Source organism: Mercenaria mercenaria, chromosome 1 (genome assembly GCF_021730395.1).
Source record: "Mercenaria mercenaria strain notata chromosome 1, MADL_Memer_1, whole genome shotgun sequence".
NCBI lineage: Eukaryota > Metazoa > Mollusca > Bivalvia > Venerida > Veneridae > Mercenaria > Mercenaria mercenaria.
In genome coordinates, this window is record NC_069361.1 from 115,359,047 (window position 1) to 115,431,135 (window position 72,089).

Genomic DNA, 72,089 nt, shown 5'->3' on the forward strand with positions numbered 1-72,089 from the left:
ACTATAATTGAAGAAATACCAAAAATCAGTGAAAAACTGTCATCTTAAGAGTTGTCCATTGTCATGATTGTGCTTCAGATATTTTTAGAAGGTCGTTTATTAATTATCAAGTATTTCTAGTTTTACATGGAGAGGAGGAAAAACAAATATATTATTTTATTAAATTGGTGCACTTAGCTATCATTTCACCCTGAAAAAACTTGAATTATTTAGGTAACATCTCTACAAAGAGGGCTTAGGGTAAGTTTCTGTATAGTGCTAAAATGGAAGTCTGTGCAGGAGTGTATTAATATAAAGAACCAAATTGTGTACTAATTGAATTTAAAAACATGTTTTTTTGATATTGTGTATTATTATTCAATTTTACAATATTACACACTGTATTAGATCAATTGCGCACATCATATGAAACAAGTAGAGCTAATACAAAGCATAACTGAGCCAATATGAGAAAAAAACAGGGCCAATACCAGAAAACAGAGCCAATACGGAATTCAAGCGTTCTGATTGGTTCAAAAGAGAGGGCCAATACGGAGAGGTCAATTCCGTTAGATTTTTAAATGACGCCATTTTGTTTTACTTAAAAGTTATACATTACAACATTTTTCACATTTTTGACAAAAATATCATCTAACATGTGTAATAACCATGTATGACTGAGCGGACGTAGCTTATTCGGTATTGTGTACAAACATGTGTTTCTTGTCAGAAATTCTGACAATTTTCAAGGAAATAATGCGAAAATATGCGAAACTCAAATTAAAAGGATGAGACTTATCTTTAACAGACATTTCGATAGTGTGGACTATTTGTGCAATGATACGTTAATAGCGATTCACATGCTTGAAAGTGGATGAATGAACTGCAAACAATTTCGGATAAGAATTAAACGAGATGGGGTGTATAATATGTGCTTGGCTGGTTGTATTATCTTAATCAATACATGTGTACAATTTTGTGTCTCGTTGCCTGTAGCTTAAAAGAAATTACTTTTAAAGCAGTTTATATCACCGTTAAAATGATAAGATACTCACTGAAGAAAATAAATAAGAATTCCGAAAAAATAAGTTAAGTTACTGCTGATTATGTCGCATCAAAACTATCTCTCAAAATAGTCTTGGGCCAATACGACAACCCTTGGACAAATAACAAGGCCAATATGAAATTGCTTAATAACATATTATTGTGTATTATATATTCTTCTGGTAGTAGCTTGTGCAACAGAAGTGAAATATATACAGTAACTGATCTTTCCCGGAAGTAAAAGTATACAGAATACATGTTTGTCATAATTATACTCACAGATGATGCCGATTTTAATTGCATATTCGTGATGTGCGTAATTAAGGTAGTGGACCAGTAATGACAAACGGCAATTTTCGTGTTATTACGTATTCTCGCTAGATTAGACGTTCTTTGGACATAAAGTAACTCAACCTTCCGTTACACTCGGAAAACGCCATAGTCGCGTACGCACAATACGTTATTTGTCGATTGTCAGTACGGGCCCATTACCTTAACATTGAATACAATTACCGATAATTTACCACATGGAGGAGGTAGTGCCAACCCACCACCCACCCCCCAACCACTCCATTCTCAAATGTGTTAAGTATATTTACTAAAGGGTGTTATTTGAATGCAAGTTATGGTTTTTGTTCATTGCACATTATCACAATGTCGTCTGTCATGATGAAATAACATATTAGTTAGTGTCTGTACTAGTAGAGGATGAATTATGCGCCCTGCAATGATCAAGGTCATCGTGAGGCGCGAACGTACCATCGCAGAGAAGGGCAAAAATTTATTTACTTTTTCACCTATCTACACATTCGAAGACTTAATATTAGTTTGGATTGGTTTGTAAACACCCCACTCAGCTCCCTGACAGAGTTACATGCGAAAGAACCCAAGATCTCTCAAGATTTACCTTTTTCACCTGCTGACAGGCAAAATGTAAACAATACGACAACTTCCGGTAGCCATATTTTCGGATATGTACCCACTTCGGATACGGTATTTCTAGCAAGGATTCTACCATGTCTCGGCACTCTGACAACACATATGCTGCCTTGGCACTCCTTACTGCACTTTTACTGATTTTACTGATTCCAGTGCAATATTCTACAGACCTGTTCACGCCAGCAGTCAGAATCCTCAGATCTGGTGACTGCCATCCCCACCCTGGTCCAAACTACCGTTTTCCCTGTGGTGTTTGTGGAAAGCCATGCAAGTCAAACCAGAATTGTATAGCCTGCGACTCATGTGATCAATGGTTCCACATAAAGTGCATGAACATGCCCCTGGAAGTCTTCCAAGGAACCAAGAACATAAGTTGGATCTGCTGCTCTTGTGGCCTCCCCAACTTCTCCACTACTCTGTTTGAAACTACTCACATGGACTCCTTCGCAACATCACTTGCCACAAAAAACTCCTACAGTGTCCTATCGAGCACCAGCAATCAACCTAGCAGCCCGAATGATACTTCAATCACGCACAGCTTCACCTCACTCGACAGCTCAATCGGATCCCCTCGGCACACATCATCGCCTGCCAGAACCATAAGTCGTACTCCAAAACGGGACAAAACATCATCTTTTCGCATCCTAACCATCAACTTCCAGAGTATGCGAGCAAAGAAAAGTGCATTTTGGCTTCTCCTGAAAAAGGTAGATCCCGACATCATCATTGGGAGTGAAACATGGCTGCACCAAGGCTTCTACGAACGAGAAGTACTCCCTACAGGTTACCACTTTGTTGCGAGAAGGGACAGAACCTACAGTCATCACGGTGGGGTGATGATTGCTACCAGAGACAACATCACAGCTACAGAGATAAGCATCTCCACCAACACCGAGATGTGTGCAGCATCCTTTGAATGCCACGGTAAGCATCCATTAATAGTGGCATCCGTCTACCGCCCTCCAAGTAGTGATGTACACTACATGGAAGAGCTGTGCCTAAAAACGAAGGACCTGTATCTCACCCACCCACATTCCACTGTCTGGTTAGCTGGGGACATGAATCTACCCGACATCAACTGGGAAACCAGTACAATACAGGGGAACAGCAACGTAGTCCAGATAAATCAGCTACTACTGGATCTGATCTACGACACAGGCTCAGAACAAGTGGTGACCTTCCCTACCAGAGGTGAAAACACCCTTGATCTCTTCATCACCAACCGGCCATCCCTCATAGACAAATGCAAACCAGTACCCGGGATCAGTGACCACGATATTGTATTTACACAAGCGACCACTAGAGCCCCAAAGAACCGACCCCAAAACGGAAGGTCCTGCTGTGGAACCAGGCTGACCTCACCACAATGAAGCAGGCAGTAAAGGACTTCTCAACTGACTTCACTGCGCAAAAATTCTCCATCCACTGACATTGTTTACATTATGGTCTACCTTCAGAGACTTCACCTTAGAAGCTATCAACAAGAGCGTACCCTCAAAGATGACATCGTCTAGGTTCAGCCAACCATGGGTAAACGGAAGATAAAGCGCCTATCCAGACAAAAGAAAAGGGCTTACCATAGAGCACGAACATCAAGAACTGCCGAGGACACGGAACGCTACACGACACTCCGTAAGAGCACCCAGTACGAATGTCGCAAAGCCTACAACATTTATGTCCGGGATATTGTAACCGAAGACCGGAACCCAAAGAAGCTATACACCTTCATCAAGGGCAAGAGGTGCGACAGCAGCGGAGTATCATCATTGAAGAGCGACGGCATTGCTCACAGTGATCCAAAGGTCAAAGCGTCTCTATTGAACAAACAGTTCAGTAGTGTCTTCACAAAGGAGGATACCAAAGAACTCCCAACCATGTCGGGCGACCCATTCCCAGCAATCCACCACTTCTGTGTTGACCAACAAGGGGTCCAGAAACTACTGCAGTCACTCGAACCTCATAAAGCAGCAGGACCAGACGCCATACCTACGCGTTTCCTGAAGGAAATGGCCAACGAAATAGCACCAGCAATCACACTAGTGTTCCAGGCATCACTGCAACAGGGAAAAGTACCAGAAGATTGGAAGAAGGCCAATGTGACCCCCATCTTCAAGAAAGGTGACAGAAGCCTCCCGGTAAACTACAGGCCAATATCCCTAACCTCTGTATGTTGTAAGATGCTTGAACATATAATCCACAGCCAGATCATGACACACCTCGACTCACACAAGATCCTGTCAGAGCAACAACACGGCTTCCGCAAGAAGAGGTCCTGTGAATCCCAGCTCATACTTACCATTCAAAATCTCACAGCTGGACTAGATGCTGGTGACCAAATAGATGCAATCCTACTTGACTTCAGCAAAGCCTTTGACAAGGTCCCTCACGAAAGACTGCTGATTAAGCTGAGACACTACGGCATCAGGGGTACAGTACTTGACTGGATTCAGAGCTTCTTAAGTGACAGGAGTCAGCAGGTCCTTGTTGAAGGGCATATGTCAGAATCCGCCCCAGTCACTTCAGGCGTGCCACAAGGATCAGTCCTTGGCCCTCTACTCTTCTTGATGTATATCAATGACCTCCTTAACAGAGTGAGCTCCACTTCTCGTCTCTTTGCTGACGACACCCTCCTCCGTAGACTAATCAGGTCTACAGAAGACTCTACCAAGCTGCAGGAAGACCTTGATAGACTAAAACAGTGGGAACAGGACTGGTTGATGTCTTTCAACCCTTCTAAATGCGAGGTCCTCCACATTACCAAGAAGAGAAACCCAGTAAAGTCTTCATACAGAATCCATGGACACAATCTCGCCACAGCCAAGACAGGCAGATATCTCGGGGTGACCCTTGCAGATGACCTATCATGGAAACCACACATTGACGCCACCACCAAGAAGGCAAACAACAGCTTGTCATTCCTCAGGAGGAACTTATCCAGCTGTCCACCAGAGACCAAAGAACAAGCTTACAAGTCCTTGGTAAGACCAACTCTGGAGTATGCGTCGTCAGTGTGGGACCCCTACACACAGGTTTGCGTCCAGCAACTAGAGGCAGCCCAACGCAGAGCGGCAAGATTCGTCACAGGTGATTAACGCACGACAAGCAGCACCTCACAGATGATCTTGGACCTAGGCTGGTAGTCCCTCCAACAACGTAGGGCCCATGCAAAACTAGTTATGTTGTACCGCGTCATCCACTGCCTCGTAGACATCCCTGCATCCCCGTTCCTCCGCACCGCAACTGTTGCGACGAGAGGCCACACGGTGGGCTACATCATCCCATACTGCAGAACAGACTACCTTCGTCACTCTTTCTTCAATGGAGGGTTGGTGCACATGTAAATAACACTGAATATGTACAAAGTTTTATTGGTTGTTCTTTTTTTAATCTGCACCTTTTGCGCCTCACCATGACCTTGTACAGTCACATTGTACGACAATGCTCCAGAGAGGGTAATGTACAAAAACGGAAGAAGAAGAAGAAGATTTGAACTATGTAAAGCGCCTTTGAACGTGAAATTGATCATGAAGGGCGCTATATAAATCTAGTATAATAATAATAATAATAATAATAATAATCAAAAACCACCGGTAATGAGCTGACCACACAAAAATTTACGCCGATTCAGGTAAGAAAGGTCTTGTAACTTTTTTATTACTGCAGCTTGCGACTCGAGATAAAGAGCACCGTACCCGGCCTGGAGTATACTATTTTGCGGTACTATTCCATGTTGTACGTAAAGCTTGGGTTTTCCCGAAAACGCGAACAGTTGGCAAGAAGGCATGAGCTGTACCACACTTCTGTCTAAGAAAGTGAATTTTGACCGTATTTTCGTGAAATGAAGACATATTCGACGCTCAGTTAATATCCGTGACAAGCACAATACTCAACCATTGTTTTATTTTGCTTTTTTAAGGATATCCGACGATATTTTATTCAAAACAAACAACATTATTAAAATGAGAACATTCACACTGACGACTTTGTTGGAGAACATCCACACTCTTACCATTATTGCAAGTATGCTTCCTAAAAGATGTTTCTTAGGTAGTTACTACGTTGTTCAAGAACAAATATCTTCTACATACAAACAACAGTTTAAAACTTATACCGCCAGGTTATAGGCCAGTTAATATAGAACTTGCAAATCCTATGACAATGGCTGAGCTCATGATAGGCATCACAGTTTATGGTGTAACAAAGACATACAGAGTTCAGATTGACTGCTTTCTCTTTATTTTAAGAAATAAATACTATCAAATAGTACTGTCGGGGAAATCTTAGGTAGTACACTTTCTTTTTGGGTGCGAGGTCAATAGACCTTGATCTGGGTCCTAGCATTGTTTAATCTAGAATAAAACAAGAAAAGTCGGAGGACAGCAACGCTTGACTATTCAACAACCTTGTCAATTGAATGAATATTAAAGTCGTAAATGGGGCATAATTTTGTAAAACTGCAAAACAGGGTTATGGAACCTGTACAACGCATATCAGCTCATGACAATGGACAATTACCTGAAGTTTCAATCCATTCCCATTATTAGGTACTGAATAATCCAACTCGTGACGTTATTTCATTTTATTTCAGTCTGATATTACGTCCAACTCAACCACGTCTGAAAACAAGAGTAATCATAAGTGATTCACATCCAAACATAAATCTTAAGCTCCAGAACATAAGAAACGAAAGAAATATTTTAAGGAGGTAGGTTACCTTCATATTTGTATGTGCGCATGTCCAACCGGAAGCTAACGTGACGATTTACGACGGCGTTTATGACAAACTAAATGTGTTTGTATATTCATTCTTCTGAAAACAAATCATGAACCTGTCTTCGATCTGATGCTTTATGGTTAAATAATGCAGAAATAATGAATAAATTGCCGCAGAAACGCTTCAAAACAATGTTGTCTTAAAATGACGTCACTGACGTCATGACGTTACGTGTCAGTTACCGCGCAAAATTTATAGCTTTTATCTTAAAAGTCCGTAATTCTGTGCATTTTCTTTATCTTAACTATTTTCAAATAACCATTATTTGCTGAAATTTTTTATGAGTCTTTTGCTCTGAATAATATCAATATTTTGCTTCTTTTATGTAGTTATATCGAAATGTTATGCGGAATGTAAGAAAATGGATGATGGTAACCAATGTTATTTGGAATATAGTTGGGTGAAAGGTTACATGTTACGGCCATTTTCAAATAAAAAATCTCGCAGTTTGATTTGTAATACCTATTTTTCAGGTTCCGTTGATAATTTGTTACATATATACTAAAAGTAAGATCTAAAATTGTTCAAATTTCAGTAGAAAATTGTGGTTTCTTGAATTGAATTCATGTTTCCATGGAAACGAAGCCCGTGACCTATGTATCTAAATGTAAAATTCAAAAGCGTTGACACTGGTCTATTTAAGAAACACAGCTTCGGCTTTTTATTTTCATTTTTAACAATATCTATAGCAGCATGCTCAACGATTTTCCCATGAAAAATGCCAGACGAGGGGTACTGCTGTAAGTATTCTAAGCTGTGAAATTTGTTTAAATAAATGCAAATAACACGAAAATATTATTTACGTTAGAAATAATATGTTTTAAAGCTAAATCAACTAGAAAGATAATCTTATTCAATATTTTTATAAGAAATTACGACAAAAAGCAAGATATAAGCTATTTTAAACATCTCTGTTGCCATGGTTACTTTAAACTTTAAGAAAAATAGGGTACCATGTAAAGTGCTTGGTATTTTGCTAATAATATTACCCAAATATTCCATGTTGGTCATTAACAGAATGGCACCGAAGCCGTCGAAAACCCCTATTTTGATACATAGTTGTTTACAAATGAGAGAAAATGCGTTGCCATGGAAACACGAGCCCCGTGACATATACATTTTAAGCTTATATTAGAAAGCTAACGTGCATACTAGTAAAATTATCAATTATGCAGACTTCTACGGATATTAATGAAACTAAAATACACTGAAAAGTGTTAAATATCCGTATTTTCCTTCTTCTTTCAATATGAAATAACTTTGGAAGGTCATGTTCTTCAAACCTGGATAAAAATTGAACTTGAAGGGACAGAGACAAACGAAATTGAAATTGTAGGAGTCAAAACTTCATATTACACGAAATACAAAATAATGCTGCGTTTCAACTAATTTGAACTTACCCTTGTAACAAGGTAACCTACCTCCTTAATTTGCTGAAGGTAATATATTTATTTTGTGAACAGAGAAACTTTAGCATATTCAGCATAAAACCTATAAAAACAGTAGACTATGAACTATGAGCCAGAAGGGGTTTTGCTCCCCCCCCCCCCAGGGGGAATTTTGTGGACCATATTTTTTTGAAACTCCAATGTGTGGTGAACATTTTGGCATAAAGTTTGCAACTGGCGAGTGGGGCTTTTCTCCGTAACACCACCTTAAAATACGTTACCCTCAAAACCAATATTTTTTTCATCAATTTTTACAGACGAATGGTACCATTATGTTAGTAAATCATTTCAAGTTTGCATATTTTATTACAAGGTGTATACTAGATGCTGCAATTTGATAAAATTTCAATATCTAAAATGTGATGTTAAAGAAGAAAAATATCGGAAAAAGATACGTTACCCTAAAAAAAGGCAACATTTTTGGCATGAAGTTTTTATTGCAAATTTAGATGACCAGGTAATTAGAAATTGAAGTTACTATTAAAAAGTTCAAAGTTTAGCAAAAACAATGATATATAGGTTGCTAGTATAAGTTAAGGGAAAGCATACTTTTAGCGATTCTTAAAATGTAACGTCATTCTTCCAAAATATGCTAATTTTCAGTCATACCTACTTCAAACAAAAAAAAACAAAAAAAAAAAAACAATATAATTCTGTTCTCAACAGTATAGTTTTGCATTTCAAACTGAGGGTTTAACTTAAAACACGTATAAATATATCAAATTAAGTTACAGTTTACGTTACCGAACAAACTAACTATATCTCTTGTGTTCTGTTACCTTAAATATACTGTAGCATTTACAAAAAGCATATCTACAATTCAATCAAAATTCAATCAAAATATGTTTTAACATAGCTTTGCATTTTAACTTTAAATCCATGTATTTAAAAAAACAGCCTACGTTACAATTTACGTTGTACGTTACCTAACATATAAGCTATACATTTTCATGTATTCTGTATTGTGAACATACACTTTATCTTGGAAAAATAGCAAACTTACAATAATTTTTTTGGTTTTAAATATTTTGCTTTCAATTCTAAACACATTCTAGAACTTTATTTACATGGTCCATGATTACACCTTCACGAGAACACTATGCAGCCAAACATTTTTTAAACAATTGATATATATATTCAGCTATTTAAGCACATTGAAGTGACATACTTATAATATATACAGATATTGCCCAACACAGTGCTCTATAAAGATGCTAAATTTAAAACAGGCATATCACGATATTTAGAAATCTTGTGCATGTTTATGCACACACATTTTACATTTTGTTAACTGCTGTATGTTGTAACTGTGATTGTTTTGAATGTACAGTAGATTCATTCATCAACATAGACTTCATCCAACATGTTGTCAATCTCAACTGTATCCTTAAGTAGATATACAATGTACATGTATCTTCTATGAAGCCGGTATCCAGTAATGGTCATGACTGGAATACTGTGACTTTCTTTAATACGATATGTATATCTTGATGGTAGTTCAATAAGACAATTATAGGAACTGCCTCAAAATAGGATATTCTGCAAGTGAAATTAATGTAACTCTAGTAGGTAAAGTAAAGTGCATTTGATTGCCCAGTCTGAAGGCAAGTTCTTACAAAACTAACTCTTTTGATGGCAAATATGGGACTTTAAACTTTTATGGGTGGATTCCGTTACCAATTGACAAGTTTATTCCAGACAGAGGACCTATTTGATTTCCAGTCATTTTAACCTCAACTGGTTTCTAGAGAACCTAAGGTCAGAGACAAATAACACTATTGGGGAATATTGTTACTAAAAGTCAAGCCACTTGTGTGAAGTTCGGAGGCCACTTTCTCCCAAAGGTTTGTGTACCTCATACTAGCAACCCTATTCAACATCAACATCAAAAGCCCGCTTGAGTACTGCCCTTCAATCACACTGGGCAGTTGCCTTTTAATAATGTTGGGTACCAACAGTCAATCTATCATTGTTTTGTCTAGGTCATGAGGGCATTTGTCTAGGTCATGAGGGCATACAGGTCTGGTGGTTGCCACCACTAGAAACCTTATTGTATTCGGTACCACCTTCTCTAACAGGGTTCCATCTTCCTGCATTTAACCTAAGTGCATGAACATCAAGTCCATCTCCATGACAGCAACTATGGAACAAATATATGTTGAGCAATACTTGTCCTGCGTCGCAAACTGCAGTGTCGTTGTTTGGGGATCAGTGTCCATGTCTATTTTACTAATTCCTTCATTCCGAGGTTGGTAGTTCACACTACCCTTACTGTGCACATTTCGGGAGAAAGGGTTGGGTTATGACAACAATTACTGAATGGACCTTGCTCCTGAAACTATGGCTTTACACAATTATGGAAACATCGACTTGGAGGGGCTGGGTCTATGGGATGTGTTCATGTCTCCTGTTCTGATGGATATACCAGTAGGGGCACGTTGTGCCAGAGTCACTTATTGGTCTGGTTTTGGCTTGCTTACCCTTACTCAGTAAGTGGACGTGTGGATTTGGTTAAGTGGCGGCAAGATCAACTTATCTCCAGTGTGAGACTGCAGTCTCTAAAACTGATGGTAGATATGGCTGTGCAGCCTTTATTTAACCACAACATTCTTTGTACTTGGGTTGAAACACGAGTCCCTTCCAGATGGGTATTGGTATTTCGGGACCTTTTGAGGGACCTGTCTGGTTTAAGCAATAGAGATTCTTGGGCTGGATACCTAGGAAAGGGACTTCGGGCCATGGATCATTTACTTGAGACCCTCGTTTAGATATGTGTCAGCAGAGGCAAAGCCCAGTACAGCAATAGACGCAGAAACTGTGTCCATCTGTTTGAAGTCTTCCCAGCTTCCTGGGTATCCCAGGTTTATCCTTGTGAAAGATGCAGAAGCTATGTCCATCCGTCCGCCAAACTTTCAAGAAAACCCAAGTTTCTCATATTTGTATGTTTTACTAGGTATCTTGACTGTGTTTTAGAAATATAGGTCAGAATGAGTATCCCATAGTACACATTAGTATGGGTATTCCAGCACGGTAATTAATTTGGTACATTTCTCCGTGCAACCCAAGAGTTTATGAACTAATGCAGTATGTGTATCACCTGGTATACATTAGTGTCAGTAATATGGTCCTTGCTCTGGTATCCCAGGGCCTTGAAAAATTTGGGGTATTTTTCCAGGCATGCCGGAAGTTTATGAACTTGGGTCAGGGTATCCCATGACCTTAAGTTTTGTTATTAATAAGATATGTGTGGAATAACTGCTTCAGTATAGTAATTAACCATCCATGGGGAATCTCGTCTGTTTTAAGAAGGAAGTATTTTGGTCTGCTTCGCATTAGATGTATGATTGTTATTAGCAAAACCTCCATGTTAATATCCAGCAGGGTATCCCTGTTATGTCTGATTCTGCAAGGAATCCATTTGTGGCCTCCCAACCCCTTATGACCCACTTTATAGAACAGGGCTGGGGAGTGTAGTGAGAATGCTGTTAATGGTAACCAAGGTCACTGTCAGAGGTCACAGGAGAAACAGCAAATCAGCGAGGAGGATCGACATCACATGGCTATGAGGATCAATCGTTTACGAGGAGTATCTCCTCTAGACCAAACTCTATTGAATACAGTTGTATTTATCATCAACAACCGAAATCTAAGGCCATCTGCCTTTTAGCGTTAGAAACCTCTTCCACCCCTAATAAGAGTGTATAGTGAATACCATTTTTCACTTCAAGCTCAATGTCACACTTAGTCGTCAGAGGTCATACCTTAGGACTAATATTGCTTCGCATTGCGGTGTCTATGTTATTTAATATACTAATGAAAAATATGATATGCAGTCATACTGGTACATCAAAGAGCTATTATTCTTAATATACATTTAAATAATATTTCTAATGAATTATAAAATCTATACATTTATTTGATAATATTGTTCATGTCTGGTGATGTTTATTTATAGTCCAATGTATATTATTTTTAAAATCCTGACCATATAGGTAATACCAAAATTTTAAAAAAAAATTTTTCTTTAACACATATTTGGAAAGGTAACGTATCATATGTGACATATTGAATAAGTTAACTCTAGGGACAGTTTTATTATATATAAATTTAATTACTGAACTGTGTATTGGCCATTATCAATATTTTACAACTTAAAAAATCATCATTGTTGATATATTTCTATGTTCTAGTAATTTCAAAAGAAGTAACGTAAGTTACGGATAATACATAACATCTATTCACCTAAAATGATATGAACATATGATAATTTCTATTTTAAATACATAAACATATCTAAGCGTCTTGTTTATTACGAATAATTGTACAACAGGCATGTTTTTAATATTGAATTAACATAAATAGTGAATTAAATGAAAATTTGCATGGTAACGTATTTTAAATCTCCGTAACTCGTTAAAGCCCCAACGGAAACTTGCAAACTTTTGTCTGTGAATGCCAACTACCATAAGGTTTAAGAAAATCATAGTGTTGAAAATTCCCCCTGTGGGGGGGGGGGGGGGGGGGGGAGCAGGGTCAATTGTCAGCTCAAGGTCTACAGCTAGATTCTATTAAATATATGCATGAACCTGTGTAAAGTCGTGCTCGATTTGTCCACCACACTGTATCCCGGATGTTCATGATAAGAACAAACACAATAGAATATATATAAATAGACCTTTCCCACAACATGTTTTGCCTAATAATGCGCTAATTATACACTTAAATTGTTACCCAGTACCGTTACATGCAGGCGAATGAAATGCGTCAACTCACGTAATAAAGCTGTGACGTGCCCAATGGAGGAAAACAAATCGATAATATAGGTCAGTGGGTTACTTTCTACAGCTAATCTACTGCAAAGTGCTCATGACATAACATATAGCGTATTAGACGAAAACAAGCACAAGAATAAATTTGCTATTCAGAAATATTTTTCCTTTCGACATTACATCATTGCGCTAGCACTCGTATCTGAAAGACTAAAGTAGAAATAGTCGTTGCTTGTGACTCTGGGCGGACCATCAGGAGAGGTAACTAGAGTCACGGATTTGAACTAGTTACTGAAATAAAAAATGGGGCATACTTTTTAAATGTAAAGTAGAGTTATTTGCATGTCAGATATCACATTGAATAAGTGTGTGAAGTTTCAACCCATTCCCATTAGTGGGTACGTGTACTGAGATACCAGCTTACATATAAAACCTTAATCAAAAGTCGAGAAAAAGGGCGTAATTTTGTATAAACGCCAAATAGTGTTATGGAACCTGTACAATGTCAGTTTATATCTGAATAAGTATCCATTTGCACAAGCGGTTACTGAGATACCAGCTTGCATACAAAAACATAACCAAATCGGGACGACGACGCCGACGCCGATGCATGGGCGAGTCCAATAGCTCTACATAATCTTTGAATAGTCGAGCTAAAAACGTAACTTGTAACCTAATTGGGCGCTGTATGACTATGCTACTGAAAATCAGAAAACTATATTTAACGTGCTTGAATTTTTCTATCTTAACTATGAAGTTCAAGTACATTACGATCTTGAGAAAACATCTTGCTGTGCTATGGTGGCTGATTTCTGCCAACTTCGCCTTTTCGCTTTGTCGCCCGCGACAAATCGAAAAGGCGAGGTTTTTGGTATAGGCGCGTTGTCGCCTTTTCGCTTTGTCGCGGGCGCCAGGACGAAAAGGCGAGATTTCTGATTTTGGCGCGTTGTCGTCTTTTCGCTTTGTCGCGGGCACCAGAGCGAAAAGGCGCGATTTAGAACTCGACAAGCGAAAAAAAAACAACACAATGCGACAAGGCGAAATAGCGAGATTTTAATAGCACGTTAAAAATCTTGCTATTTCGCTTTGTCGCCTTGTCGCCCGGGACAAAGCGAAAAGGCGACAACGCGCCAAAGGAAAAATCTCGCCTTTTCGCCTTCCTGTAGTGCATGCGCACACAATTGTTATGAGATCTTTAGTTTAGTCATATTTTATTGCTTTCTGTTTCAAAGATACACACAAAAGTACATACATTTTTAACACATAACAAAAATCAAAAGGATCGGGCAACGAGTTATTGCAACATCAGCATACAGTCCTTCCCATAGAAAGAATGTTATACTCTACTAAACAGATTTAATGTGAGCAAGTTACTTGAGAGAAAAAAACAACAACAAACAAACAAAAGAAATACAATAACACAAAAGAAAACTAGAATGTGTCTGTAGGACACAGGGTGTGCTCCCCCACTGGTACATTTGTCACAAATAAGGGGAAATAATTCAAATGTTTGCAGTCTTAATGGAGTATAGCCTAAACAAACATTTTATGAAAAGGATTAATTATTCTAGGCCATATACTTTTTGAGCTATGAGCATCACAAACCAAAAATCCACTATTTTGGCTATTTCAAGGGCCATAACTCTGTAATAAGCGCTAAGATTCTCAAGAAGAATGCCAAGTTTGCAAGGTAGCATTATGATAAAGACTCTAGCAAGGTTTCATGAATTTACATCAAATACTTTTTCAGCTAGGCACATAATTAGGTGAAAATGTGCATTTTTTTACTATTTCAGGGGCAATAACTTTAAAAATAGGGCAAGGAGCCAGCCAAAAAATAGGAGGTTTGCAAGTTTATAATTATTATGATAAAGCGCCCAGTTTTCATCCATTTATATCAAATATACTTTTTGAGCTAGGTGCATCACAAGGTGAAAATGTGCACGGGGCCATAACTCTGAAAATAAGGGGCGGAGGCAGACAAAAAATAGGAGGTGCGCAAGTTCATGTCATGATAAAGACTCATGCAACGTTTAATCAATTTATATGTAATACTTTTTGAGTTAGGCGCGTCACAAGGTGAAAATGTGCATTTTTGACTATTTCAGGGGCCATTACTCTGGATATAGGGGCTGACCCAGATGAATAATAGGAGGTGCGCAAATCCATATCATGATAAAGACTAATGCAATGTTTAATAAATTTATATTAAATACTTTTTTAGCTAGGCGCGTCACAAGGTGAAAATGTGCATTTTACATTAAATACTTTAACTCAAGGAGGGCCTTGATTGTCAACCCGTCATCTTATAATGTATCAATATGCAACTATAAAATGTATTTCTTAAAAAGGAGAAAATTATAGTTTGGCGAATGCTGTAACATTTGATAGGCTCTACATTTTTATTATCAATCGACCGTTTTTATCGCATGTCTGCTAAATGTGTGGAAGTACCTTAAGGCTTAAAACCGCTAAATGTATATGTAGTACACGAATCACGGAATTCCCGAGGAGAAAGAAATGTCATTTATTGTCCGTAAGTATTGGCCTGGCACTCATTAATCTTCGCCAATATATTCGGACGTTTTCGTTAATTTACGCAATATTTGTAATATTTAATTTAGTATAATTAGCTATATAGTTAGCCGATGACACGTTGGCGTAGTGATGTGATGTTTGACTTCCACACACGTTAGCATGGGTTCAAAATTTCCTTAGATAATTTTTTTAATGTTATGCAATGTTATCGATATTGCTTTCATTCTTACATTATTTTATGTATCATATTTCATGTATTTTAATTGTTTTCTCTTACAGTATTTATTTTCTGGAAACACTGGTGACAAGTAATTTGTCTTTTCACAGTACCTACAATTCTTTAGAAAAAATTGTAATCGATTTTTCCTACAACCATTAAAAACTTTAAAAATAAAGAAACATAAAAATAAATTTTATCAAATAAGTGTTAAGTTTGCAGATAAAATTTGGAAAAAAAGGATATAGTCAGACATAGCTCTCGAACCCACAACCCAGAGACTGGATCAGTTTTATTTATTTATTTTGTTAGGTTTAACGTCGTACCGACACAGTTATAGGTCACGTGGCGACTTTCCATCTCTGACGGTGGAGGAAGACCCCAGGTGCCAATCCGTGCATTATTTTATCACAAACGGGCACCTGGGTAGAACCCCCGACCTTCCGTAAGCCAGCTGGTTTGCTTCCTCACATGAAGAATTCAACGCCCCGAGTGAGGCTCGAACCCTCAGCGATGAGGAGCAAGTGATTTGAAGTCTGCGACCTTCACCACTCGGCCACGGAGGCCCCGCTAAACTCTTTGTCCACATAGCTACATGCACATGTGACATTATATCAATTAAGAGTAAGGTTCGGACACCAAAAATTCATGAGTGCCAGGTCAAAACTTAGGAACAAAAACAATTCACTTCAATATAAAACATCGGAATCTCTCGCATGCTTACTATGATAAATATGAAAATAATCTCTGCATTATAACAATGCGAAATTAAAAACAATCACGCCCAAATCGGAAACTGACCTCGGGTCGCCGCGGCAATAAAATTTTTCCTGCATTCTTGACCGATACTCTGCAAAGGAACATGTGCTTACTGAGCTTTGTAGTTGAGGCATTTTACCTCCGGTACCCAGTTACAAGGTTAATCACAGCTATATCAAATGTAAGCCTCCGCAGGTAGTCAAAATATAAATAGTGCTAATCTTTTTCCTTTCCTAGTGCATTTTCTCTATAGCAACGTGTTTACTTTTACTAAACCGCGTTTTAGTATGTACCATTTTGCATTCTACCGAAATCGGCATGTTCTATCTAGGTAAAAATGGCGGCCTAAGGATTTAATATATTAAAAGAAGCGAAAAGGAGTAAATTCAGCGGGTTGTATTTAACGAACTGTAGGTTTCTTATTTAAAAGTTAACACCCCTTTTCTTTTTGTTTTTCTAAAGTAGCGATATAGTTCTTTATAGAGATATAGGTCTCCGAAAATCTGATATGCTAGAAAAACCATTATAAAGTAAGTGGATTTTATATGAAATAAAGAACAGCCGGATTTAGTAGTGTTCAGCCTACAAACGCTGAAAAAATGGGAAAAGCTTTATTATCATTCCGAAGAATATTCCTACGGCCAATAATAGTAAGATTTTCTATATACTCAAACACACATTTCACTTAATAACAAAAATACTGAAAATAAGAATCCTAAGGTGCAAAAAGTTTATCCATTTTCAATATTATATGATTATTTGATATTATCTTAAATATCGATTGAACCACGCCACGATTTATTGTGCCATCACTTCGTCATCTTTCCCCTCCTATTTTCTACATAAAATGAGTAAAAATGTCACCAGGGACATAAACAGATAATGTATATATAATTATTCCTGATGTAACATATGCAAAGAAAAACAAGACCTGTCTCCATAGGATGACACATGCCCCCGATGGCACTTTGAATGAATATATAGTTATGGCCGATGTTAGAGTTTAGGACCTTTGACCTACGGAACTGGGTCTTGCGCGCGACACGTCGTCTTACTGTGTCACACATTCATGCGTAGATATTTTAAAATCTATGCATGAATGACAAAGATATGGACCGGACAAGCCTATCAATGCCATATCATGAAAAATGACCTTTAACGTCTAAGTGTGACCTTGACCTTTGAGCTACGGACCTGGGTCTTGCGCGCGACACGTCGTCTTACTGTGGTACACATTCATGCCAAGTTATTTGAAAATCCATCCATCGATGACAAAGATATGGACCGGACACGCCCATCAATACACTATCCTTTAACGTCTAAGTGTGATCTTGACCTTTGAGCTACGGACCTGGTTCTTGCGCGCGACACGTCGTCTTACTGTGGTACACATTCATGCCAAGTTATTTGAAAATCCATCCATCGATGACAAAGATATGGACCGGACACGCCCATCAATGCACTATCCTTTAACGTCTAAGTGTGACCTTGACCTTTGAGCTACGGACCTGGGTCTTACGCGCGACACATCATCTTACTGTGGTACACATTCATGCCAAGTTATTTGAAAATCCATCCATCGATGACAAAGATATGGACCGGACACGCCCATCAATGCACTATCCTTTAATGTCTAAGTGTGACCTTGACCTTTGAGCTACGGACCTGGGTCTTGCGCGCGACACGTCGTCTTACAGTGGTTCACATTCATGCCAAGTTATTTGAAAATCCATCCATCGGTGACAAAGATATGGACCGGACACGAAAATTGCGGACAGACAGACCGACAGACCGACGGACCGACAGACCGACAGACGGTTCAAAAACTATATGCCTCCCTTCGGGGACATAAAAACACACACGAGGGAGCAGCTATAAAAATTATAAACTTGTGATAATCACATATCGAAAACCGGAATCCCAAGTTGAATTTAAGTATTGCTTTTTAGGACTGATTACACCAAACAGGAAGTTACTACTCAGTGTTATCTGTGAAGTAGTCCAAAATGTAGTTCCATGCTCTTGATGAAATCTAGTATAACGAGTCATAGGATGTGGCAGTTATATGACGATTGTTTGGCTTAGTGTTATTGCTTGTTGTATTGTGTAAAGATCTAGACCATTTTGGTTGGAATATGTCTACATACGCTTAATTGCTAAACGGCTTTGTTCATGGGAGCATTTTCAGAGGGTGGTGATTTTTAGAACAGATTACTTTTCTTATATGTAACATAACATGTCAATATTTTTCTATTTTGATAAGAAGACATGTCATACTAAATGACCATACATGTATATGGTTTTCATATCATTTAAATGATGTAAAGTACTGAAAATGAGGTCTAAAGATTTCATTGTTTATATGAAGTAAAGAAGGAACTGAATTGGTAGAGTGTAACCTTTAAACCTCTTCTTTCACTTAAGCAAGAAATATCTTTAAAAAAGATGGTCGGCGTGATGTAACTGAAGCACAAGTTATATATGGGCAGAAACCTGTATTTTAAATCTTTTGGCAATGTTGAAAGGGGCCTCTGTGTAGTTTTGTATAAATGAGGACAGTAGTTCTGAAGAAGACTGTGTTTAGAAATTCTGGAGGGACACACGACGGACACCAAACAATCACAAAAGCTCACTTTGAGCCTTTGGTGCTTAAAAGAAGGTAACAGTAAGCAAAGAATATTGAAATACGTTCTATACTTTATTTCTGGAATTGTTGGAAGCAACATAACCCTTACCCTACTCCAGCTTATTATCAAATTTGTCTATCATTCAAAATATGTACAGTACTGTTTTCACCGGAAAGATAAATTTAAAATTAAGAGTCTAAAATTTAACAGTATCGGACATGTTGTTGCAGGTTAGTAATGATTTGCACTGGTTAGAAATTGTTGCTGTAATGCAGGGTAAAAGTTAATGACTGTATAAAACAAACAACCTTTATGTAAAAACAAATCTAAAGGAAAGGAAACTTAACAAAACAGACATAACTTAACAAGAAAACTTAACAAAACAGAAATATGTCCGGATGAGCAGATGAATATTTGGTTACGCACACCTGTTCAAGTGGTACGCATACAACCCGATGGTGCTGTACTTATAGAGGTTAGAGATGACGAACGCGTTGTCATTTCACTCAGTATCACACATGACTCTGAGTGAAGCATTTTCAGCCTTTCCTGCAATCAGAGCCACTCTTACAAAATCTCTCATTATGGCTGAAAATACCGAGAATACCTTACCAAGCCATCCAGTTTGTACATTATTCAGGCGGCATAAGGTCATATGAGGTCATAAAATCGTGCTTAATACGGCACGCCGAAAAATGTTGAAATTAAGGCTAGGGGAAAGGTCGTCTGAAATTGACCCTCTAAAGCTTGCCTTTAGATCCAATGCATTGCGATAATAAGAGATGATTTTAAATAGATTAGTGTAGATAGGTACTACAGCAGAAAGCATTTGATAAATACAATCATCATCAGATTCAAGGACAAGAATTGTGACGTAGTTAGAAAAGTAAAGTTTTGGTTCATAATAATACATGTTTCTTGCCATAAATATTTGTTAATTAGAAGAATTTGTGTCACCATCAATTTAACACAATCCATATGACTATTTGACAGTTTTAGTAACAGAAATTAAATAACCAGTGCATTACTTTGTTCGTCACTGTTTAATTATTCCAACCAGCTTAATTGCCTACGGAAGGTCGGTGGTCCTACCCAGGTGCCGACCATGATGTAATTACGCATGGAGGGGCCCCATCAAAGCTGGAAAGTCGCAATATCACATATAATTGTGTCGATGTGACGTTTAGCGCAACAAAAAAATCTATCCCGTATATCATATTTAATTAACGTATTGAAATCTGGTTTAAAATGTATCTTCCACTTTTTCGGTATGGTACAGGTATCCATCATAGCTGTCCTTCAGAATGTCAAATAAGCTATATAACATGATTCGGCCATATCACAAACATGACCTCAGGCGGAAACGTAATTTGTTCGTTGTGTTGAAAATTATTTTAGATTTACTAGGCTATCAAGACTACGTGACCACTTGCACACTCGAGCACCTTTTCATAAACAGAGGCCATATCTCAACGACACTTTCTGTGTTCTTCAGACGGTAAGTTAACATACTGCTTCCTTTGATTTATTGATGCAACAACAGACAGTATAGAAAAAGTACAGTATAAGAGATATAAATATATATCTATAACAAGTTAAAGCATAGCAAAAGTTTCTTCTAGGACACATCTATATAAATATATAATTATCATCTTGTAAATTTTGGTTGCAATTTCTTCTTTAAATATTGGTCATCAGTGTGTGGAACACTAGGATTGGACGCAATGACAAGACCATTCTACCTTATTGGCATTCCATAACCCCCGTTTAAGCGCCCCGGGGGCGTTACATTTGCACCAAGGGGGCGTTTATATCTGCACCAAAATAAAAAAAAAAAACAACTAAAATTTTGAAAAAAGACCTGTGTTGTTTTCTACTGCCTGAAAAAATGTCAAGTCCGCTATTTCCACAGTAATTACGCTAAAATAAATTGTTAAATCCAATAACAAAGTAAATCCGTTACCACTTTTAGTTGAGTAAATACGGCAATTAAGAAACACTGGCTGTACACGTTGACCCGATTTAAACTCGTAATGTCCACGTGTTATTCGAAAATCGTACACGCGTGTAGATTTTTTGAGAAGTTTTTAGAGATGATATAGCGGACAATTAAAAGTGAATAGTGGATATTTTACGGAGCTTGGTGTTTTCTTTTTCTAACATGTAAAATGGATATTATACGCAAGTGTTTGGTTTTAATCAGTTACTTTTTGTAAAATGTTCATCCCTTCAATAGCTGGTGATGGGATCCTAATTTACTAGTGATTTGGGCCGCCGTGATTTGATGCGCTAACAGTCTTCGACCTCACACACAACAAATTTAGGGGTCATTAATCAAGTAATTCATGGCTGTAATTTAGTAGTATCTGTCCTAAACATCCGGGCATTCGATTCATGAATTTGTTGTGCACAATGAGAGGGTCGCAATGGGGTTTGTTTTCACATTATTAAACATGCATTCGAAAGTAATGACGTATGTTAATCTTTGTGACAAATGAGATGTTTGGCCTGTTTCAACAACTCCACTTTTCCATCCCCGGGTTAAGTAATGTGTAATCTGCAGAGCGCGTTCAGCCAGAGTTGCCTCAATTAGGAAAGAATAATTTAAACGTCAGAGGTTATTTCTAAGGTCACGGAGTATGATTGGCCAGCTTGTAATGACAACAGCTTTCAAGGTCAATACTCAGTCAAGTGTGACTTACCCATTCGAAGTGTTCCACAAGGACGAAAGGAGGATTTGATTTGTATTTATTTGACACAGCTGTGTGCCGAGCAATAAACATCCGAAATATTGAGGAGACATAATCACACAATCAATCATTGCATGTTGATATTTATCAGTATAAAAGTACAGTAAAATTGACGTTTGTTAATGCAAAGAATATGATATTTGATCACAAAACTTTCATATTTATAATATACCAAGCCGATAAAGCAAATATTTATTGTTACCTTTTACAAGTACGGAACTCCTGACAACGACGCTGTGGTCTGATATTTTTGCACCATGTATTCATAGATACGTGGCATATATTCCTGGAAACCTGAGTTTAGTTTATGTAACATGTTATATATGTTTAGAAAACGTCTATTGTGCAATAACAAAACATGCATTGACTTTTTTTCCATTGAAACAGCACTTTTATCTCGCATGTTAAGTCTTTCAAGAACAAAAAATATTCACTCAGACTGATTAGTCTGTGAAGTTTGACATCGCGTGTTAGATTTCCCTTGATACAGAGTAAGATAATTTCCGGTAAGCAGACTATCACAGCGGCGAAAAATAAAACAGTGAAAACAAATCGTTCTAGTAATATTGTAATAGCAATAATCACTTCATACAGAATATAAATCTTGTGAAAGAAGAGTCGTTCGGACGCGTTTGAAATTTTTTACCTGACGTAAGAAAGTTGGTGGTGCCAATTATGTAGAAATGTTTAAAATTCATTTCTTGATAAAATCTTCATAGTGCATATGTAGTTTGGTAGCAGTAGGCATTAGCTGATTTATATCACTTTACAAATAGAATTGAACAAGTGATTCCTAATATATCGTTTTAAACACGACAAAACATCTGCCTACAGTTTTGTATTTCTAATTGTCGATAGGAATGTTGTAAAAGATCATATTTCAACCAGAGTTACCGCCTCGGTAGCCTAGTGCTTCGAGTGTGGGAGGTTGTTGGTTCGATGCCCGGCCGCATCTTACGAAAGGCGTAAAAATGGAACTAATGGAAGTTCCTCGCTTGGCGCTCAGCATTTAGAGGATAGTGCTACTTGTCTTATATTTTTGTACCTAGACAAAATAATGTTCTTCATGGTAATGATGTAACAAATGGTATAGTAACTGATTAAAGTCAGGCTAGATGTTTATAATTAAAAAGAGATATTTCTATTCTTGATGTTAGAACAGCTATTATGAAAGCTAAATCTGGAAAAGCATGTGGAATATATAATTTGTCTGTGGATATTTTAAAAAATGAAACATGCGTCTCATTTTTACATATTTTATATAATGTTTGTTTTAACACAGGGATTATACCCTCAGAATGGGGTAAAATTATAATTAATCCAATACCAAAAAGCAGTACACTTTACCCTCGTGGCCCATTCTCCTATAGAGGTATTTCGTTATCATGCTCAATGTACAAAATATATTGTTCAATTTTGAATACTAGACTATTCACTTGGGCAGAGCAATATGATATTTTAGTAGATGAACAAAATGGTTTTCGTAAACAAAGGTGTACAATTGATCTTATTTCTTCCTTTACAAATATTATTGACACAAGGAAAAAGTCTAAACAGTCAACTTTCTGTGCCTTCATCGATTTTAAGAAGGCTTATGATTTTATAGATAGAAGTATTCTGTGGTCAAAATTTTCCGACCAAGATATAGGTATAAGTGGAAAGATTCTAACTGCTCTGAAATCTTTATATAGCAATGTTACTTCATGTGTGAGAATTAATGGATTTTGTACCGACTGGTTTAATGTTCAATGTGGTCTTAGGCAAGGGTGTTCATTGTCGGGTATGTTGTTTAATTTATGCTGTAAGACTTATGCTAGCAGATAAATGTATATGTATAGATAATAGTAAAATCTGTATTCTGTTGTATGCGGATAATATAGCAGAAAATGAAGAAGATTTGCAATTTATGTTAAACATTTTAAATGAATGGTGTAACCAAAATAATATGGTTGTTAACCCATTAAATAATAACATTGTACACTTTAGACCACAGTCTGTTCGCAGAACTGCATATACTTTCACATGTGGAACTCATGATATAAAGGTGGTAGAGAAATACACTTACCTGGGACTGCTGTTGGGTGAGTTCCTAGATTTTGGAAAAACTGCTAAAAGTGTCCCTCAGAATGCAGGTAGAGCTCTTGGTCTGCTGATTGCGAAATGTTAGTCCGTTATAATGTTTTCAAAAAGTTATATGACAGTACAGTCTGTCCAGTAATAGCATACGGGGCTTCGTTCTGGGGTACTAAATTATACTCTTGTATTAAAACAGTGCAGAGTCGAGCTATGCGGTTCTTTTTGGGTATAGGCAAGTACACATCTAATAGCACACTCTATGGTGAGCTTTCATGGAAACCCCCACATGTGAAACAATGGAAATCTGTGGCACAGCAATTTTATAGCATAAAGACTATGGATAATAATAGAATCAATCATAGAATCTTTGCTCTATGCTGTAATAAGAGTAATAGAAATTGTAAAAACTGGCAATTTCAAGTTAAGTTACATTTATCTGATACTGGTTTGCTACATTAGTGTGGCAATTGTGATATGAACTCATCTGGGTATTTATATTACTTAGTTGAAAATGCATCTATGGATACATATATTGAAATTTGGAAAGAAAGTTTGGAAAATGAAGTTTGTCCATCTGGTAGAGGTAAAAATAAATTGAGGACCTATCGTTTGTTCAAGCATGACTATGTAACTGAGAACTATGTAAAATCTTTAATACCTTTGAAACATAAGTCAGCGTTAGCAAAATCCAGATGTGGCGTTGCCCCTATTAGACTTGAAACTAGTAGATATGAAAACTCACCAGAGGAGCAAAGACTATGTCCAATATGTAGGCAAGGAGTTGAGAATGAAATGCGCGTACTGTTACACATTGTAATGCTTAGATCAATCAAAGAGATGCGATGTTCGCAAAAGCAATTGATATTGATAATGGTTTTAATAATTTGTCTGACTTGGAAAGACTTGTGTTTATACTCTCCAGCAATAATGATATGCTTAATGTCACTGCCAAAACTTGTTATAATATTCTTAAAACTAGAAATAATCCGTTGTATAGGGAATAGCTAGAAATATAATCCTCAGATGAGCTACTCCATGGAAGGGTCTGCGTTTTTGATGTTTATGGCTGGGATTGGCATGTTCTCTGTGTCTTGTTAGACCATCTGATTGGGTATCTGTACCGTTTGTGGGGCATTTGGTGCATGTTGCTGAATGTTTGTGTGCTAATATCTTTGAGTCCTATCTGTGAATCTTGTGTGTTGGATTGTGTCCGACTGGTCTCATTTTGCAATTTTTATGAACTGATACTACATGTGTATGAAAATATTACTTGTTTTAAGAGTAAACCAAATTTTACTGTGCAAAAAAAAAAAAAATTAAATTCTTATGTGGTAACCTAAAGATCCTTTTTTTATGACAGTGCAGATTATCATTGCTAACCAGTCTCCTCATGATCTGATCATGGAGGGTAATTGCTCTTTTCAAATATTTTTTATTATGCGCACTAGTGCCACGATTTACAGTTTTCAGTATCTTATTAAGTCGTGTCTTTTTAATGCAGATTTTAAATAAAAATGGTTAGCAATGGTAAGCTGATTTTTAAGATGATGGTGTGTAAATAATTGTTTGTAGCTTATATCTATATAATGGCAGCTTTGTGACGCTGAACACTTACATGGATCCAGATTGAATTGCATGTCGGTGTGGTTTGATCAAGATATACTACTGTTTGCTATTCTTACAGACAGTGTCATTGACTGGGTCTGTTAGTGGTGTGAGCTACATAACTCTGGTATGCTATATGATACAAAGTCTCTTATAATTCTATTTCAAGAATGGCAAATACTATGTACTATATGTTTTTAAAAGCTGTATGTGCATATTTGTAATGTCTGTTTTGTCTTCATATTTGTCTAACAGGAAGCAGCAGGTCAAGGTTAGTGGGGTCGTCAGTACTTGGGCTCAGGTGAAAAAAGGTGTGCCCCAGGGCTCTATATTAGGTCCCGTTTTATTCAATGTCTTCATCATTTTTGGGAAGCGTAGCTTTCCCAAAGTCGCCAAACGCTATAAAAGTAGTTCAGTACTTCTATGAAGATCAAGGGTCTGAGAGTAAACAGATCGGTACCATTTATTTATATGCAATAAATGTGAATACTTTTAAAAACTTTGTCTACGCGTTGTACTACTTTACGACGTATATATTTATTACGTGACCAAGAACACATGGTTCCGGTTCAGCGCTACCTTTCTCCATGCGTGCGCCGTAAAAGAAGTTCAATACTTACAAGGAATTGAAAGATATGAGAGTAAACAGATCGATGCAATTTATTATGGATATGCAATAAATGTTAACACTAATTTATTTTTAAATAAAAATGTGGTTTTGATCGGATACACTTGTAAAATTTATCAATGTATTGATTTTTGTCTACGCGTTGAACTACTTTAATTACGCGGTAAATATTTGTCACGCGACCAAGGCGAATGACACACGGAAATATCTTAATCCGCTTAAATATAAGTCGTCGGTAGCACCAATCTTTATAACGTGAAAATCACGGATATAGATTTTTTTATGAAGTATTTGCAAAAATAATATTCACTCATAATTAAAATTGCCATTAGGGCGCTTTTCTTATATATTACTGGTAGGATGCTAGTCTTGCCAACCCACTTGTGGTATTTTGTTGATATGCTGCTAGTCTGGCCCAATTATTTTCAAGTGCGTACACAGTCCTATTAAGTGGATCAGTTGGATTTCTTGACATGTAGAAAATATTGGGCCTTCAACATACTGAATTTTTAATCTCACTTTTTTTGTAAGATTTTTAAAAATGTGTTACACAGTTTTGTAAGATCTTTAAAAATTTGTTACACAGTTTTGAAAATAAATATTTTAACATTTTTCCTGTTTTATGCATTGACATCTCACTTTGGAAGATCCTGCCATGAGTGTCTGTCGAACCAGATTTCAGTCTAGTCCGTTTGATTTTCTTAGAACCTTGCCAAAGACATAAACAACCCCTATTAATTTTGGTGCCGAGGTCAAAGCGGCCTTTAAAGCCTTCGTCTGCTTTTACTGGTGATCAGACTTCATACATACATTGGTTTCCTATTAGATCAAGAGTCAAGTCAAAGATTATGATTTGAGTAACCTTTAGTGACTTTGGTCTGGATATGGGTTATTTTTTGGGTTCAATGAGTTCGAACAACTTGAAGCATTTAGTGAAATATTGCAAAATGATGGAATCTTTTCTTGCCTGGCTTCTCGATTAAAATGCATACCGGTTCAGCTACGCTTCCCTACAGTCCTCTCAGGGCTTTGATTACTTCATTGATAAATATACACTGTACAATTATGCTGACGACAACACACTTTCTTTTAGCACCCCAAACTTCGATCAGCTGATTCAGGTCCTGCAAAATGAAAGCAGAATACCTATAAACTGGTTCTCATCTAAATATATGAAGGCTAACCCTGACGAGTTTCAGGCTCTGGCTGTTGGTAAGAAGACTCACAGTAGAAACCCAGTTTTTAGTATTGATAATTCACAGATTAGCTGTGATGACGTGGTCAAGCTATTAGGGGTTGATATTGACTCGTAACTTGAGTTTTAATACTCATATACAAAATATATGCAAACAGGCAGGCCAGCAGCTTAACATTTTGAAAGGAATAGGTAGAAATTTATGTAGATTCAATAGGCTAACCATTTTTCATTCTTTTATTTTGTCTAATTTTAACTTCTGTCCGTTAGCCTGGCATTTTTGCACCAAACGAAACTCTACTAAGATAGAAAAGGATCAGGGCTTTACGCTTTGTATATGAGGATTATAAAAGCACATATCCGCATCTACTGGATAAAGCCAAGTTATCATCTTTGCACATCTGAAGAATCAGAATCATGTCCACTGAAACCTTCAAAATCTTAAACCAGTTAGCCCCTTCAGTTTTGGATGATCTTTTATGTAAAGGAAATAATTCTTATGATTTTAGATATACTAATATTTTACAGGTACCACATGTTAAAACAACTAGATTTTAGATACGTGGAACTCACTACTAGAGGAATTTAGGCTAACTAATAATTGTAATCAGTTTAAAAATATGATTTCTTTCTGGAATGGCAAAAACTGTAAATATGTGGCATGCAACTCTGGGTAGTTAGCTCTGCAGATCTGGAAAGGCATGCATCTTTATTTTACTATCCCTAGTTTTACCACTTATATGCTTATAAGTCGCTTCGTGTATATGCTCTTCCTTAGTTTTTATTCTTATGTGCTGTTTTTATTTGCTTACTATGCTTGTGTCTTAGTTCTTGTTGTTTGCCTTGCTTTGTGAATGTGCTTTTCCAAAGTTTTATCACTATGTGTGCTTTTAATTTTGTTTACTATGCTAGCATCTTAGTTCTTGTGATTTAATTCATTGGTGTTTTTGTTCATATCTTCTTAACAATCCATGCCTTGATTATTTGTATTCCTTTGTAGCTGTTTTTATTCTGTTACTTATGTGCAGTATGTTATTTGTAGTCGGTAAAAAAGCTCTTATGAGCTTATGTTGTATTGTTGTAACCTCTTGCCGACTTTAAATAAAGCTTACTTATTCTGACAAGTATAATGGACAACACAAAAGAAAATGGTATTTAGATTCAGTCATATTACATGAACATACTTAACAAATACGTGCCTCTCTACCAAATTCTATTTCTAGCTCATGCGAGCTCAGACTAAAACATGTTAATTGTTTTCTTAATGCATTATTAGTTACTATATCCAGATGATTTTCATAGCAAAAGTTCGATTTAAATTTTCTAAAATATCCTCAAGCGCTGTTTGATGACAAAAAAATAGTTAACATCTACGTTACAATCAGTCCAAATATTACTTAAAAACGTTACACTCAAGAAAAGTAAATATCTTTTTAATTTGTCTTTGTTTAAAATAACTGTTGTTTTCCGTCAATTTTGCATGTGTATTTATCTGATGTCGAAACATGATTCCTTTATTTGAAGACATATTTCCTTGTCATGTTTTGTTCAAATATCGTATTGTTATTACACGCTATTCCACCAAAAGCAAAAATAAACACAGATGCGTGCTGTAATTATTATATTTTATGCTTTGACGAAAAGTGCCACTTTTTCCAATTTTTCAAGTGGGTCGTCTACCTTGAATGATTGTATCTAAAAACTTTGTGCTGCAACATATTATTTTAATTGTGTTACAATGTATGTAATTTTAGTATTATTTAAGATTGTTAGAAAATCGACAGATCTTGAGCGCCTGTGATATATTACAGACTCCTGTAGAGACCAGCTTTAAGCGATCGGAACCACGAGTATCTTTTATGTATATGTTTTTAATTATGGTTCTCCTACCCCTATCTTTGAGTCAGTATATTATACATATTATACACTAAATGCGTGCATACATGCAAAATCTTGCGTATTTTTGCCGTACGCTCCGATGATAATGATTGTGTGACATGCGCAGATCATCCTGTACCCTTTTAACATATTCAAAAAAAGTAAAATAAAAAAAAAATAATAGAAAATCTTGTACAAACTTAACAATTGCATGAAATAAAATAAAACACATCAGTTACATATCTCACATATTCGAGCATTTACGAATACGCTGTATCTAGTCACATGAAGAAAGACCTTGCGTGTTTGATTTCCTCTGTGTAGCGTCAGATAATATCCGGTAACCAGAAAATCATGTCAGCTGCCGTTAGAACGATGAAAAAAATATACTTGTTGTTATAATATAAATCAGCAGACCGCACAAATGAAGAAAGTGTCCGTTAACTAGTTGTGAGAAATGTCTACGTGCTGATCTAAATGTTAATGCTTTTATTTTTGTTGTACAGAAAAATCATTTCTGCCATTGCTTTACAACATAAACAAAAAGTAAGTTGATGCTAGCGAGCAGCTGTATAAATCGTTTGTGAAACTGAACTACAAAAGGTTACAAAATAAAGTCAGTGAAAAGATTCTTCGAAAACAAAATGCAACCAAGCAAGATAATAGCAAACTCGGTTTGGTTGCATCTGTTCATGAGCGGTAATGAAATGTGCAACATTCCTCACGTCCCGTAACACCTGCTTATAATGGAATTCTTTTATAGTAAGAGAACATGACAAGTATACTATGCTAAATCTGTTTCTGAAAGATTTTCATGCTTTATATGCCGTGTAATGGTGTGTAGTTTTTGTAAAACAATGCGTTCTTCATATGATTTGATGATGCTCATTTTCATGTTAGTAAGAGGATTTTGAACAACCAATCAAATGAACATATTTGATGGTATCGTCCTCTCGTCCTAAAGTGTTCAGCTTTGGTTAATTAAATAATTACTTTGAAATACCGTGAACATCTTAATACCCCAGTCACACATACGGCGCGGATAGCTACGTTCAGCTACGATAGAAACGTAGTAATCCGTAGATAACCTGAGCCGTACGGATTGGTACGGACTGATACGGATTACTACTTTAAGGTACGGCTCAGGTACGGACCGATACGATTCGACACGGATTACTACGTTTGTATCCGTGGCTAGACGTAGCTTTCCGCGCCAAATGTGTGACTGGGGTATAATACCAGTCACACATACGGCGCAAATAGCTACGTCTAGCTACGGATACAAACGTAGTAACCTGTATCGTAGACTGGTCCCCTGCGAACTTCAAAAAAGTACGACAGGTAACCTCCAGCGACTTCTGTAGTCTGATTGGCTGATGGGATTTTGGTAAACAAATATGGCGGCGACTGCGAGGTAAGCTACCGAGAGATTTTATTTTCTGACGAAATGTAGATTTGTTTCAAATCAATACAGGCAGTTACAAATCCCATTTCATTTAAATGTTAAAGATTTACTGTTCTTCATTGTTTGTTTAATGTTAAGTAGACGAAGGTCTTAAAAATACGCGTAAATGATGGCATACTGCCGATTAGCCCCCAGTCAACTCGCTCTTGTTTTGACAGTTCGTCCCCAAATAATTGATTTAATCATTTAATTAATAATCTAAGTTAGTTTAGTTTAATAATATTTTATTGTATTTGTTATTAGGCATATGTACAATAGTATGAACACAAAAGTAACATATACAAATGGATTGGGCCACGAGTTATATCAACATCAGCAAACGGCCCGTTCCACATGAAGTCAAATTAACAGCTCTGTAAACAAAGTGATAGATAATATGTCTATGATAACTTTTTAACTATGAATGAGAAAAAAAAAGAATATGCTTTAAAACCTATTAATTTCTGATCAAAGAAGTGAGAAAACGGAGGAGAAAATGACTGTAAAGAAGATGAAAAAAATAACTTTGAACTGAGATTAGATAGATCTAACATCAATGTTTCACAAAGAAAAAAAATATTTTAATGATTGAAAAATAATCAAAAATCCAGTTAGAGAAAAAGGAGGGACGATTCCTCTGAATTGTTCGACAGCCGGCACCCGCACCAACCCAACCACCCCGTGGACCCATCATCTACATCGGAAATAACACAGGGGCTGCAGTAGTAAAACATTAGTAAAAACGTTTCGTATTTTTTATAAATTTTTGAACTTCTGCAAATAGTCTAACATTTTCTTCATCAGTACGACTACTTATTCCAAATAATAGTTTGTTAGTATTTATCGGATGAAACGGTCGTGTATTACGAAATAATATATTCTTTGGTCAGCAAATAAGCGACATCGGAAAAAATAATGTTCAGCATTTTCGAAATTATGACCACAGTTACATTTTGGAGTGTCTTTTAGATGATTATTGAATAAGTCTGCATGTAAGTTACTACAATTATTTCTAATACGGGCGTGATGGACCTGTTCAGCTCGGTTTCCACTAAGGAAGAATGTTGGTACAATAGGGGGTTTGTATACTTCTTTCAATTTTTGTTTGAATTTTGCGAGTGTATCTATTTCGCGGATATTTTGATCTTGTTCGTCCCACAGTTTTATCGCTGATGGTATTACAGATTTTGAATATATTTCTAGGCGTCTGGGTAGCGTTACAAAGTCCGAGTTATTTCTTAAGAAGTACGAGTTAGAGTCTAAAACAGTTGGCGGAAATAGTATATTTAAGTAATCGGGAAGTTGACCATATTTATATTTATGAACTAGAATCAATTTTTGCACTTTTCTTCTGTCTGCAAGTGATACCCAACCTATTTCGCGTAAGAGATTTTCTATTGAGACTGACCTAGTAAGACCGCTTACTATTCTCGCTGCCTCATATTGTAATTTTTCAATAATATTCTTTTCATAAGAAGTACAATTATCCCAAACTATAGACGCATATTCCAAATACGGTCTTAAGTATGTAATATAAATTTGATTGAGTGATTTTCGCTTTATTTTGAATTGAAGCATTCTCATAGAACCAAGTACTTTAGAAGCTGATGCTACGATGTTAGAAATATGGGTATGCCAAGAGCCGTCCTGGCTTAAAGTTAGACCTAAGTGTTTATGATTTTCAACAAAGTTTAACTGTGAGTTTTGGAAAGTTAATTTAGGTCTAGCCATATCTGAAAGGGAAAAAAATAAGACTTCCGTTTTCGAAGGATTGAAGTTGACTAACCATTGTTTGGACCATTTATTAATTATTTCTAGGTCTGCATTCAAAATTGATTCCATGTATTGTGTATTTGAAGATGAAACCGCGAGAGAACTATCGTCTGCGAAAAGACGTGTAACACTAGTAAGGGACTCTGCAATATCATTAACGTAGATGAGAAAAAGTAACGGCCCGAGCACCGATCCCTGTGGAACGCCTGATTCTAAAACTTTTTCATTAGAAAAAGTAGAGCCGACAAATACTTTTTGAGTGCGGTTACTAAGATAGCTTGATATCCATTTAATGATATTTCCAGAAATACCGTATTGGCGAAGTTTGAATAAAAGTCCTTTATGCCAAACTCTGTCGAAAGCTTTCGAAATGTCACAGAAAACCATACACATAGATTGTTTATCGTCGAAAGATTTACATATTTGGTTATATATATCGATAAGTTGGTATATTGTAGAATGTCCTGGTAAAAATCCTGACTGGTTTTTGTATATGAACTGGTTTTCACAATTAAGGTAATTATACAAATATTTAAACACGATACGTTCCATGACCTTTCCTACGCAACTTATTAATGAGATAGGTCTGTAATTGGAAGCCATATCCTTTGAACCTTTCTTAAACAAAGGCATAACATGAGCTTTTTTCCAAGAAATTGGATAAGAGTGTTCTCTAACTGATCTATTAAAGAGGATACACAGAGGTTTGTAAATAGTTGACGCTGTTCCTTTTAACATGCGATGACTAATTTGATCCGGGCCACTTGCTTTATTAACCATTAAGTTTGATAGTACATCTATCACTTCTTGTTCTGTAATAACAAGATTATCTAATGTAGAGTCAGTTTTTAATCTGAAGTCTGGAAGATCTGTATTAGAATCATCAACATTAGAAACAGCGACAAAGAAGTCATTAAGCGTATTCGTCTTATCATATTCTGACGTTGAATAAGTATTATCGTTGTTTAATAACGGTGGAATGATTTCACTTTTTACCGAATTTTCTTTCATTAAGGTTTTAACAAGTTTCCAATACTGGCGAGGATTTGAAGAACTTAAATCATTCAGTGAAAATTCTATAGAGTTATAAAATTGTTCTTTTGCATATTTTTTCATATTATTGACTTTGTTCCTGAGATTTTTATAAATTTTCCAGTCAGATACTTTGTTAGAATTTATTGCTATACGTTTTTGTCGATCACGCTGACGTGAAGGTTTTCGTATTTCAGAAGTATACCAAGGTTTGTCATTGGGACGGACTGTTACTAAACTTGTTGGAATACAAAGTTTTGCAAGATCTATGTATCTTTCAACAAAAGAATCAGCCGCATTATCTAAACTACCATGATTTAAAAATGACCAGTCTGTATTACTTATAAGAGTATTAAATAGCTCAAAATTTGCATTTTTGTAATTCCATACTTGTCTTTTGTAAGATGAATTTAACTGTAGATCAATCTTAATGTGAACGTAGGTACCAAAATGATCACTTATATCCCTGTCAGTTTCAAAAGTTCCTGCGTCAAAGTAATGAATATCTTTTGTTATTGCAATCGGATCGATAAGTGTGCTAGAATGACTTGTTACTCTTGTTGGTTCATTTATAATATTGTTCATGTTATTCAATGTAAGAATGTCACGAAATTTATGGTTTGCTGCATTGAGTTGGTCTTCATTTACATCTCCTACCATTATAATGTTACTATTTATTTCGGCCGCTTTTTCAAGACAAGTATTAATTCTATCCCAAAAATCAACAAGTGAGTTCGGTGGTCTGTATAGCGTGCAAATTAAAAAGGATTTCTTGTGGTCTTTGACATTTATCCACATTGATTCCGGTAAGAAACCTTCCAATTCTAGTAATCGTTTTGGCCGCAGTGAAGACGAAGTGTACATTAAAAGGCCTCCGGAGTGCGCACTTTTGTCTTTTCGAAAAACCGTATCGAAACCATCAATGTTTAAGATATCGTCATCTACATCAAAGGATAAATGAGTTTCTGTAAAACATAAAATACTGTTGCTAAAGTCTGAAAAAGTATCCTTAACGTAGTTCAATTTATTTCGAATACTGCGTATATTTAAATGGAAGATTGTGAGGCATTCTATAGTATCTGGTCCAGGATTTTCTTCTATATCACCAGACAGCAGAAGAGTTACTTTGACCATAATAGACGAGTATATAAATTGAATGAATAATTCAGAGTTAATCTGTTCATTGCTTAGCAAAGCTCGTGAGTTTAGTATATCACATACAAGAAGAACAATTACAAATGAACATTCAATACAAATTAAATAGCTCCATATATAACACAATATGCGATGCAGTATGCTCACTTGTTTTATAAATGTATTAAGTAAAGCTGCAAAAATTACATTTAATAAACATATGCGAATTGTGAATTTCTTTGTCAAACTCTGTCCCCTATGTTTATAATAAAGTCCAATGGCCTGTCTCCATGAAATTATATCGTTACCCATGGGGGAGTAATATCAAGTCAAATACTATGGAGTAAGGCCCTTGGACCCAAGTTGTCAATTGGTGTAGTATTGAGACCCCGCGGCACCCGGAGCCGATACGAACACACAGGCAGTCGAACAAAACAAAGGATAAAAAAACTACATGAAACATAATTTGTATACAAAAACACACCAATTTAAAAATGGTGAAAAACTAGGTGAAAAATGCTATTAAACTATTTCTCGTACTTCTCTATAACAAATGAGTTTGACAATATACAGTAGAGGGGAGATTATTCCTATAAGACATAAGACATAGTTTTCTCCCTTTAAATATTTCGTTTGTCATATATTGGTTATTTGATATAATTAATCAAATGCATTGCATGAACGATATTTTTTATACAAAAACAGCGTAATATTACACAAAACCTTCAGAACGTATACAAATGAAAGATGGTTTACATAATAAAAGTCTTATTTCATCACTTATAAAAATCATATTTCATGTATACATTTATCAAAAACTAATGCACCATACTGAAGAATCATCTCATATCAAAATTTCTTTAATCCAGTTTACGCTTATCATATTACCAAATTAATATTAGACCGTTAGAAAAGTCCATCATACTATGATATAAATTATTGTCAGCTTGAATTATTGTACCACAATAGTGTATTTAATAAATCAACCGATAAACTTGACCAATGATTCACTTTTTCCGTGCAATTGATAACAATATAGCAAAGAGTGTTTGGCTAGAAAACTAAAGTAATGTGTCACATACATTTTAAATTGAACAATATGACGAAAACAATTTAATGGATAATACAATTTGATATGTGTTTTGATCACTGGACTTAGTATTTAGTTATACTTGGATTTTATGAAAACGTCAATTAGAGGTACGTACTACTTTTTATGTACTAATTTCTTATTTCAACAACCGTTATGATTATCGCACGGGTAGCTAAATCTACCTTGTTCACGCACCCATGATTGGCATTCACAACATGTTATGACTGTAAATAATTACGGGTTATAAAGTAGATCATTTTATGTGTCAACATACACACAGATACACTTAGAAAATTTTCACTATATAGTTACACCGTGTATTTAAGCTGTTTGATGGTATATATATCGGATACACTGAACTTTAATACCCAACCGGCAACGGCTTATCATCCTTGACTGCCTGGATTACTAACATATCTTTGATGTGAACTTTGAAAGTTCAAGTCTAACGCCTCATACTGTAGATACTTGTTTTTCATACAAATGTATAGATTCTTTAATAACAAATGGAAAGAGGCAATTTTGATGATAACTTACTTCAGCTTTTCCCAATAGCAATTACCAGTAAATTATAACATACCCAGACCGGTAGACATAGGGTCAAGGGATCCGGTTACTGCATCCGTTTGTTTATAAATATGAAACATATTTCTAATTTTGACACTTATAGATTCAACAACAACAAAATTCACTTTCATTTGAGCTGCACCATGAGATTGAGAAGGCCAAAATATATTCATAGCTTCTATGCCATCTAAACAGCTGATCGCATGTATTTTATCTGACCGGGGCCCGACAGGGGTAGCCGAATTCAGAGATCTATGTATAGATCTAACCAAAATAGTGATTTTGCAACCAGCATGAATCCATGCTGTTCACTAACGGTTTCTCTAATTGCAAGAGGCGTTGAAAGCGAACAGCATGGATTCTGACCAGACTGCACGGATGCTGGTCGCAAACACACTATGTTGGTTTTCTCATGGCGCGGTTCATTTTGCTATTTTTACATGTACATACTACCAAGTGTTGCTAATTTATCAGCACATATCACAACAGTTCATGATGTATTTAATTTTGTTTCGTTGAAATGTTTACAAGTATCACCCGTCACATATATAATATAGGTTGCCGTTTTGTATATGTCTTTTCAGTTATCATCTGTTATTGCAGATTTGGGAACTAATTGCACTTTTATATTATATATAAATGAAAGTGTTAGGATGCTCTAAAATGTCTGTGTTGCTATGGGGTTACTTCTTGTAGTGTAAGGAAACACACTTACTTCTGTAAGAATTCTAGGTTCAAATCCTAGCAGGAAGCCCTGGCATACAGAAAAAATTGTATTAACTATTTACTTATTTCTGTAGAATGTAATAATTTATTCATTATTAACCTAAATATTGACAGCTCAAATTTTCTTTGTCTGTATTTTTGTCATGTCTGTGTTGGCAGAAATGGGGGAAAAGCATCTATATCAGATCACTGCAAACAAACAATATTTTTTATAATTTTTATTATTAAAAAAAACAACAACATTTTATTTTCCCTTTATAAGTCATTTTGGTTTTAATTTATATGCACTGCAGGCAAAGTAATTTTTGAAGATTCATATTTGAGGAAACTTAGGAATGCATTAGAGTATGTAGTATCTGGAACAACTGATAGACTTCCTGGTAGTATATGGAAAATAGTGAAACAGGTTTTTTTCTTCTTTTTTTGCAGCTGAGACATAAAAATTATTTTGGACTTTCTATGATTTCTTGGAACTGATGCCAGTTGTATAAGAATATGCCTATTTTTCATTTTAAACATGTTTCTTAAATGAGATTGACCAAATGCAAGTTTTTCATTGGAGAACACCAGAATGTGTTGACCAATCTGTTACTTATGTAAACAGTTAATATATACTCTGAGTGAAATTTAAAGGTTATTGTGCCAAAATGTTTTCAAAAATTATATATTTTCCAGTTTGAAAAAATTGCCTGCTACACTCCACACTCCATAATTGTAAGAATGTAGGAAGAAGCCTGGTTTCACAGAAATCCAGTTTTCCCCATTTTTTATTGAATAGGTATAAAAGACTTTTTACAATTACTCAGAAAATTATACTACTTTAAGCCCATACTTTGCTGTTTGTCCTTTCCTGACATGTCCTTTTTTCTTGTATATCATAGTTCAGCACAGCAACATAAAAGTAAATTTTACCCAAACGTGCTATTTATTCATACAGAAAAATCTCAAACAGATAGTTTTAGTTAATTTTGTTAAAAACATTTTTTCCAGAGTAATTAGCATTAAAAATTCCTGATTTGAAATAACACTGAGTCTCCAAATTTCACAAAAAGGAAATCAACTTATATGTGAGGTCTAAGCCTTTGTATATGAGAAATATTTATTTGGACTTCCAATTAACAAAACATTGTAGGTTTTTTGTCATTAATTGTGTATTTTTGTACAATTTTGTTTTGGTTTACACTTTGAGAAATAATATAGATAACCATAAAACATAACAGGCTTTCTCTAAATTTCCCACACAATAATTTGTTGGTACAAGGACAATATGAAAGACTAATATACAGTACATGATAAATTCAAGATCATATACTTGCATACTAATCACCAAAATATAAATTATTGTCTCAATACATTTTTATAACAATTAAGGGATCTCACACCATGAAATGTGACTGTCCTCATTGCATTATGTACCTTAATAAAATTATTGTTGCTTTTCTTTATCTTTAAAATGTACAAGTACCAAATTTTTGTGACAGATAGTTTAAAAGTACCTATATAGATGTATTATAGGTAACTGAAATGAAAATAACTGTAAATATACAAAAACATTTTTTTTTTACTTTGACATATCGAGGGTTCAACGCAATAAGGGCGTATCTACATATGATTATTATATGTAGATACGCCCTTATTGCGTTGAACCCTAGATATTGACTTACATTCTGTCTAGAGACAGGTTTGTTAAATCTTTTAGATATGGCCAAGTCATAATTATTAAATGAATAAAAAAAAATATAAAAGAAAAATACTCTTTGAAGTGATAGTCAAGACTGCAAAAATTGTTCAGTAGTTATAGCTGTGCTGTAAGTGCACATCTCACTGTGATGTTTATTGGGGGAAGCATGGGCTGATCTGAAAGGGGCCAAAATACAAAAAGCATTGATTTTTGACAGCCTAAAATTAATACATCAGTCATTTTAGACAAAAGTTCAGCTGGCTTCATTGAATCACTCACAGAACTTTATTTACATTACTCTTTATTATTGCTGACTGTCAAAGCCATCACCTTAGTCAAGTTGCTTATATAGAAAATTTACTTGTGACATTTTGTAAAAAAAAAAAGTCATGCTCAAACTGCCTCAAAAGTCAGTTTGCACCATTTCAGGTATGCTTACACAATGTTCCAAGCGGTCATATGCTTGGAATCCTCAAGAAACTTTGCAACTTCATAAACCAAAATACTGGGGGGGGGGGGGGGGGGGGGGGGGGGGGGGGCTAGAATGCACTTTACTGCTAGGATTTTAAAACGCAGGACGTGCTCGTTACAGTCATTTAAATAAATTGTAACAATAATTTATTCATTAAAAGAAAAAAGAAAAACGGGGCTGTGGGGGCAGTAGGAAAAAATGGGATGTATTTATTAAATGTGCGTACTGGTAGAGTGCAGGTGTCCCTTTTTGGGCAGCATTTTCTGGTAGTTTCAGCTTTTCTTCATTTGTTGAACAAAGACATTATTACTTGAAGTATAAGTTGTGTTTTTCTCTGATGATCATGCATAAAATACAACGAAATGAAGTACTTTCGTCATAGAAATTCAAATTTTTCCGAATGAATCGAGGTAAAAAGTTTTCATGTTGTTGTTGTCGATATGTCATTCTTTATTTACCTTGGAAACAAGGATACGATTTCATTGGTTGGTAAAATCTAGGACACTATCTCATTGGCCGAGCTATTCAGGTGCTCGACTGGTATATATTTTGATTACAGAATCAGCGTTGTTCAAATATTATTATACGACGCAGTCTGTTAGCCACAATTTTGGCTATTTTGCTTAGTGGTTACCTGATCCAATAATTGGAAGCCATTTTGAATGGGAACCAATATTGGACAGGGAACCAGATTACCCGTATCGATCCGTACCTGAGCTGTGCGGATTGGTACGAATTGATACGGACTACTACTTTTAGGTACGTCTCAGGTACGTATCAATACGGATAGATACGGATTACTACGTTTTTATCCGTGGCTAGACGTAGTTTTCCGCGCCGTATGTGTGACTTGGGAATGAGGCTGCACAATCACGTTAAGAAGCAGTAAAAGTACGTACATTTAGTTTTAGTCAGTAATTTAATGATTGCTCGCACAAGTCTAGGGTTACAGTAATCTAGATAGACCAATAACTTTTATAGTATTACCCTTGTGATATGTAGCAGTCTTAAATTGTACAAGTTGAATGTTGGACAACTAAAAATCGAGAAAAAAAACTGTGTTTTTCGTCTTCTACTCAATGAAGTATTAAAGTACCAGTTTCTGTTACTCACTTCAATAATGTGTCATTTATTTTTAACGTGTTTGAGTACCTCTGCGATTAAACATGTGAAAATGAGACGTATACGGAGGTAGTTTTACCTCGTAAGATTCCGTGCTACAGTTATTTTCCAGTTGTATTTGGTAAATATGTAAAACATTTTAAAAACTTTGGTATGAGCAGACTATATACACTTTCCGTTTTGCATGTGTTTAAAGGTAAAAGTTCCTTGATTACCGTTGTGAGTCGACGGAAGTCCCTACCTTGAATTGACGGAACATTTGATTTTCAGAAGAGTCCATACCTTCCCGGCATCCAGTCTAGGCCGATGTGGAAGTAGTCTAAATTTTAGTAGATCACCAAGCACTAAACATAAGTCTGATATTAGGCGCTACCAGGAATCAAATCCAAAGTCCAATCGCCTTACCATTGCGCAACTTGCACATATGTCTGACGAGACCGGTTGAAGACGTCATGTTAGGCAGCCGTTACTGAAAAGTTTGATATTTGTCTTCGGGTCTGTTTCGACGGGTTGTAAAATGCATTTTCTTTTGTTAATATGCCTTCTGCTAAAGGGCTGCGCAAACGTACATTGGCATACAGTTTTTACGTGTTCTTTTTGAACATTCAGTTTGTTTACATTTCTAGACTTTTTGTTACATTAATTCATCTGTTTATTTACATTGTTCGGTAACTTTCAAATACTGTAAAATCATTTAATTTCGTGGGCATGAAATTTCGTGGTTTGGGTCAAAACGGCAATTTCGTGGGGATATGAATTCGTGGATTTCAACTTTTGAACATAAAATGAATGAGAATTTCACTTGTTCGTTGGGATTAAATTTCGTGGGTTGACTCAACCACGAAATCTACGAAAATTAGTCCCCCACGAATATTAATGACTTCACAGTACATTGAAGGTTTGTGCATTGTTAGTTAGACTGAACTCCTTAGCTGTGACAGCTTATTTCTTGTTTCTTTGTTTTGTCATCGTTTCTCTAAATATACGTTTTTTTTGTATTTTATGTACTTATCCATTATGTGTACGCCCATACCACGCTGTAGTATTTCGTTTCTTCGGGGGACTGCGAGTTTTAACGTCGTTAAGTTCATTGTAGAAATTTAGCAGGGTAAGGGTTAAATGACAAACCTCCGCCTCTCTTAACAAAACAAGAGTCATCCTTGGCCGAGTGGTTACTTTCGCTGACTCTGTATATCTTGCCCGTCACTGCTGTGGGTTTGAAACCTGGCATTGAGTGCTTTGAGTGTAGTGTTCTTGTGAGGAAGCCACCCAACTGGATAACGGATGCTTAGTAGTTATATCCTACGCAGGTGCCCGACTGTGCCTGAAATGGTGTCATACACGAAGGGGCATCTGTGCTCTTCCTACACTATTGAGCTGGAAATCGCCATATTACCTACAATAGTGTCGGTGTCATCTCAAACATAAAAAACAAACAAACTTTACAAAACCTTGAAATGGACAATTAAAATGTATTTCTATTTGATGAATGTATCTATGATGAATTAAACCGTCGTTAATACATACTAGTATGCTTGAAAAAGATATCAAGGAAATCATGTGCATTTATTTGCAATCCAAATGTGTTCCTTTGATGAAACTATATATTAGCAGTATTCTAATTTCTTTATAGCAGCAGGTTTTTAGATTTCTCTACAGAAAGAAGTCTATACAGGACAGGAGAACGAACGCCGAAATTCGATTATTGTCATGCTAAAAAATGTTTACAAGGTTTTGTCCGCGGTGTCTGATAATATATATAAAGTCAACAGGGGTTATAAATGTATAGTTACTTCCAATTCAGTTATAAATGATTAAATGACATTGTCCAAAAAAGAACGCGATAAGATTTGAAAATGCAATTATCTAGTAGAAAACTTCTATTCTCTGGAACGTATCTCTGAATATTATTCAGAATAACAGAGTTTTAATGTCACGCCTTGTCTTCCTTTATTTTCTCCTGTTTATCGTTGACGTGACAGATGAGGAATTGAGAGAACACTTTAATGAGCACAAAGAGAGTCCCATGATACCAATAAAAGAGAACAAGAAATTAATTTACAACGACATTTAATTTAATTGTTCTGAAATAGGCTGGAAGGGTAAGGTTGAAAGGCAAATAAAGTAACATCAATAATTTATTCTTGTACACCAAAACCCTGTGTTTTCACCTGTGCTGGCAAACTCCATCTTACACCAACTCTGTTGCTGCAAATGAAGTATAAAGGACTACATGTAACATGTAAACGATTTATGCAACAATTTATATTTTATTTAATTATTAATCAGTCAATAGATAAATGAATCAAATAGTGAAATAAAACGGACCTTATCACAACTGAATTTAACAAACAAACTTAGTATTTAACCATTTCAAACATTGCAATCCAAGTTACCTCAGAAAGCAACATGATCACATTTGAACACGCATAATTTCATATACCGGTAGATGATGTTATATTACAATGAAATTCATAAATTTTATATCATCTTTGATAATTTCAGTTGGTGTAAACATTTTGTTTAATGTTCACTTATTGTCTACTATACGGTGGTCGTGATTGTATTATGGCAGAGGGAATACAAAAAGCTCCCACGAAGATGGCAAAAGTGTATAGACATAGGAGGGGAATACTTTGAAAAAGAATACAAATAGTTTTTGAAAAAGAGCATGAAGTTCAGATATTTTGCGATCGCTCCTCGTAAATCATATAATCTTATTTTGGCACTCATAATCATGGCCCAGGATCCTGTTTAAGTAGAATTGCAGTCATTTAGAGCCAAGTCTCCATTCTGACAACTAACAGAAGCACAACTGGAAATAAATGTCTACAGTACTAATAAATTTTGATAATGTGGCAGTTGACCACAATACAATCAACACTGTTTATTTTCCAATACAGGTAAATCCAACGAATGCTTTACAAAAGATCTGTGACGGATTATTTTTGAACACCCCTGGACTTATTGGACTCAACTGTCACATTATCAAAGCTTATTAGTAACTATGCAACCTCAGCTTGATAAGTTAGTATCATTCCTCAAGTTGCACAAAGTATCGTTGTTATTATTACCCGAGTAACAGTTGTATGTACTGTCTGATGTCATTTTTCATTAGTTATAAACTAATTAACTTGCTCCTAAATCGTTTAAAAAGCATTATTTGCACGTGCGATCTTAATAATTATATCTCCCTGACATGATATTTACAGGAATAGATAGAAATAAAGTGTATGGGCTTGAGTTAGCTACATTGTCATTACTTCTGTCTGTTGAGACATAACTAATCGTTATGATGCAGACACTACCAGACTTGTCATATTTGCCCTTGCTTAATGGAGGGTGTATATTCTCAGACAAGGAACCAATACACGCAAATAATTTTCGCCAGTTTAAACAAGGAATTCAGTCGCTCACGTTTACGATGTACTTGTGGAACAAATATGTTAGCAAATAAGGAAATATGTGTTTTACATTTATCATTAAAACACTTATCATTAGAATATAAGCATGTGTTTTTAAAACTGAAGTATTTACTATGAAATTTAACAGTTCAATAGTTCATGTTGCGAGTATTTTGGTAAATTGTGTTGGCAGTTAAGCGAAAGTTGAAGTAATATTCGCGATTCCTTTCGGTAATTCGTCTTTTCCTTTTAAAAATATTTCTTAAAAACACTTGGTAAGAGTAGTAAATTTTAAACGACAATAAAATAAAGAAAGCAATATAACTTTCAGGAATACCTATCTGTATTTCAGATTGTTTAAATATTTCTCATTTAGTGTATTTTTTGTGATTGGCTTGAAACAATCAATTTCATGTTTCAGATTTTTCAATTTTTCATTGGAATGGAATGTTAAGCTAAACCACGCAGTCAAACATTTAGAATGAGTTTTTTTTTGCGTATTGATGCTAGAAATTAGACTTCATGAAATGACTGCAAGTTCATATATATCTGCATAAAATGCGACGAAATTGCATACTATAAAACGTGAATGTCACACAAGTTTCGATTGAAAACATTACTTTGTTAGAAGAAATAAATACAAGGATAAAGAACGTAGCCTCTTCAAACTGTAAATATGGAAGTATGACATTATAATTGAAATACGCACAGACAAGAGCGTACTTCTTCAAACTGTACCCCATAACAGTGTATATATAGAAGTGTAACACTTTATATGAAATACACACAGTCAATAACGTACTTCTTCAAATTCAACCCCATAACAGTGTATATATGGGAGTGTAACATTATATATGAAATACACACAGTCAAGAACGAAGCCTCTTCAAATTGTACCCCATAACAGTGTATATATAGAAGTATTACATTATATATGAAATACACACAGTCAAGAACGAAGCCTCTTCAAATTGCACCCCATAACAGTGTATATATGGAAGTGTAACATTATATATGAAATACACACAGTCAAGAACATAGCCTCTTCAAATTGTACCCCATAACAGTGTATATATGGAAGTGTAACATTATAATTGAAAAACACACAGTCGAGAACGTAGCCTCTTCAAGTTGTACCCCATAACAGTGTATATATGGAAGTGTAACATTATATACGAAATACACACAGTCAAGAACGTAGCCTCTTCAAGTTGTACCCCATAACAGTGTATATATGGAAGTGTAACATTATATATGAAATGCAGACAGTCAAGAACGTAGCCTCTTCAAATTGTACCCCATAACAGTGTATATATGGAAGTGTAACATTATATATGAAATACACACAGTCAAGAACGTAGCCTCTTCAAGTTGTACCCCATAACAGTGTATATATGGAAGTGTAACATTATATATGAAATACACAGAGTCAAGAACGAAGCCTCTTCAAATTGTACCCCATAACAGTGTATATATGGAAGTGTAACATTATATATGAAATACACACAGTCAAGAACGTAGCCTCTTCAAATTGTACCCCATAACAGTGTATATATGGAAGTGTAACATTATAATTGAAAAACACACAGTCGAGAACGAAGCCTCTTCAAGTTGTACCCCATAACAGTGTATATATGGAAGTGTAACATTATAATTGAAAAACACACAGTCGAGAACGTGGCCTCTTCAAGTTGTACCCCATAACAGTGTATATATGGAAGAGTAACATTATATATGAAATACACACAGTCAAGAACGAAGCCTCTTCAAATTGTACCCCATAACAATGTATATATGGAAGTGTAACATTATATATGAAATCCACACAGTCAAGAACGAAGCCTCTTCAAATTGTACCCCATAAGAATGTATATATGGAAGTGTAACATTATATATGAAATCCACACAGTCAAGAACGAAGCCTCTTCAAACTGTACCCCATAACAGTGTATATATGGAAGTGTAACATTATATATGAAATACACACAGTCGAGAACGAAGCCTCTTCAAATTGTACCCCATAACAGTGTATATATGGAAGTGTAACATTATAATTGAAAAACACACAGTCGAGAACGTAGCCTCTTCAAGTTGTACCCCATAACAGTGTATATATGGAAGTGTAACATTATATATGAAATACACACAGTCAAGAACGAAGCCTCTTCAAATTGTACCCCATAACAATGTATATATGGAAGTGTAACATTATATATGAAATCCACACAGTCAAGAACGAAGCCTCTTCAAATTGTACCCCATAAGAATGTATATATGGAAGTGTAACATTATATATGAAATCCACACAGTCAAGAACGAAGCCTCTTCAAACTGTACCCCATAACAGTGTATATATGGAAGTGTAACATTATATATGAAATGCACACAGTCAAGAACGTAGCCTCTTCAAATTTTACCCATAACAGTGTATATATATAAGTCAACTGTTCTGAATTTAATTATATCCCTTAATGCAAACTATCTCTATATATTCAATGTATCCTCGAGATCTAGTTAACTTTCAGAGACAAAAATTATAGCTTCTCTGGCCCCAATCAGTTAAAAAGACTAAATTGTGAGACATGAAAACAGAGATTTGAGTATATATATATGCAAATGTTGAACCATTACGAATGTGTAGTACAATTCGGGCTCGTATATAAAGCAGCATCGAAACTAATCTTATTGGGTTAGTGGACTTGCTGTGGCATGTGCGTGTTCGTTTGTACTGCTAGTAGGCGCTTTGCCGTAATTGGTCTGGTATATTGTGGTGGTGATTTAGTTTGTATAAATTCTCTCTACTATATATATATATGATACACACAGACAAAAACCTAGCCTCTTCAAATTGTACCCAATAGCAGTGTAAATACGGAAGTGTAACATTGTATATAAAATATACACAGACAAGAATGCACCCTCTTTACACCGTACCCCATAGCAGTGTAAATATGGGTGTGTTACAAGATATATTCATTTTTTTGTAAAATATACATTGATAACAAAGACACAGCAAAACATATAGACAACAAAGGCAATAGAATAAACCACCACACGCAGTTAGACGCCCCCTTGAAACCATCAGTGACAACTACTGGGGAGTGTAAACGGGTTAAAGGTGAACCTTACTATTATATAATTTTATCAAATACAGTTCAAAAAGGCTCAACATTAAATCCCATTCATAACAATCCAAAAACAAATCTGCAAATATTAGGGTCGGTAAAATTCATTCCTAAAATATGATATAAAACAGGAGGCTTTTCAAAATCGCATTAACCAACAAAGTATAGTTTTAAAACACTGCTAGTAGAAAATAATCTTATTGGAATTACCCCTGGCAAACATTTTTAATGAAAGCGGTACGTTTGTCGTTTATTCAATTTTATGGAAAAAAAATATATGTAATAGAGAAATCATGTTAAGTACTGAATGAAGAATCCTTGCAGTTGTTTATGCAAAAGTCTCGCCGTATTATAAAAAAGCGTGACTACTTTCTTTCGTATTCATTTATATCATTTGATAAATTTATATGGACGTATTATGAGACAATATTGAACATTTCGTTAGACAGACGAAAAGCCGACTGCCAGGAAGACCAATTAGTTTGACAGACGAAATAACCTTAAATGATTTTTATGTATTCGTTTATCTCCCTGATGTATCATAACTGACATAATCAGTCTCGCCATCCAATTCTTGTTGGTGTGACGAGGTCGTGAGAAAAAAGTAGTCAGTTTTCCTTTTAATGTACCACTGAAGTTTCCTCTTGAATAGTACCACACATCCTTTTTGTGTGTTGTAGCTTTGAAATAAATATCTTTCATTGCATGGCCAAGTGTTATTTTTAAACCTTAAAGCGTCAAAGTCAAACTCACTCTAGCAAATGTTAGCACGGTACCCATTTCGTCTGTGACAAAGAGCACGAACATTATTACGGAATTAAAGAAAATAACTGAACATTTTTCCTCAATCAGTATTGTTTGAAGGAGACGCGTTATTTACAATTCTGTCATATGGATGAAAAACATTTCAGACAACATAGATACTTTTAAATGACAGAAAGTTGGCAGAGGTTTAATTTTGGACGAATGATTTGCTAGTCTTTTGCTGGTCTTACAATGTAAACAAATCTTAACAAAAGCTAGTATTCGGAAACATTGTAACAATTTTATCCCTCATCATTTTCAACTGTACTTGCAAGTACAATAATGACACAATTTTTAAAATGCATCTGGTTTATCGTTCAAGACATTCTCACTAACAAAATGACGGTTCATAGACTTACATTTCTAGGCTATATCTTTCATAAACGTAACAAATCTAACGCAGTAGTTTGGTTGTAAGCTAATAGCCTAAACGTTGTCCTAAGTACATATCTGAGCTTTTACATCTGTATAGACATATATTGTAAAGTAGTCCTATAATTTTCCCCATTTTACGGTAACCCGTTTTAAAACGTTAGAAAAAACTCTAAAACACATTGGTCTTTAATGCCATTATTCGATTTTAAGACAAAAGCAAATCATGAAACTTTCATTAACAACAATAATTTTGTCAAAGTTAGACAGAAAAGTTAGATTTATGAGCAAGTTCTTGAAGAAGGAAATAAATGTCTTACGTAACTCCAGTACATCGTAAGAATGTAAGCAAGTTATTTAAATACATGTCATTTTCAATCAGTTCGTATTTTGCAACTTTTAAAAAATAGGTATTAAAATAAGTAAAATAGTAAGATTGTATGCTTTAAATAGCATGTCTTTGTGATATTTTTTCTGAATGATTGTAAATTTCCAATACAGTGTGTACTTTTAAAGATATTGGCAATAAAACTAGTGTTGCGTTAGAAGTGGAACTAAAACATTTGAACCAAGAAATAAAATTCATTAGACTAAGTATGAATATAGGTTCTCCAAAATGTAATTACCATGATTTTGACTTTTATCAGGTTGTTCTCTTTTTTATAACAATGATAAAAAATTGTTCTCTTTTTTATAACAATGATAAAAAATGACTACCACCGACGTTCGAACCGCTGGCCTTCAGAAATTTTACATCCAACATAAACCAACGCTTTAGACCACTATGCCATGGTTGTTTGTTTCAAAACCAGGGACTGTATTCTAATCTGGAAAGGTATTGAAGATTTTCATTGCAACCGATGTGCTTTACAATTTATTTCAGAATATTTCTGCTGATATTTATCAGGACACAATCCGTGGCCATATAGTTTGCAAATTATTGTGAATTATTTGTAGTGTAATTATAAAGTTTTCATTCATGTCAACAACTAAATGTGACAGCCACCTATCGCCATCACTGAAAATCTGACTGGTTCTTGATTTTATACTTCTAGGCGTACTTCTTGGCCGCGAATTATATATACCAAGCGCCATTCAGATCTTCCTGAAACAACAACATGAATCAAATACATAAATGAAATTAACGAGAATACAAAAAATAGGGTAGATTTCACGGAAGCACAGAGCACCCCAAACACAGCCATAGAGCCATGCATCGCAAAGTAGGCTAAACAATAATACTAATGTACACATTTAGTGTTCGTGTTATTTTCTTTCTGTGAAATTGCAACGGACAGTGGCTATTTACAACATTGGATAGGTGAAGTCATTATGGGTATTCATACAAAATGATATAACCATGACAATATGTGAACCAACTGTTCTCCATCCTCTGTTTAGACATGATTCTGAACGACTGCACATATATCTTAGTAAATAGATTTTAAGCCACTTGAAAATGCGTCAAATGCACCGTAGTTAAGCTCTAGTTTGTAAGTAAATACATGCACGAAATAAAACAATGCTCCAGGAGAAAAGTCATTGACCGATTGCTAATTACTTTCCAGCAATGTCTGTTATTTAGGCCTACAGAATTAGTAATACCCTAAAGCAGAAAATATTTTTGAGTATTTTTCACTTCAATTATAGATTCAGGCTTAACTCAGGATTTCTTTATGCAAATATAATAATCTTTCTATTACATACGCATCTACACTTAAAATTATTATATTATTTAAGCCTGATAGACATTGAAAATATCGTTAAAGAACTTTTAAACGCGACGACATACATGGAACTGACGTCCCAAATGACGTCACACACGAGTCAATAACGTAGTTATTTAATGAATGTGTAATAAATAAAGGATGTTACACGAGTGTCTTCTCATACTGAGTTTATCGCACGAGTTAATTAAAATAATAAAATGCAAGGCTCTGCCGAGCATCTTATCAATTTTATTCAACGAGTTTAATAAATTCAATGTAGAAAGACACAAATGTAATGTTTCTTGATGGAACATCAATTTATTTCTTTCTTTACCTATCAAAGACCAAGTAAATTCGACCAACGTCTCCTATACTTAAGGTAGTACTGCACGTTCGGGTCATTTTTCTACAATGTAGAATTTGATAAAACTCTGATTTTTCAAAACTTCAAAATATACCTAGAAAATCTGGTAAATAAAAATGATAGGGTCGTGTGCTTCTTTTTTTTCTTTTTTTTTTCTTTGCTAACCTGATTTGAAACTTTTGAACCTCACACAAGTTTTCATAATGGGTGTCTATGGGAAAATCACAAATTTGATAACGTGAAAAAATTTCCTACAGTGTAGATTTAATGAAACTTCTCACAATCATAAATAAGCATGATCTATGATATGGTAGCATGAAATGTTTATGTCCGTGTGCTTGTTTTTTTAGATATTTTACACATGATTAAAGAGATCAGCATATCACTTTTTATGACACTGTTTCGAATTTATTATGATTTAACGTGTCAAACGTTTTAATACCATATCTTATTTTCAGAAAGATAGTAACATTGCCGTTTTTATAATTTTACTCAAAGGTTACCATTTATTCATAAAACGATTTTCATTTCCGTATTATACCGTGTCCAGGCTTTATTCTACGTTATCCGGATAAATGAAGTTACGCCATTACTTCCGGTCAGAGACCACCAATTCAAAAACGTACAGGGAACTTACCGGGGATAAGGTACGCGCATACCTGGGTATAGGATAATATTTGTCCGTTCTGATTGGTCAGTCATGTAAACAAACCCAAGAAGTGATTATATTTAAAAACAAATAAAAATTGTTACTGCATTTACAGTATTTTATTACACATTTGGAAAAAAATTGTTTTATCAAACGAATTTCTCCCGCCATGTCACGATGTAAACAAGGCGTCATCTCATTCACACGAAAGTTTCGTAAATAAAGTATCACTATTAATATTTTTAGTCCGACATTTTGGTGGAAGTAATCGATAGTTCTTGAAAAATTGTGATTAGATATACATGTTTCGGTTTATGGAAGGCCGTACACGCCATAATGTCATAATGGAAGTCTATGGGAAAACAATGTGTTTTCTATAACCTGCAAAACTACTCTAATATGACGTCAACGTCAAAGCTTTATTACGCTAGTGTAATACCAAATTTATGTAATGGCTTTATTTCACTCATACGACGTCAAGCATGTGTTAATTAGAGGTTAATACACGACAGAGCCAGGCCGGGAGGTAAAAATCGGCCCGAAAAATGAATAAAGGGCCATTATGAATTCCGGGCCGATTATCACCTCCCGGTCCGGCTCTGGCGTGTATTAATGTTTTTAATACATATGTTTGGTTGCATTACTTAAGGGGAGTAATTACAACTCCTGGCGCTAGTTTTCAGTGGCTAAATAGTTTGGGGGTACTTTAGTCTCAAAATCAGTGTTCAGTCGTACCTGGAAGCAACATAGGGTCAATATGGGGAAAATATAAATGAGTGCATTAAACATATTCTTGCACATTTAGACAAATTACAGACTTTCTTGACGGTGAGGAGCGCAGTAAATTCGTATTTTCATCAAATGGTTCGAGAATTCTAAAAATGAGGAACAACACACAGTTTGAGCCTAATTTGAGCCATACTGCAGTTTCTTAGCGGTAGATCCACTGGCGCCAGATCAGAAAGAAAATGCCTCTGTACATGTTATACCCTACCCCTAGGTATTCTATAAGAACCATGGTCGTGAACGGGAAAATATACTAACCCGTTTCAATCGCGCATTTCATACCTAAAACACGCAGTGGGGTAAATGTGTACTATGGATATCAAACAAGTGGTAATTTATCTTCCATTGTGTACCGGTAACTTTTTTGAATACCTCTTATCTTAGAAAAACAACGCGTAGTTTATAGTAATTTCAACATTACACAAAAAACTTGCTTGAACTTCCCTGGTGAAGTTCCGTTCTAGATTACAAAACCATTCTGATTGGCTGTTGTAAAAATGTATGTCAATCGTCATTTTACTACACGTGTTCGCTAAAATGTGAAAATGCAGCAAAATGTGCAAAATGAATAAAATATACAGAACAGATGCAGACCAATGTACGATTTCAAATTAAAGATCATATACAAGATGAATTTCATTCATCATTTCGAGTTTTAGTGTAAAATTGTGATTTTTTTAAAATCTGTTTTTGTTTGTTTACGTTTCGCCAAACATGTGCGCACTGCCGTGACCTCTAGACCGGATGTTCATTAGGGAAGTTCAAGCAAGTTTCTTCTGTAACGTTGACGAAAGCATACAATATGTGGATAATCTCAGTAATATGGAATATTGAGACAATGTGACTGGTGCACGATGGAAGATAAATTATCGCTTGTTCAATATACTAGGTACCCATTCACCGAACTGCGCGTTTAAGTTGAGAAATGTACGATTGAAACGGGTTAGTGCACTTTCCCGTTCATGACCATGGTTCTTATAGAATACCTAGGGGTAGGGTATAACATGTACAGAGGCATTTTCTTTCTGATCTGGCGCCAGTGGGTAGATCTATGTTTATGAAAAGCAGTCATAACATTTTCACTGAGAAGAAAACCGCAACATTTTCGAAATTTTGAAATAGTGTGGTGCGAATCATGCTGTTTTACATATACCTGAACACCGTTGAAACTCGAAATTCTAGCTCCAATGTAAATATGTGCATGTCCTGTTTTATTACTAAAAACTAAGCAATGTAATTCTGCGATAAACAAGCAATGTAATTCTACGATAAACAACAGTTTAACGTGTAGACCAGTGACAGACAATTATGACGTCCAATAACGACTCCAACGTCAACCCGACCGCCATGTTGAAAACGCACTGAACATGATGACGTTTTATGAAGCCATTGGTTTCACGCGCACGTGTTCACCGGGCGGATTATGATTATGAGTTTTCGGCCCGGACCGATAAGTGATAATCAGTGCGTGAAATAACCTGCTGAAAACACATTCATTTTTGCTACTATATATAGTAACATATGTATAAAAAGATTAAAACACTTTGCAGTTCGTTGTTTGCTTTCTGGGTATTTCAAAACAAAACACTTCTACAACATATTGACCATGAGTTAGGTGGGCTGGCTGCTGAAAAATCATGATTTTAATTTAAAATTATCAATACTATAATCTTTGTATTGCAGGGTTTTTATACTTACGAAATAACGACGGGGTTAGTCTAAGTGCAACTATCGCCAGGCATCTGCTCTAGAAATAAAACTTTACCTACACTCTTCTTATACTAGTACCTTATTTCCATGCTTGTCAGTGTCTGCTATATTCATCAGTATTATTTTACTTCATTATTTTGCTTTATTCTGTCATATACATACATATCTTACTCAGTGACCTTAGAGCAAAAATAAACTGTTCTGTTCTGTTCTGTACTCTACTCAGTCAGACTGCCTAAATTTTATCTGCAGAAGTTTTTGTCCTTATGAATTTCTTCATAAATCAAATTTTCATCTCAATAACTCACATGCAACAATAAGACTTTCTGGGTGGCTTTTTTCAGGGCTAGTTTTAGTTTAATTAAACAACGCCGTCCGCCTTTCTGAACAAAACAATGAAATAGACTAAACAAGGTTTTTTTTCCATTTGATGACAAAAAATTGATACATGTTTGAAATAGATCTACAGATTAAAGAAATCTTGATCCAAATGCACTGTAGACTACATGTCCAAGATAAAGCTCAATGAGCGAATATTTTGCATAAGTCAAGTCGTCATATGTTTTTGTTTTATATAATAGAATTCTGACTCAGATATGAGCAGTAATGCAACAGTTGTTTTCATTCTAACTTAACTTAATATCAAGAGATGAAATATTATAGCGAATGTTGGGCATTTGATATTTTGAAACATTATTAAATGTCCGAATTATAAGAAAATCCAATTATCTAATAGAAGAATAAAATGGAATTTCTATTATTGAGAACATTTCTAAACAAGCGTGCCTGAATTTTGATCAGATTACAGTGGGAGAGCAATTTAATGAGTGAACAGACATTCCCAGGAATACCATTAAAAGAGTGGAAGAAATTTATTTGAAACGACATTTAAAATAATTGTTTTGAAATAGACTGAAAGACTATCTATTAAAATTAAATCTTTGCATATCAATATTTTCATCATAAAGAAGGAATATGGTTGACATTAGTTCATTTAACCACTTTTGGTGCTTTACATGATTTTATAAATTTTAGGTTGCGTAATGTATTAGGTAGAATTTGGCAATTGTCCACAATATTGAGGTATTTGATATTACTGTGACCTAACTAAGTGAAAAGCTCGTGGTTAACTCTATAGATAACCCTTTCATAAAATTTTCTTCTTAGAACAGGAGTTTAAATACAAACTGGAACCAAAATGAAACATATCACTGTTTAAATCTCGGATAGTTGATATTTCAAAAAATACTTTAACGCCTGCTCTTATATTCAGGTTGACTGTGACATGATCCAAATAAGAAAAATACGGTATACATGTAACATCTACGTAATATTTAGAATATCATTATAATAGGGGGTAAAATATACCTACCACACTAAAAGTGTTTGTTTTCTTTTAACATATGCTTTCAGCTTTAATTTGAAATTAAAAAAGAAATATTATATTAGCAGGAAACATGAATTGCATAATGTATCAGTAATGATATATTGTAGGGTTAATGCACGTTTTTTTTGTGTAACAACATCTGCAGAATCTCAAGGGATTGGTTGGTGCACGAGCCCGTAGGGCGAGTGCACCAACATAGCCCGAGGGATTCAGCAGATGTTGTTTCACGAAACAAACCTGTGTTATCGCTTTTCTTGCATAAAACACAACTGAAGTGCTGGAAAAACGAAATCGACTATTCGAAAAACACGACTATTCAGCTGACATTAGCCGATCGAAGCCGGCCGTTTCAGGTTGTTATGGACACATGTTTTATTTATGCATTTCTAGGGCCTACAGAAACAGTGCATATTTTATACATGTCGAACGGACATTCTTGATGTGGTAATTTCTTTAATATTAAATATATGTAAAATAAGTATGACTCCCCCTTTTTCCGATATATCGGTAGGAACTTTAGCTTTAGAGGCTCGGAATTATGAGAAAAGGGCATACTCGGCATCCTGTCTTAACAAAATTGGCAGGTGAGGTGCCGACAGAACACAATTCTGCTCGGTTTAAATTAATAGTCTGTCCCTTACGCTTTTTAAATGTAAACATTATCGTTTAATAGAAATTGGTATCGAGACCTATATTCTTCATATCGTTAAAAATGAAATCTCTAGGCCTATAACGTAGAAAATTTTGCTTTGCACCCCACCCCATCGCGATCAAAGTTTGATAAACACAAAAATTTGAATTTTTCCAACATCGATATAATCAACTTAGATTGGATTTATAAACTCAAACATGGTTGGTGAGATCTACAAATAAATTGAAAAATATATAATAAATACCTTCTGTTCATCAAATGTTCATTTACTAAGGAAAAATCCTTCAAACTTAACGCTTCGTCATGTTTATGCTTTACATTACACACCATCTCTACATCAGTAGACTGCATAGATGTGTAAAGTAGACACAAACAAGTTTTAGTGTAAGATTTAAAGTTAGCATGTCAACTTTCTCGACTCAAATTAATTTGGAAAACGAAATTGTATTTTTGTAAATGTTGTTTGCCTATCATTTTCAGGGATTAAATCGCGGCGTGTAAACTTACTTTGAGTCAAATACGCGTAATAACACAATAATAAGGAACGTCAATGCAGTCGCGTATCAAGAGAGGTAGCACTTATTACAAGTTAAAGTAAAGTTAGGTTGAAAAATGATATTTTTAATAAAAATGCAGATGAAAAGATTTCATAAATCTCGGACCTTTCGACTTCGGCCAAAATTGATTCGGGATCCATAATTTGCTTACGTTTGACCCGCAACAGCATATTCAAAACGTTCACCAACAGCGCGTGCTCACGAGAATCTGCTTATTTGTACACGTTTTTTCCCTGTTTGTGCATGCCCGAAATCGGCAAACAAACGTTTTATGCAAGAATTTAGTATTATTTTGGTTTAGACAGTTGCTACACTCTTAGACATTCACTTGTGGTTCTGTTGTCTGTACTCTAAGTTTAGCAGTATATCACCAAACCACAAAAGGAAAGAGTTGTGTTTTATATGAAAGTTTAACATCAAAGTAAACATGATTATATGCTACTAAAGAATTGTTATTTTATTGACATTTGCCTAAGAGGGTTATATTTTCGAATATTTCAAAGGTTTTAAATTTCAGAATCGTAGAACTTATACATAGCATGTACATAGCCCTAAAAACGGAAAAACAATAAAGTTTTTATTAATTTAATCATTTATGTCTAAAGTTCGGTCATATGCAGTTTTTAACAGATTGCTAATTGCAAATTAAATCTAAGGGAAAAATATATAATAACTTTCATGACATCAAAATAAATCCATAAATATGAGATAAATCGTTAACTGAACCTTTCAAAACTGTTGGCTAACAATATGTATATGATTTTCAACTATCTGCCTGGCCCTTACAAGTTTTACTTACTGTTTCTGAATGCGCGACACACAAAATATTCTCAAAAGATTTCGCCTTAAACAAGAATGCAAGTTGTAAAGAAATAAATTAAAATAAACAAGTTTCAAAATTGCTGAAACGATATTAAACGTAGATTTCAAGACAAAACATTTTATTTTGCAAATGCGCCAAACCAAAGATATGTGACAGAAACTGTTCTTCGTTTCAAGGCATTAAACAGTCCTGTATGACATACGTTAATTGTTTTGCTGAACAATAAATGTTTCATATGCTGTTAAATTCTCTTTCTTTCTACGATAATTTTAATTATTCATCTAAACACATGTTCGCACTAGTAATAACTGCAACTTTAGAATCTCATTTTCGAGGAAAAGACTGATTCAAATGAAAGTCTTTATATAAGCAGTAGAACTATTGTATCCTGCGAACCATGTACTTTTTACCTCTAGGCATGAAAAACATACATAAACACTTATACGGTCAGTAAGTTGGAGAGATAACTATGTAAAAATCAAATCAGTACATGTCCTAGGGAAAGTGTACGCCTTACTGTATTCAAATTTGTCAACAAATTGACGATTAAAAAAAATAAAACTGACAGAATTTCACAAGGTAAAATATGTTGGGAAAGCTACTGCTGGAGACAAAGAAGATAATTTCAGGACTGTTAGATGCATGACTGTGTTATCCTGTATAGAAGTTAACATAGATAGATTACATTTCTGTTGCACTGATATAACATGGACAGGATTAGGATTGAAAAACGGTGTTCACTCAACAAAATGAGGATAACAGCTTGAGTGAAAAGCCGATTTCAAAAGAAATTGCCACTATAATTCTGTCTATGGACATATAACCAGTCGCTCGTTTTCTTACTCATGAAGCAGAATGAATGACAAACTGCCAGGCAATGTGCCCTAACTTTGTCATACTTTTCCTGTAATTGATAAAGCATGTATTTTTTCAGACATTAAATCGATGGACCAAATTTGTTCTAGCCGATTTAAACAAGAACTTTAATCGCTGGATTTATACTGTTCATGATAATGATGTTATTCTGAATAACGATACCAGCAAGACTAAACATAATGTAAGAATCATGGCTAAGGCATCACTATACATGTTCATTTAGGCGTATAATTTATAAATTTTAGTATGATAAATAAAATTATAAAAAACGCATAATAACGATGTTCAAGATTTCTATATATAAATGTGTTATCACTGAAACCACTGTTTTGAGATAATACAAGCTTCATGTGCAGAAACTAATGTGATATCCGTTTTGTATGATTGTAAATATGTGGTGAACTTTGTTGACCGAAAACAAGTTAAATAAATATGTCTTAGCGCTGGATTTATTTGTTTCGCTTTAATATGGAGTGCAATCACAGCACTGCTTATGTCGGCAGAAATTAGGTCGGATTCTGCAGTAGATTCGTATTTTACATTACGTTCAATTTTCCTGAGAACATTTGACGAGAGAAATAAATTAAGAATGACGGAATAGATTGAGGTGGATTTTACGGCGATCTCGATGGAATACTAGTGGAAGGGAAAATACAAAATACATGCAAATCCAACTTATTTTTTCAGACTGTTTGAATGTGTATGGCCCCTTTATTTCCATTTTAAAGTTAGTGAAATTTTCTTTTCATCGCTTTATCACAAAGATTCTATTGCTAATTAATGTTAGAATATAATTTACATATAATGAGAATATGCTTAACGCTATAAGATCTAATTGCAGTAAATCCATAGCGAGAAACTGATCTTAATTTGCATTAGCTATATATATCATTGCTACTAATCCCGTCGTGGAATATATTGTTTCCAGACAGTGAAGGAAAAGAGTTTCCCAAATTAAACAAATTAACAAGACGAGTTTCCTGCATCACTATCTATATAATCAATTGCTTGTTAATTTAGATCGTTTCCTAAATTTACAATCAGTATTAAAATATTTCGAAATTGACAGCTGATGATCTAGAAGGAAACAAATAAGAAACAGGAAATAGCCTAAAAAGGAATTTGAAAATTTTATATATATTGAAGCTAACTTGCTATAGTTGATCTGTGTGTATATATATGTATGACAAACCACAAGAAGCAAGAAGGCCTTGGCTGTTCTTATTCTTACGAGCTTATCAAAATATCTTAATAAATTTTGTTCCGGACTTCATCTTTGAGAGAAGTAATAAACAGGACGTCATCATTGACGCCATAACGCTTTCATTACATAACCGGGTAAGTTAATATCAGCTTACTTTGAATTAAATTGGTTACAAGTTCATTACGCTCTCTTGAAATTATACCTACATTTTTAAGCAGGATGTTTTTAGGAAAAATGAGCCTACTAGAGTTTTGTACTTAAATGTTAAAATAAGGGTTCGTATTGCAGCTAAATGTGCTGTTTTTCTGCATTTTATCTCTGTGCTTTTAGGAATATTAGTTATGACAATTATCGGATTAGAATACTTCTTGACACTATGATTCAGATATTTTAAAAGGTACAAAGGGAAAATACTTGGCTTTGTTTTACGTCTGCAGAGGCCAAACGGATTGTTGAAGACCAAGACTGAAGGTCAATGTCGTCAAGGTAGCCTAACGGTTCCTGCAGCCGTTAATACACAAAACAAACGTGTAATGTCGTGTCGCTATTTTTGCACATACAAAACATAAAAATATAAATGTACCGTTTCCAGAGGTGATAACTTTATGATTACAATACATTTTAAATCACTATTCTGTTGTACTTTGAAACGGTCAGCATGTTTTATATGTACTTTTGTATCTTTTGAACGAACATGACACTATCTATACCTCTACATGTCGTTGAATAATGCGGTAAACAGGGCCACAGTTTCATGAATTATAATTTTGTATTCTAGAAATTAAGAGTACAAACATGTATTTTGAGTAGGAACGTGGTATCCGCCTTCCATGATTTTATTTCTTTAGCCAAGCAAGTGTGTAAAATGTAGCATGATTATAAAGCACAAACTATGAACTGTCCGTTCAGATAAGGAGTTATGCAATGCAACTTAATTTTCGTAATGATTTTCATTGTGTTTTTATTCCAAATACTGCACCTGGATAAATAGCACAAGCTTTCTCCTTGATATACACTGTGATCTGACTTTTACATGGACGTGAAGGCGGACGCCAAGTAACTGTTAGGAACGGTAGCTTAAACGTACATGGTTTCAAATATGAAGTATAGCATAAAACTGTTGTTCTAGTCACTTTTTGCGAGTGTTTAAATATGAGAGAAAACACGTGTTAACAGAGAGTTTTTCGAGCTCGCGTGCTGTTAAAACACCTTTTTATATATGCGCGCTCTGTGGCAAAGCGTAAATGTATTACGGCCCGAAAATGGATAATTCAAAAAGAAATGACATCCACGTGAAAAAAAACAACGCTGACATTCCCGCGCATTTCATGGAAATTTAATGACGTTGAAGGACAATTTATTCACTTAATGGTTATTTTTTATGCTTTTTGTGCTAGAATAGCGTCAGCGCATTTCCATTTCGTGATATAACATTTTCAAAATCAACCAACCAATCCGTCGGGATTGCTGCAGATGTTATAACACGAAATAAAACTTGCGTTATCGCTACAAACATTTGCACAGATTTTCTTGCAAACTATCTTTGCACAAAGGGTATACGTTGCTTCATTTTAATTAATTGTATAAATGAAATAGCCATTGAAAACAAAGTGATGGTAAAATCGGTTAAAAAATCCTTTGTTTGCCATTTTATAAGTGGTTAAATACATGACTTCAGAGATAAATTTTCTCAGATTATTAAGTTCAGATAACACGTGATAAAATACAGTACGAATATTTACACGATAACCTAAATTGTAATCGTAACTTACGACAGTAAACTAGATTTACGTTTGTCTTATTTATGAAAATGAAATTGACAGCCACAGGAAAACAATTGCAAAATCTGACTGGAAATGTTTTGTGTCATGTTTTGTTCCATTTCTTCACTAATATTAGTTTAATATTGTATGATATCATGTTACCACAGCTCGTCTTTACATTGATTGTTAGCGTGTTAGTGATTTAAAACAAATATAATAGCTTTCACTGCATGTTGAAATTCATTTGTGAGGTAAAAACATCAAAGCTTCATGTTTTGAATCAAAACGAAGTGATCAAATGTTGTCACGGGAACCATTATGTCTCTGGAAAAACGAACAAATGATATTAGAGAATTAAAGAAAATAACTAGATTTTTTTCCTAAATCAATATTGTCTGCCGGAAACGTATTATTCTGTCATATAAGGTAGAAACATTTTATACACAATTCTAAATGACAGAAGGTTGGCGAAGGATGAATTTCGGAGAAGCATTTACAAGTTCTTTTGTTAGTACAAGAATGGGAACGCATCATAATAAAAGCTGAAATAGAAACATTTCAACGTTTTAAACTGGTTTATTATCCACTAATTATACATAATATAAGTAGCAATGTAACGCATATTTCAAAGCATGTAGTATGATCGGTATTGTATATGAGAAAGCCCAGTGAGGTTGTATTGTGTCTACTTAAAAGCACAAGTGTCGTAACAAAGTCTTACAAACGCATGTGAGCCATATATTTCTGATATTTTTTGATGTCTTGTAAATTATAAATATAATTCCAAAGCTCATTTTATGGTCACAATCAGTTTCACAACGATGTTGATCTAAAAGTAAATAAATATATTTATCTAAAGCCAGTTTAAATTTATAGTCGAGAATCAAAGAACTGATACGTTACAAGCCTGTATAATTATGGTTCAGTCGAATTTAATGAGCGAGAATTACAAGTGCGTTTTAATGAATGAGAAGAACTAATATACTGAATGCACAAATAAACCTCTGAATTGAAAACCGAGGTTCTTAACCGTAGAATTGATAGTATCGTGAAAACTGTACAAAATTACATTAATATGGAACTGTTCCCGTTGCTCTGCTCAGTGTAGTTGACTGTGTACGTCTGTCTAACATCCTTGTACCTATCTTTCATGAATAGCTTTAAAGCACTGAAAATATGTGCACAAATATAATTTCATTCGTGCAAAATATTAAATCGTAGGATAAAAGATAAAAAGAGCAGTTTATAAAGATAAAATTTTATATAGCAAATCACATATAGCATTCTCGCATACCAAAGGTCTATCATTTCTCTCTCGTTACATTGACGAACCACTGATGAATGAGAGTGATCTCGTATGTACTAATTTAATCTGTAAGAACGTTGTCCTTGAAATATTAAGACACGTTGATAGATCCTGTAAATAGTCTGAGGGCAAGTTAAATTCCTACACGAGTAATTTGTGTGAAGTCTGTGATTGATTGAAATTTGTTCCGGTGTTGTCATATTTGTCTGTAATGAATTGAAACTTGTCAAACGCGGACACAAAATCAATACATCATGATAACGTTTGTTAAATATAACATGTAAATTAGTATTTACGTATATCATTTACAAGGCCTAAATATTACGTAACTAGGATGCAAACTAGAAGAACACATTAACAGTATATTTCATTATTCATTTTTTCTGGTAAAATTTTGTCTAAATACAATATTTTGTGAATTATTTTGTTAGCTCACTAACAAATTTACTAAGGTACTGACACGGTTAAAATGAACTCTTTTATAGTTACCTGTTATCGAATTGGATACCATGTAAACTAATTATGTATAATGGACCTACTGTGTATGCAGAGGACCATAAAAAACAAACTTCAAGTAGGCACTTCCTATTTCAGATATATGTTTAACAATTTTATCAAAGTATTCATTTTCTGAAGAAATATTTGAACAGAAAAAAGTACCCTTGGTAAAATATTTGGAAAACAAGGCTTTATTGTATGCTTAGATGACAAGGTATTATATCCTGAAAACAAATGGCATGCCATGCACTTCTACCAGTAGGTATAAAAAAGCACGCATAATTACTACAGTGGTCAGTCATTCGAAAAGGGAATTATATAAAGTTCATAGCTAGAAATGCCATGCGGAAAATATGTTATTTTTGTTCTGACTTTTGGTAACAAACAGACGATTGTTTGAATTTAGTTAGAACCCATTTGTTAAAGTACATGCCAGGATTCATCTCTGCGTAAGACATTAGAATTTACTGTGTATTTTTTTCTTACGAATTATAATTTATCTTGCGATTTAAGTACAGTTTATTTAAACGTTGCTTAGAAAAAAAGTGTCGAGTTATTAATCTACTCCTATTTATGCAAGGGACAAAAATACGTTAATATGAAAATTGGTCATATACTTTATCACTTAATAAGAGCATATTTTTAGAAAAGTCAGCAAGGGGTCAGTTATATTGTGTATGTGATTGATGGGAAGTGATAAATCTCCGACACAAAATTGACACAAAATCAATGCGTTGTCCTCGTACTCGTCTACCCTAGCATTCCATTTAGTTTCTTGATTAATTATGTATATAATACTAGATTACAAACCAGATTTACTGCGGGACAGACTTGGAAGCTAGCGGGTAACTTTCTTTCCGAGATGGCGTGTACTCAACAGTGGATAACTTGTCATCACGTTTGGCACTGTGGAGGAACAAAAAAAGTCAGGCTAGTTTAAACTTTACTAAAGCACCATTTGCATCAGATTTCAAATGTAACAAAAATAAAAATAAAAACCAACTTTATATATATATAAGATATAAAAGGGCTGTTCCATGACAAAATTTGCACAAATAAGAATAAAAACAAAATGTTCATGAAAGGCATTCCTTTATTTTCGAATTTGATAATTCGATGAATTTTTTCTTACTATTTTCAGACTTAAAATGCTTTTAAAGTCATCAAAGGCATTGAGATACGTAATCTTTAGAACGTCATTATTTTCATGTAAAAAAATAAACGTCATACCTTTGTATATTAGATACAGTTTAAAATTATTTTACTGGAAAAATAACTTAACCGTGTATTTTTGGTCTTATCACCGACTTTTTATCGATACACCTCTATATTCTCATGATGCATGGGCACTTTGGAATTTCGATTGCCATGACAACACAAAAACATTTATATGTAAAATATTGTAGAATTTGTTTCGCTGTAAAAAATGAATTACAATACACTAGGTTCTAGTTTCTTCATGAACATAAGAAAATCAATGATTAATCAGTATTTTAAACTATTTATTATGCAATAACTATATTAGACACTTCTACATACTTCACTTCTACGGCCGAGATAAAAAGCAGATATCGGTTACTCATCAACAACGTTAAAATTATACGCCTACGGAAGAACTATTCTACCTACTCTATGTTTATATGTAATTAATGTAATTAAACAGGGATTCGTCCCTTTATTTTCGATTAGAATAAATCATGAGTTCGTATATTTCAAATGATATTTTTCTGCAAGCCTAATAATTTATTCAGTGTTTATGAATTTTATATGTAACACCGTTCTGTATGGTGTTCCGATTGGGACATCGTACTGTCGCACTTTCGACCCCTCAGAAAGATGTAGATAAAATGATAACACAATACGAGCTAGAATGAAAAACTGGGATGAAAGCAAGACACATGATGCGACAGCACGACATAAGTTTCTCGTTGTCACACCGTATTGCCTTGCATGCGCATCATGTTGTCGCGCTATCGAATTGTGTTGTCGTTATGAAGCGGTCGACAGGACGATGCTTCCGCACGGCATTAATGTCGTACTTTCGGCCGTATCAACAAAACAAAAAGATGCGATTGCATGACATAAATTAGGCGATATTGCATCATATTTTAGTGCTTCTATTCAGGCGCCCGCTCGTGATGAAATAATGCACGGTGTGGCATCGTGGACCTCCCTCTACCATCAAAGCTGGAAAGTCGGCATATGACCTATAATTGTGTCGATGCGACGTAAAACCCAATGAAAATAAATAAAACCTTCCTTTTATTATGAAAACTTGAAATATGAAATATATTTTGATGCTGCGCTTAAAGATAAATTCGTTTGAATTTCACCTTATAACGAATTTTAAGATTCTGATCAAGGTTTGAAATTACTTAATATTAAAAGATGTTTCTGAAAAAGAAATACATCCTTAATATTGCGTTCTAATACAAATATACATTTTTATATATACTAAATACAAATTGTGAAATATTTAAAGGAAGACTTTCATATTTCTTGCATATTTCTTGCCAATTGTATTGAATTGTTCGCCAGTAGAAATCAAAACCTCATCTTCATTGCCATGGTTTAAATTTAACTACATAATATGGATCGATGGATGAATGGATTTTAATAATAACAGCATTTCATGTATTTTGTTTTATGTAATATATAATGTCTTTAGTTTCTGTTAAGGGGCCTCAGTGGCCGAGTGGTTAAGGGTCTTCATCCACCATTAAAAGCTGGAAAGTCGCCATATGACCTATCATGTGTCGGTGCGACGTTAAATCCAACAACAACAAAAAAATAGTTTCTGTTAAAAATTTGTTTCTATGATCGTAATACTGTTTATATTAGTCCTAAGAGGGCCCCACGGAAGATTAGCTTTGCCAAATGGGTTACCCTCTATAAATAAAGAATTTACTTATCAAATTTACTTACTTACTAAGAGGAAATATAACGACAAGACTGCATAAGTCAGCTAAATCAGAGATAATGTTTTTCCAAGACTTTCGGTCCAATGTTGTCATATTTTGCTTTTAGTTAATACGAAATGCTAAAAACCAGACACAAAATCAATGACCGCAGATAAAAGTAGATGAGCCTAACAAGAAATTCAGTATCTTGATTGATTATATTACTAGACAAATGTTATCTAACAAGGAAGCAAACAACGCATAATTTAATATGAAAAACGTAAATTACAAAAATTCCTCACAAGACAGTATGAAATGATTTATGAAATATTGGACAAGTACCGAAGATAGTTGCATTATTTATAAGAAGAGATAAGAAATGTGGCAGACAATTATGTTACCATAATACACTTGCGACTATCAAATAATCTTGTCGACTTAACATAGGGGAATGCATGCGGTTTGCCGCTAATCTTTAATAAAATATGTAATTTGGAACTACAATCACAAAACAAAATGTAAATTACTTCCAATTTACTTTCAAATTTAACATACCACTAACAATATTAACTCGTGATACCAGGCAATAGTTCAAAATTCCGCTTGTGCAGCCCTTAAGCAAATCAAATATATATAAATTCACTAATAGTGTTCAGCAAATATTAAGAAAATATTATTTAACACATCCAATAAACAAACACAAACTTATTATAAAATCCACCAATAGTTTTCAGCAAATAGTCAACAAATGTCATTTAACACAAATTGTGGCAAACTCCACAAGAGTCCATACAAATCACACTGATGCTTTATGCGATAAGACCCTAGCAAACAGGGGAATTAACACCGGCATCGGTTTAAAACGATTCGCCGGCCGCCACTGGCCCCCTGTTGAAGACTGCGGAGAAGTCCCCAAGCTTAAGTAGGAGGCCATCGCCAGTTTCAGATTGGCTCCGGCGAATCTCCTTACTGGGGGAAAAAGCCGTTCTTAGCCTTACATTGTGTGTCTAGCAGTTGCGTCCCCTGCTAATATATTATATAATGCTGCTGCCAATTTGTTTAAAAATGGACGACAAATGCTCCCCGACTGTATTTAACTGACATTGGAACTTGATATTGATATCAGAGTTTAAAACGTAATATCTCCCCGATTAAAGAACCTGCGTGTTTCATTGCGGACAGAATATTCGAAAATCTCTAGTTTAAACGTGGAAGAATTGAGGACCATATAATTTTAGAATTCAGAAAAACTGAACAGATCTGATGTATCAGACGGTCTATTTCATGTCGTATTGAAAACAAATCATATCTACCAATATCATTACTGCCACATTGTAGGAGTATGAAATTTGGATTATCTTTTTTTTTTTTAAAGATTTTTCTGCTTTTTTAGAGTTTTTTTTTCAGGACAAGAACAATCTAACCTTACCATCAGATTTCTGTGCTTTTCAAACCAAGATTTGGACATTCGGGCCGTTTGCATGCAGCAAAGAATTCATTGCCTATTATGGATGAGCCAACCACCAATATCACTGATGGTCCTGTCAAATAATGTTAAAATATGGGTCAATATACTAAAACAAATTTTTGTCACCTAACTAAAGTTACTAACCGTTAACGATTTCCTCGAACCTTAACGAATCGGAATCAAATATCTCGTGCACACAGACAGCAATTAACTTATTAACTGTGGCAGAAGTCTGACAGGACCTCGGACATAACTTTTATAGGCTGCGGTATTCCACCTTCAGGCCTCTTTAATAACTTCTTCGGTCAAACCTAGTCCCGCCACAGTTGTTGCAGCACCTATGCGAAAAGAGTGAGACTTGAAATTTACAGTATTAAAACCCAGTGCCGCCAACGCGTTTTTTGATACCGAAGAGAACTGCTGCCTAGTGACTGTTTTGCCATCAAATGGAATGAGCAATGGCCCTGCCAATTTCGGACGAACTGCTAAATACAACTGCATGTGCCTTATTGAGCAAATATCAAAACCTTCTTTGTGCAACTGCAAAAATCCCCCCGCCCTTCTTGACCGGTCTCCGAATAGCTCATCTTTATGTTTGACGTTTCCTGTGCTTTGTACGTATTAATATCATGTATACTGACTATTCGGTGTAAATAGCAGGCTTCCGTGACTGTTATCTCTCCGACCCTGAAGAAACAAAGAATGCTAACGTATATACAGCCGAGAACAATCTACTTTCATACAAATCTGTGTAAATTACTGGTAAATTCGCTACAACCTTGGAGATTGTGGATGTCGTAACTTGGAGCCATGTGTCACGAGAACCTAGCCTACTGGAAACGTTTAAGTACCTTATCAACTAAAAATGTTTAATAACATCGACAATGAAAACGAATGCCAGCCACATATAATTTGGCTGTTGCATGCGCCAATCCCTCCAATGACAATAATTATTGCTACAAACTGAACAACATGTTCAACATTTGGTGGCCAACTTTCTCCAAAACGATATTTATGTCTGAACGACAAAAAATTTGAAGCTTTATTTCTGATATCACTGACAGATATTGCATTGGAATTGATTCTGGTTCCCTGTTTGCTGACGGCGCCACATCCCGGAAGTGGACACACTGCTTGCGCAAGATAGAATCACATATAGAATTTGACTTAGAGGTAATATGACATACCTTGAACAAAATGTTATGCTTCAATGTAAGAAGAATTAAACACCAACTAAGTACAGCAGACGGCGGGATTTACCAGTCTGTTTATTTAAGACCTCGACTAATGCCTTGTTATCTATCCACAAAACTATCGTACTGTTGGTTAAAATATTCCCCAAAGACATATTGCCAACAGCACTGGTACCAATTCTCGTGTAGTCATGTTCTTCATTATCGGGGGTTGTGACCCAGGTACTAGGCCACTGGAAAAAACACCATTTCTGTTGAAGTAACAAGCCGCCCTAAATACAGCATCACCAGCACTGTCCGTGAAAAGTTTTTCAGTGTCACTATCTAACCATATTTGCTCTGGAATATGCACTACCCGATTGAAACTTAAAAAAAACAACAGGAGCTAAACATGCAAGTCTGCCTTTATTTCAATGGTCAACTGACGATGGTGGTATTTTGTGATAACTTAACCATTGCGTTTTACAACCTTCTGATGAATGCCCTACTGGGCCTAATAGCTCTACTTACGAAACTGAGCTTACCAGCCAAAGATTGCAATTTATGAAGGGTAACCTTGCTTTGACACAAAAATGACTTAAGTAATCCAATAAGCCCAACAACTTTTGCTTGTGGAATCCTTATGATCATATTACTTGTATCAATTTCAAGACTCAAAAATACCAGAACTGTGATAGGGCCAACTGATTTTTCATCCGCTATTGGGATACCCAAGTCCTCACAAACTTGTTCAAAACAGTTAAGCAGAGTTTTACATTTACAAGACTTATCTCCGGTTACAAAAACGAAAAATCATCAAGGAAATGGTCTAGATTTTGCGAAGCTGTTAAGTTAGCTACCTGCCAGTGGATAATTGTAGAAACCTTTTCCCACAGAGCACAGGAAATACCCATTAGCAGACACTTGTCCAAATAGTATTTTTTACCTACTTTAATGCCTAGCAAGTGAAAATCACCAGGATAGACGGAAAGCAGCCTAAATGCAGATATGATGTCTCGTTTATCTTATAAAACTGATTTGCCAAGCCTTAAGACCATGTCGTCAAAGGACGTGTAAGAAATTGAAGTTATAGATTTGTCGATACCATCATTGATACTAATGTCATGTGGATGCGACAGATGCGTGATGAGCCTCCAGCTTCCATCAAGTTTTGGAACAAAACCTATGGGGGAACTTTAAAATTAGCCAGTGGGGGCTTATCAAATGGTCCCGCGATACGACCTAAACTAACTTCTTTATTTATCTTATCCACAAGAGCTGTGTGGTTCTGAATTGCTGTTTTTAAACTTTTTACTTCGGAGGCATCATGGAATCTTGATAGTGCAATTTAAAGCCAAAAGTGAAACAATCCAATAAAATATTTTTATCTGTCTTATTGGGGTAATTAACCAACTGCCTTTTTTACTTCTGCTTTATTGATTGGACTGTTTCCAAGAGGCTATAAATCGTTTGGACTGTATTTGTGGGCCTCGGAACCGGATGTTATTGCTATTCCAGTGCTGACCCTGGGGAACACTGGTTTTTGTACATTAAACCTTTGTCTACCAAGGTGCTAACCTGCCTGGCACAACTTGGAAGGGTGATTAACATTACATGACAAACCAACATGTTTATATGGACAGCTAGATCTGATACACCGGCTGAAATTGAAGTAAAAAACATTAATTTTCCTTACATAAGATGCTTAATATGATGTTGGCATTGTGCTTAGCGGTTGTGGGTTGCTCATGTAAATGAGCTAAAGTTCGTAGTTAATCTTACCCCAAGATAAACAGGGGTCCATTGAAATTCTATAACGAAATTTTCGTCATATTCTTTCCATCCCAACCCACTTATACGCTTTGCACCTGACCTTATTACGTTCATATATTTAATCACTTCCTGCATTTATTCCTGATGACAAGCTAAATAAGTGCTTGTATAAACTATAAAGGCATCAATCCATGTTTCTATAGACGTTATCTTTTGTGACTGTGATTTTGGTCCTAGCATGAGCTCGCCGGGGCTGATAATAACCCGACTGTCTGTGGCACAGCCCTACCAGACACAATTCCGAGCCATCGAGCAGTCACAACTAGATCTATATCATCATAGCGCCGCAGTGACAAGCTAACCGCACAGATCCATGTTAATCCAGGTCAATATTTTAGTGCTCAGTCACTGCCCCGCACTGCATGGCTCATTTATTTATTAACAAATACCACTCCCAAGCGCATCTCGAGACTCATTTTACTGCATCTTGTTTAACTAAATTCACATGTCTAACGGCCTATATCTGTTTCAATTGTCGGTGTAGATCTAATCAAATAAACCTGCAAAATTGTTTTTATTTTAATCTAAGGCAAATTTTTAATTGTAAAATTGAATTAAGAATTATTGATTTAAATTCACAATAAGCTTGAAGATGTACTGGAGCCGGAGGAAAGGGTTGTCATGAACAAACCAGACAAAGGCGATGGAAATCCAGTTAAATCAGTCAATAAATGGTTACATCCGTAGCTAAATATAAATCTAAGCAATTATCATCATAATGAAATTTAAATCAAACCTGTATTTTGCCGAAAAGATTTTTCCCAGTCCAATTTTAGTTTTATTTGACCATGTCCTTTAGCGTGTCCCAATCTTCGCGAGACCTCGAGAAAGAAAATGACGTATAGGGGTACGAGTGACGTCACAGGGACAGGGCGGCGGATAGGTTGTAGCCAAAATAACAGAGACATTCACAGAGAGATAGTCGTCATTGGTATCCGATGTTTTAAAACGTAATAAAATTACATTTATCAGTTCAAGCAGAAAATCAAAAAATTATGTTAAATCCATCTAGCTTACTGGGCATACCATTACCTATCGTTGTTGAATATTTCTAATCATTCTAAGAATATATCCAGTAGAGTTGTCACTTGAGGTATCCATATATCTCGCCTGTTTCAGATTATAAGAATCTTACACTGCAGTTGGAACTATTTGGGTCAATGGTAACTGTTTAAGCTGTAACGAGGTTAAATATTTCTATCCGGACCTTCAACTAGTTACAGATTCTTTTATTGCATTCTTCAATTAATAGAAGAAATAAAATAATCTCCTATGCACTGTTTAGATCGCCTGATCACAAAGTGCTCAAGGTGAGCTTTTATGATCGCCCTATGTCCGTTGTCGTCCGTTGTCAACAATCTGACTGTTAACACTCTAGAGGTCAGAATTTCGGCCCAATCTTAGTCAGAATGTTACCCTTAATAAAATCTTGGACGAATCTGATATTGGATTATCTGGAGTTTAAAACTAGGTCACAAGGTCAAATCAAAGGAAAGGCTTGTTAACACTCTAGAGGCCACATTTTTTATCATATATCTATGAAACTTTGTCAGAATATTAATCTTGATGCTCTTTAGGTTAAGTTTAAGTCCGGTAAGGTGGGTTCAAAAACTAGGTCACCAGGTCAAATCAAAGGAAAAGCTATTAAACACTTTAGATGCCACATTTATAACCATCTTTATGAAACTTGGTCAGAATGTTAACCTTGATGATCCATAGGTCAAGTTTGAATATGGGTCATGTAGAATGTGACCCACTGACATACTTTCTTGTTTTTTAAGATAAAGCCTTGAAATTTGAATGACATGTACAGTTTTGCACACTTATCTTCAAAGCGATTTCAGTGACCATGAATGTGACCTACTGACCTATTATCTTGGTTTTTAAGATTGCATACCGATCTTAAAACTGACTTTCAGTGACCATAAATGTGACCTACTGACCTACTTTCTTAATATTTTAGCATCAATTTGACGTTTTAAACATGTATCTCATATTACTCAGGTTAGCGATCCAGGGTTATCATGACCCTCTTGTTTTATTGTAGTAGCATATGAATTTACGTATTCATTTATAAGATACAGCATATAAGTCATCTTACACCTCAGGGTCCAGCTCTGGCAAAATCACGCGAAAACCTGCTTGACATGCAAGACTAAATACCTATTGTAGTGAATTGGTTCCTGTACAAGGAAAAGAAACACACGTTTTATATACCCTGCATATTTTTTCAAGTGAACACTTTATTCAGTTTTCAGATACATTTTGTCATGAACAACTAAAATTTACAGATGTCACAACATGAATTTGACTTCTAGCCTCATTAACACGTGTTAGTTATTACCTTTATCCAAATGATAACTACATAAAACCTACCATGTAGGCTGCATCAGTGCATATATAAACACAAGTAAGTATTAGATATGACCTGCATATTCTGGCGAAAATGGTAATGGG

At 35.2% G+C, this 72,089-nt stretch overlaps 1 protein-coding gene across 1 annotated transcript; it reads right to left on the bottom strand.

The window, feature by feature from the left end:
• Positions 1–5,132: 5,132 nt before the first annotated feature.
• LOC128550953 (uncharacterized) lies at positions 5,133–41,501 on the bottom strand. Its single transcript, XM_053531170.1, has 4 exons — positions 41,399–41,501; positions 33,142–34,440; positions 6,562–6,578; positions 5,133–5,309 (listed from the first exon to the last, which is right to left on the bottom strand). Exons 1-4 carry the CDS (start codon positions 41,499–41,501, stop codon positions 5,133–5,135), a joined length of 1,596 nt encoding a protein of 531 aa, XP_053387145.1.
• Between the last annotated feature and the right edge of the window lie 30,588 nt (positions 41,502–72,089).

Bases quoted from the DNA above. Each gene is read 5' to 3' on its own strand.
- LOC128550953 (XM_053531170.1), bottom strand. From the start codon at position 41,501: ATGCCAGGTTTCAAACCCACAGCAGTGACGGGCAAGATATACAGAGTC. The intron at 34,441-41,398 runs GTTTGTCATTTA...TATGTTTTACAG, and splicing joins TTTTGTTAAGAGAGGCGGAG to AAACTCATTTATCCTTTGAT.